The following is a 72,089-nucleotide window of genomic DNA, read 5'->3' as shown; positions in this document are numbered from 1 at the left end:
AGTTTCTCTTCCTTTTTTACATCATGACAGGAATGTAAAGTTAATAATTTTGGTTAACTAATATAATTCAATGCCATTTAATATAATATTTGATTATACAGAAGATGAGATTTCCAGTTGAGTGGATGAATATAGATTCATTTATATAAATCATTTATTAAGTGGTATAAATTCAGTGAATATGGCTGATTTTTATGGTAAACATCCTTTTCTTTACCTTAGAAAGCAAAGCTAGTGAAGCATTTCTAAATATCTATATAGATCATAATAAATATCTTAATAATACTATTCAAGATTTTATGCATAAAAGCACTCCAGATACTGCTAATAATTACTTTTATTCATTTATAAATTACTGTTTACATTTGTTTGCTATATTGTAATATTATCTTTGGTTAATAAATTAGTTTGTTAGAGCTGCCATGACAAATACCACAGACTGAATGGCTTAAATAACAGAAGTTTATTTTGTCCCAATCCCTGGGGCTAGAAATCTAAGATCAAGATATTGGCAGGCTTGGTTTCATCCTGAGGCCTCTCTTCTTGGCTTGTAGTTGGCCATCTTCTTACAGTGTCTTCATATGATCTTCCCTCTGGGTATGTGTCTTAATCTCCTCTTTTTATAAGGATACCAGTCACTGGATTAAGGCCCACACTAATGACTTCATTTTAATTTAATCACTTCTTTAAAGAACTCATTTCCAAATATAGTTCCATTTTCAAGCATTGGAGGTAGGACCTCACCATGTGAATTTTGGGAAAACATAATTCAGCCCATAACAAGTTACTAGAGTTTTTAGGTTATGTTATGTTAACTAAAATATATATTAATAAAGTTAAGCAAAGTTATATTGGGATATTCCTAGTATTAAATAGGTATCACAGTATAAGAAATTACTAAGTCATGTCCGCTGCCTTGTTGTTTATAATCTGATATGAAGATTTGTTATGTGGAAAAGATGTACCAAAGGACATTTATTTTGTCTACCCAATGCTCATCCTCTTTCCTTCTTGGGGTGTACAAATACATGGGTGACTTGAATCCTGTTTTCTCATAAGGATTTTTTTAATGGATGGGGGTATCTATTTTTATTAATACCTACTCCAGTAGTGTGAGGAATGGGCACATGGTCCAAGTGTACCTCATTCCCTTTGATATATCAAATGGTCCATTCCTATGACTAATTTACCTTTTCTATTTCTTTTAAATTACAGTTGACATTCAAAATTATATTAGCTTTAGGTGTACAGCATAGTGTTTAGAAATTTAAATAACTTATGAAGTGATCCCTCCAATAAGTCTTATACACACCTGACACCATATATAGTTATAACATTATTGCCTGTATTCCCTGAGCTGTACTTTACACCCTCATGACTATTTATAACTACCAATTTGTACTTTATAATTCCTTCACCTTTTTTACCCATCCGCCAACCCCCCCTTTCATCTTGCAACCATCAGTTTAGTGTCTGTATCCATGAGTTTGTTTATTCATTTTGTTTTTTAGATTCCACATATAAGTGAAATCGTAATGTTATTTGTATTTCACTTAGCATAATGCCTTCTAGGTCCATTTATGTTGTTGTGAATGGTAAGATTTTATTCTTTTTTATGGTCTAGTAATATTCCATTGTATATGTACCACTTCTTCTTTATCCAATCATTTATCAATGAGCACTTAGGTTGCTTACATATCTTGGTTATTGCAAATAATCCTGTCAATATTTGCTTTATATATTTAGGTGTTTCTATGTTGGGTGCACAAATGTTTACAAAGGTCTGGTTATATTCTCTCTTGGATTGATCCCTTTATCATCAAGTAACGTTCTTCTTTGTTCCTTGTTATAGCTTTTATTTTAAAATCTATTTTGTGTGATATAAGTACAGCTACCACAGTTGGTTTTTTTGTTTACATTTGCATGAAATACCTTTTTCTATCTTTTATCTTTTAGTGTGCATGTGTCTTTAGATCTGGAATAGATCTCTTGTCATCAGCATATGTATAGTTCTTGTTTTCTTGTCCATTCAGCCACTCTATGTCTTTTTATTTTAGTATTTAATCCATTTACATTTAAAATAATTCTTAAGTATTAGTTATTGCCAGTTTATTATTCATAGTTTTTTCTCCCTCTTCTTCCCCCTCCTCCTTCTTCTTCCTCTTCTTAAAGAAGTTCCTTTAACATTTATTTAATACTGGTTTGGTGGTAATGAATTCCTTTACTTTTTCCTCTAATATTTATTTTATTTTCTTTGCTAAATTTTTGGCTTACATCCTTCTTATTTTTCTAATTCCTTGAGGTATAAAGGTAGGTAAGGGCTTGTGAATATTTATACACAGTTTCAAATATATCCCTGTATTTTTAATTGAAGTACAGTTGGCATACAGTATTATATTGGTTTCAGCGATGCAACACAGTGATCCAACATTTATATATCTTATATTGTGCTCATCACACTAAGCCTAGTAACCATCTGCTATCATGCAAAGTTATCACACTTTTATTGACTCTATTTCCCTTCACCCTTTTCACCCACCCTTGCACCCCCCTCTCCTCTGACAACAGTTGCTTTCTTCTTTGTTTCTAAGAGTCCGTCCTTAAATACTAAAAACAACATTCAAAGGCTGTTTTAGTCATGCTGTTTTGTTGAAGATAAGTATTTTAATTTTCCCTTTCCTAGTAACACTACAAATTTAGCCTGACATTTATTTTTATTAGAAAATGACCCCAGCTTCTCCTGTATATTCTCCTGATTACTGACCACATTATGTTCACTGCAGGCCTCAAATTGTTAACCTTCTCCTGACAACCTAATGAAAGAAAATAAGAATAGGATGTTGGAGTTCTAACCCTCTATTTTAGAAAGCGCTTTGACATGACTGAACTGCCTAGAAGGAATATATATTTATTATAGCACTTAATTTGTTTTTATCTCTTGAAATGTATATTTTTCCTGTCAGAATCATGCATTAGATATTTCAAGTCATCAAAAGATTTTTTTTTAATCATTTTCAATAAAAGCATTTTCTTTTTTTGAAGAAAAAAGACTAAACTTTATGGTACATTTGAACAAATAATGCAAACACAAAAAAAATCATTGACTTCTCTCTTTGTTATAACCTGTAATTTAGTGATGTGAATTCTGGATAATCAATTGATTGGGAAACTGTGAGAATCATTATGGCTTAGATTTTTCTCCTCCTACACAAATAATTAATACCTTGAAACAAAAGCAGGACACTGCAATGCTGATTTTAAATATTCTTTTATTTTTAAGATATCTAGTATAACATGAACATAATGAACAAAGAATATAATTTAATTTGAATCTCTTATTCTTTTTTATTGTACAGAAGCAAGTACTTAAATTTCTGCTAAAAAAGAAATTGCATGCATTTCTCACATCATTTGCATGTAAAATGTAGAATTTCCTCTAAAAATGAGTTATTTTCTATAAAATTCTTTTAACATTGGCAGTTTCTTAAAATATTTATATTTACACATAATTAGGCTTTTCACCTTTTACATTTAGTTTTTCTTGAGTATTTTTTGTTTAATTCAATACAGTTAAGCATCTAAGTTGTTTAAACTACTGTATACTAAAAAGGCCAAGTTCAGGTTCATTCAGAAACTACAGCACCTGACCCCATATGAAAATATACTTTATGCACAAAGGTAAGATAAATGGAGTGTGTACATATCTTCAGAATTCATCATAATTACTGAAAAAATAATTCCAATGCCATTTTTCACTGATACAAAGAAAAACTATAATTTTTAAAAGACTAAGGCTATATTGGTGACCAACTATGGCACTCTGTAAGTTGCTATAATATAAAATTGAAGATTTATTCTTTTTTAGTTTTCCTCATTGCAACAAGATAGCAGGTCCTTTTCTGCCATTTTTTTCATGGCATACAGTTGTGCATTTAGGACAAATGCAGAAGTTTTTATTGTATTCCTAAAGCTCATTATTAGAAATCTGATTGAAGACCCTAAGTTCAATGGATTTCAGCATATATGAGAAGAATGTGAGTGTAAGAAGAGACCAAAGTCTAAAAAAAGAACTTACTATTTGACTACATAAGAGATAGCAAGTGCAGGTGAAGGCTCATTGTTAAGAATCCCAATAGATTAAAAAAGCAAAATGCAGTGAGGATCTTGCATGAGACACCTTGGGGGACTGGATTAGGGGCACTTGGCTCTGAGCCTTGGTACACATTTTCCTCCACCTGTCCAAACATGAGAGCTACAGAACTCAAGGATGTGAAGAGTCTCTTGGCTTCGAGTATTAGGCATGTAGGACTTGAGTCCGAAACCCTTCACTGCATGCAAAAAATATACACTATGTACCTACCATGTGTTACAGCAGTAAGAAAAAATGGGTAAAAATTTGTACTGTTGTTCTAAAGGGCTGGGGAGAGGGAATAAACCAATTAGTAAATTATGAGGTGGATTAGAAGGTAATAAGTCCAGTGAAGGAAAAAAGTTGAATGATATGGAGGATGGGTACAGGGAATTGGCATGTTAGTAGATTGGTAAGGGAAAGCTGCTCTAAGTAACATGTGAGCAAATATTAGAAGGAGGGTGAGGGGTGGTGATAGGCAGTCATGCAGATATCTGGGGCCAGGTGGTTCTAGGCACAGAGAACACTGAGCACCAGGTCAATTCCACAGGGCCTTTCCTGGTAGATTTGAGGAATATACAGGGGTCCCACATGTTAGGACCAGAGTGAGCAAGAGGAGAGTGGGCAGGTAATGGAATGTCACTTTGTCTAGGAACTTGCAGCCTGTCGCAGCAGATTCTGTTGCAAACCTAAGGAGTGATGGCTACAATGACAGAGACTGAATTTCAGACTAGCCTAAGAGAAGGGATATTTGGAATTTTGTTGAATTTAATTTTTAAAATTTCCTTACTTTCTTTGAAATCCCACATGCCTATTTAATGAGTGTGCTATATTTTATATGGAGACTTTTAGTGCTTTATATTACTGTAATTCATCCCCCTAATATCTTATTTTTCCCATAATGTGTGGAGAATAAACAGCTTTTTAAAAAAATATTTTCCAGGTAATTCTAAATATAGCCTCCCTCTAGTGAACTGCTGGTTTATCAATTTACCTGTCTTCTCTACTGCCCTTTTGACTGAGAGCATGTATTTTCTTGTGGTGCCATTGGGTTTTATCAGTTTTCTTTACTTCATTCTTAAATTTCTCTGCTCAAGGTTACCTATTTGATCAAACAATTTGTGTATATATTCAACATCCAATTTCAGTCAAATGCCATTCCTTTAATAGATTGCTTGACATTTACAGAAAGAGAATTTCTTTTGTATTTGTATTATATATTGTCCCTAGTAGTAATTGTTAATTTATTTCAAATAAAATCCAAGTATTTTGCCAGATAATTTTATTTCCCTTAAACAGTTAGACCAGAAGAAACAGAATAAATACACATCCAGGTTATGCAGTATAGTAAAGGAGTCTAATTGGTCTAAAATAGCTTTCTTAGATTTGTGAGATATTGAATGAAATTATATCAAAACCTGTTCAAATATTCAAAACTAAAACTGACTTGAAGATATTTGTGATAATTTAATCAGGACAGGAAACATTTTACATTTGTCCTATTTCTTGAAAGTTTCTAAATCCAGAAAGTTTTAACTTAGTTAACAAACAAAGAAATGTTAAATCGCAATGCCTGAGGTGGTGATCTGAGAAAAAGGAGATCAGAAACCAAGAGACCTGAAGAATTTAGGTAAATCACATTATAAGACTTATACATAGAGGGTGTTACTTTTAAAAGGAGTCAGTAGATTTGAGATTGTTAAATTTTACACCTGCTTTGCTTTGCTTCTAATAAACATACAAAAAATCAATTTCAATGAATAGAGGGAATGAACCCTAATAACACTTTACAGAAAATCCTTATCACCATATCCAGAATTGTTCTAATTTTTAATGCCTCTGTAGTGGCAGCAACTGAGATAAATAATCTATTGTGGAAATTTCAATGAATATTTATAGCCGAGTATTAGGTGGTCTGAGTAATCTGGTTTCAGATATTCACTGCTACTGTAGTCAATAGATTATAATGGGAACAACTCTCTACTGAATGGCGTATGCATATTTATGCCATCATTTTCTTTTCTGGGTATAATGTGCATCTTTGCCAGCACATAAATTACATTTATTACTGTGAAGATTGTAGATGGTTTTGAAGTCGTTTGACAAACAATAGAGCCTACTTTCTTAATATAAATCAGTACCTAATCAGGTAATCATTAATTCTTTGTAAGTAGTTATTTTAGTAACAAATAGCAAATGTCAAAGCAACAGACATAATCAACAATATCACTAATAACATTTCTTTTCAAAAGTATAAAGTATTATTTTCTCTAATTTTGTTAAAAACATTGTTTATTTTTGATTTACATTTCTTGCTCTGTGATGACAGGGTTATATGTTTTCTTATATATTTTCTTATGCATAAAATCTTTCAAATATTTTTGAATACTAATATTTAAATAAGAAAACATTGATATCTCTGCAGATAATATATTAATATTAATTGTATTACTATTTTAATACTAGTTTTATAAAATGTATTACAGACTGAATTTGTTCAAGTGTTCTCCACATTTTACATGAAAGCTGATATAGGAAAACTGTGAAAGAAAGAAACTTCTTCCTCCAGCAGTGTTATCAGCATGGAAACTGGAAAACTTCCTTTAAAGGAACTCTACAGTTCTATTTTAATTTTTTTTTTTTTATTGCTGAAAATATTACAGATGTCCCCTTTTCTCCCCTTCCACACCTTCCACTCCCCTCCCCACCCCAGTCCCTCTCCACACCATTGTCTGTGTCCTTGGGTGTGCATATATGCATATAAGTTCTTTGGTTAATCTCTCCCCCTCCATCCACCCGTCCCCCTCCATCCCTCTGACATTTGTCTGTCTTATCCATGCTTCCATGTCATTGAGTCATTTCTGTCCATCAGTTTATTAAGTTCTTTAGATTCCACATATAAGTGAGGTCATGTGATGTTTGTCTTTCTCTGCCTGGCTTATTTCACTTAGCGTAATACTCTCCATGTCCCTCCATACTGTCCCAAAGGGTACGAGATTCTTCTTCTTTACAGCTGCGTAGTATTCCATGGTGTGAATGTCCCACAGCTTTTTTATCCACTCATCTACTGATGGGCACTTGGGCTGTTTCCAGATCTTAGCTATTGTAACTGTGCTGCTATGAACATAGGGGTGCATGTATTCGTTCTGATTAGTGTTTCAGGATTCTTAGGATATATTCCTAGGAGTGGGATCACTGGGTCAAAAGGCAGCTCTATTTTTAATTTTTTGAGGAACCTCCATACTGTTGTCCATAGTGGCTGCACCAGTCTGCATTCCCACCAGCAGTGTACTAGGGCTCCCCTTTCTCCACACCCTCGCCAGCACTTGTCGTTTGTTGATTTGTTGATGGAGCCATTCTTACAGGTGTGAAGTGATACCTCATTGTGGTTTTAATTTGCTTCTCTCTGATGAGTAGTGACGTTGAGCATTTTCTCACGTGTTTCTTGGCCATCTGTATGTCCTCTTTGGAGAAATGTCTATTCAGGTCCTTTGCCCATTTCTTAATAGGATTGTTTGTTTTCCTCTTGCTGAGTAGTATGAGTTCTTTGTACACTTTGGAAATTAGCCCCTTATCAGATACATTCTTGGCAAATATATCCTCCTAGACTGTGGGGTTCCTTTGTATTTTGAGGCTGTTTTCTTTTGTTGTGCAAAAGCTTTTAGTTTGATGTAGTCCCATATGTTTATTTTTTCTTTTGTTTCTGTTGCCCTAAGAGATGTATCAGTGATAATTCCCGTATGTGAGATGTCTGTGACTTTACTGCCTATGTTTTCTTCCAGGATTTTTATGGTTTCGAAACTGGAACAGAACAGCAACCCCAGAAAGAGACCCACGCCATTATGGTCAGTTAATATTTGACAAAGGAGGCAAGAGCATACATTGGAGTAAAGACAGTCTCTTCAATAAGTGGTGCTGGGAACATTGGACAGATACATGCAAAAAAATGAAACTAGACCATCAACTTACACCATACACAAAAATAAACTCAAAATGGATAAACGACCTAAATGTAAGTACAGTTCTATTTTTTAATCTATTTTGTTTTTTGTTTTTTGTACTATTTATTTTATGGTTGTTTTTGTTTCCTATTGCTTCACTAACAAATGATCACAAATTTAGTGCCTTAAAATGACACAAGGCACCAGTTTATCTTAGATATTTTGTGTTCAGAAGTCTGAGATGAGTCTTAAGGGGGTAAAAACAAGATGTTGGTAAATCTGTGTTCTTTCTAGAGAATTCAGGGAAGAACCTACCTTCTTGTCTTTTTCAGCTTTTAGAGGCTGCTTATATTCCATGGCTTGTGGACTCTTTCTCCTTGTTCAAAGTCCATCATTCCAACCTCTGCTTCCTTTTTAAAATCTCCTTTTTCCGACACTCCTGTATTCTTCTTACGAAGACCACTGTAATTACAGTGACACCACTTATATAACTCAGGATAATCCTCCCATAATTTTTAATGTAATCCTATATGCAAAATCCCTTTTGCCATGGAAGGTGACATGTTCGGATTCTGGGGGTTAGGTCTTAGGTATTTTGTGGAGGCTATTATTCCATCTACCATAGCATCTGAGTCACTTCAGCATTTTCATGACAATGGCAACATCTGTGTGTGTGCATGCATGTGGGTATGTGTGATGTGTGTATGAAACACAAGCAGTATATCACATCTACCTTTGAATAATTCAGCTGGAATTCCATGGAGGTCAATAGGTATATCATTATTCTTAACCATAGAAAAGAGCTGACTTTCCTCAAAGAATTAAATGTCTAAATGTCATGTTGTAAAAGAGATGAATAACTAAACAGTACTTTATTATTCAATCTAACATATATGAATATTTTTAATGCTTTGTAGCTATGGTTCTTTTATTTTAATTCATTAAAGGGTGAATTATCTACCATTTTATTAAAACAGAAAATATTTAGATGCATTGCCTATTTACACTATTTAGGGACAATTATTTCTAAAGTAGTGTGGCTCTTACCTTTTGAACTAGAACTTTCTTGGTTTGTATATTTGTTTTCTCTTTCTATTATGCAACCTAAATGATACAGCTTTGGAAAATACTAAAGGGCTCTAATTTTGAAAGCGGTTCTTAATTTTACTTTTCCAAAAGCTTTGTAACTACTTTAAACATCCTGCAAAACAAACTTTGTGAGTAATATTAATCTCTGCTCCTTTAGAACTATGTCAGCTGTTTCTCAAGAAGTGCTTTCCAAAAGATTTAGGAACTCCTAACGGGGTGTATTTCCCAACGTGCCTTATTCAGAGGTTGTTTATGTTGTGATTTTAAAATTGCGGAAAACACACCTCATTAAGCTTCATTCTTCAGACATAGCGTATTTTGTCTAAGACTACTCTTCAGTTCAGCATAAGTATTCCATGCGTATTTCCAAATTTGAATGTCCTAAAAGGAGTGCTGTCTTTTGTTTTCTACAGACAAACCTGTGATTTTTTTTCTTTAATGGCTGTATTCATCTTAAACAATGATTTTATAATTGAATTCTGATGAAATTAGGTCTTGCAACTTATAGCAATTTGTGCAATGGTATCCGCTTTCTTTTATTCAAATTCAAGGTGTCCACTGAATTTGACAACAAAAGAGAACTTTCAGTACTTTGGTAGAAAAATATCAAAAGAATGTAACAAGTAAGGTCAAATAATAAAAATGGCTCGTATTTTATTGGTTGGGAGATTCAACTGCTAAATTACATTGTCATTCTTCAAGAACCTGGGCTGTGAAAGGGGTACAGGGAGGGGAAGTGTGAGAAGTGGCACATGGCTGTGGAGGGGCGGTGTGGGGAAGCTTTCTTCGATTGGTTGGTTGACATTGGTTTAGATTAGTTGCACTTTTTAAATTTTGTGCTTGTTTTGTTTCATTGTAATTTTGAGTGAGAAAGAGAAAAGTCATGTTTAAATTCAGATTAGTGACAAACCAGATAAATTAACTATTATAATAAATATGATGTCTGTAGAAATGAATAATATACCAACATAAAAGGTCAGAAAAGAGTGGTTTTTATTATTTATTATTAATATCACTTGAAAAGAATTCAGTGAGTTTCCTAAGGAGATTAGAGGAGAGGGGGCAGTATGCTGCAAGAAGCTGAATTTACTGGCTTTCATATTTCTATCACAACTCTCAAATAAAGCTGTAGCAGTACAAGAAACTGCCCAGGGGAATCACAGTCTCGTTACACTTGGAAGCCTTTGGAACCTTGTGTGAATGCTAGCTACAGCTAGGGTTAGAAGTCCAGCCTGCCTCCCAGGAGCTGGGGAAATACTTCGTTCCCTATAGAACCAGCAACTCAGCTAGGGACAATTAATATTTGTAAATGCTATATACACAGAAAACAATACATTTATTACCATCTCAGGACCCCCAAATAAAAGGCTTTGTTATAATTTCTAACCAATAATAAAGCGACTGTTTAGGTTTGCCCAGTACTGTTCCAGTTTTAAGACTTAAAGACATGTATCCCAGGAAATCCCTTCAGTTCCAGACAAATCAGGGATGGTTGCTCACTCTAATTATATATATATTTATATAGACATATTGATACAAATAAATTCAGCATAAATTTTCATCATTCTGAATCACTGAAGTCCTCAACTTATATTCTTTCAAATATCATAGATAATTGCTTGAGATCATCAACATATAACCCATGGTCCTGGTCTCTGAAACATACTTGTACTATTGTCACTTTCATCCAAGAGAATAAAGAATGAATTTCCTTGACATTTGATTACACATAGAGATATAATACTTATATATTACAGTACATCATTGGAATAGAAACAAAAACAAAAATAAGTGAGAGAGTGAAAGGCTGGAAAGGGCTTTATTAACAAGAGTCTATATACCATGACCAAGAACAGATATTGTGAAAACGAAACATTTTTTCCAAGCAATTTCCTTCTTGGCAGCATCACCCTGATTCATACCACTATCATGCTGGGAGAGGGTGACCTTCAGGCACGTTTGTGATACATTGGCTGTGCTAATTTGGAACATATTTGCCTGGTATAAAGTAATGATATATAGTTAGAGTGACTTGGAGTTCCTTAGAGATCCCGCTGTAGAAAAATGGATATAATTTGAATCTTGGTTGCACTTATCCAGTTTTTCCATTGTTCATTAAGCAGCACTGGTGGTGAGTTATGAGAGAAAATCTATAAATATTAATATCTTATGTCATTACAAGTAGTAGTTTCCAGCTTATTATTCTCAAATATTTTCTAAAAGTAGAATTCTAGTAAAGTTAAAAAATTGTTCAACTGTAAGAATGTATTGGAAAAATCGATTAAGCCAAATAATTATCACCAATCACAACAGAAGTTGCTTTATAATTAATTCCATTGTTTAGCCTTTGTTTCATTTAACTCCTAAGTGAATGTACATCACAGTTCTTACCAACATGATTGAGTCAAAGTGTATGTAGGCTTGGGTAACCAGACTGAGATGCCTCTCTACATCGAGCTCAGACATTCCTACCTTTAATTCTTGCACATTTCATTTTACCTCATTTTTCGTTGCCATCCTCTGTGCAATGAACCTAGAACTTTTAGCACAGTTGTAATTGGACCCACTGTGTCCTCATAATGAGAATTTCAGGAATGAAAATGAATACTAGAAGAAACCAATAGGTCAAAACAGAAAAAATCTCAAGAAGCAGAAGCATATTTTTATGTTGATTCCTTATCTTTGACAGACTCATGTCTCCTATTCTAATAGTGGTTTATAAGGCTGAGATTTCCTCCCTTTGGCATCCGTTTCCTTTTGTCTTAGACTCCTTTCTTGGGGCTCTTCCATCTCCTGGGCTTCTCTCTTAAAATCTGGGAACTGTTTAAGAAAAATATAAATATTGAATGGATTCTTTTAAAATTCTATGAAGATATTTTAAAAGTCCCATGCTTTCAAGTGGAAAAGGTATTACCTGGTTTGTAAATATTTCATTTTTGTTACCAACATTTCTTGGCATTTTTACATGACATGTAGAAAATTCCACTGATACATTTTTAGTGTTTTAAGTACAACAGAAACGTACTTCAAATAAAGCTATTCTTATTTCAGTGGCAGATTGGTGAAGGTGACTAAGTTATTATACAGAAATATATTAATAAAAATATTAATATTCAGATTCAAAAAGTTGTTTTGTACCTACTAACTTCTTCAGTTAGCATTTTTATTTCCACTTTATTATTGCTTTTTATGGAAGAAACAGGGAGCTTTAATTTTGAAAAAATCTACATAAATTTCACACAACACATCTAAATATACACAGATTCAATAAATACTTGTATCACATACCTTTAAGCAGGAGAGAAGTGGGGGTCACAGATAGGTAATTCCCAGGAAACATTATTTAATTCTCACAATCACTGTGCACATAGATAAAATCAGTTTGCTGGATAACTTGGGGTCAAGCAGATTGTATACATCGTTTCACATGAGATTTCAGCAAACATGTGAGATAACATTGCACTACTTGTGGCACAACTTCAACCTTGTTCCTTTCACCATAGTTCCAGTTCCAAATTTTTTTCTTTAGTAGTCTAATATTCTTTTCTTAGTATATCCTATAGGAAACTGCTAGACATAGCAGCATAAACCTCCCGAGTCCATCCTCTGTGCCTCTGAAAGAGTTAAGGCTTCTGGTGAGATGGAGGAGAAGGCACACGTGGTATTCGTGTTTGCCCACGACCATGTCAAGTTTATAACCACAGAACAGCCACTGCTGAGATCAGCCTGAAGCCTCGCTGGCAAAAGCCCGATAACTAAGGGTACATAGACGATGCCACGTGGGGGTGAGCAGGAGGGCAGAGGCCCAAACTGGCAGGTCCCACACCCACATGTGCAGGTGAAAAATCAGGAGGGAGACCATGGCCAGGGAGCTCATTTGTTTGTGGCCTCTCTCTCTCTCTCTTCCTCTCACTCTAAAAATCAGTTAAAAATATATCCATATATCCTCGGTGAGGATTTAAAAAAAAGACCTAGATGGTGAATAGATATGAAAACAAGACCCATATATATGCTACAAGAGACTCACTGCAGATAGAAAGACACACATAGACTTAAAGACATGAAAACCGTTATTTCATGAAAATGGAAATAAAACCAAGAAAGCTGGGGTAGGCATACTTCTACCTGACAAAATAGTCTTTAAAACATAGACTATAACAAGAGACAAAGAAGGATTCAGCAATTCCACTTCTGGGTATTTATTTGAAGAATCCTAAAACACTAACTCAAAACACATATGCATGCATAGGTTCATTACAACATTATTTCCAATAGCCAAGATATATGAGCAACCTAAGTGCCCATCAATAGACAAATGGATGAAGAAGTGGTGCATATATACAGTGAAATATTACTCGGCCATAAAAAAAGAATGAAATCTTGCCATTTGCAACAACATGGATGGACTTAGTGTGTATTATATTGAGCAAAATAAATCAAAGACAAATGCCACATGATTTCACTCATTTGCAGAATCTAAAGAACAAAATAAACAAAACAGAAACAGATTCATAGATACAAAGGACATTTTGACAGTTGCGGGAGGAGAGGGAGGTTGAGGGTGGGTGAAAAAGGTGAAGGAATTAAGAAGCACAAATTGTTAGTTACCAAATAGCCATGGGAATGTAAAGTATAGCATAGGGGATATAGTAAATAATATTATAACTATGTGTGGTGACAGATGAGTACTAGATTTATTGGGGTTATTTCAAATTAAGTTATATAAATGTCTAATCACTGGGTTGTATAATATTGTACTGATATTGTACTAATATAATATTGTATGTGAACTGTAATTAAAAAGTAAATTATTTAAAAAACAATCATACGCCTTAGGGGCCATTGGATCCATAAAGGTGTAAAAATTGAAAATGCCCTGTGTGAATGTGAGTGGGAACTTACACACTCTTGGAAAAAGAGCCATCTTTTCCCTATGCTCTTTCAGGAATATAGGTTGACAACAGGTATTCAAATGTGAAGTTGATATACTTTTATAACTTTCAACCCTCCTTATTAAAATTTATAACAAAAAGATAATCATAAAATTGAGTATAGATTTATACATGCAAATGCTTTAACAGAATATAATTTTAATGTTAAAAAAATTAAAACAACCCAAATGTCAAACAGTACAGGACAATGAAATAATCATGATGATGGTGATAATATTATTAGGTAATATTTATTCAGCATTTATTATGAACCAGGCAGGGTTTTATGTATTATTTCATTTATTATCTCATTTAATCTCCATAGAACAATGAGATGTGCAGCCACTAAAATTCCCTCAGCCACTAAAATTTTCACTATATAATGAAATTCATATAGTATTGTTAACCAAAGAAGAGAAGAGGTTCATGCCTTTAACAAAGAACAAAAGGCATTTATTTTGCAAAATCATTATAATACAAGAGATACAGATTCAGGTAGCAACCCAAACTATTCTCTGGAGAGAACAAAGGTAGGCTGGGTTTAAAAAGGCCAAACAGGAAATGTAATCATTTCATGGAAATGAAGTTTCCTGGCTAGGTTAACATGGATTGGTTAGTTCCAATATGCAAACGACAGGGGCAAACTACAAGGTGGTAAAGTTCCTCTGTGTCCATAGAACAGTTGATTGTTCCAGGATATTTATTCCTTGGCCTTGAGCTGAGTTTAGCAACAGGCTTAGCTACTTTATAGCAGCTCTGAGAACTGGGACGCAACATGTGCACAGGCCCCACTTTCCATGGCCTCCTGACTGTTTTAAGTGACTCTCTTAGCAATGCTTATTCCATTTTATTTTTTTATTCTCAGTATCCATAATATATGTTATTTAGAGAAAATAGAGAAATACAGACAAAATATATTACATTCTAAATGGATTTATACAGATTGGTGTGTTGATATGTCCATGAATGTTGGCACCTTCATGGATATTTACCAAAATATTAGTGGTAGCTGTTTCTAGATGGTAAGATTTACTATCACACTGTTATCTTTTTACTAAAAAATACTTTTTCTAAAAATTTTGCATTGCAATGGTAGCTCTTCTAAGTTTCTAATTATTTTGTTACAACTTCCAGGTGTTGCCTTAGATCTTTATTGGACATTGATCATTTTCATTTTAATATTGTATTTTAGGTTGATTTCTACATTAGCAACCTATGATATTTTATTAACCTGAACCAAAATAACCATTCCAATCTTGCCTTTTGGCTTGATAACTTTTCTCTAAAGTACACTCAAATATAATTTACTAGATGAGCATTTAAAATGAGTATTTCATAGAAGTTAGGATTATCCAACAGTAAAGATTAAATAAGAAAGTCAAAGCATTTCCTGATTGTTTACTCAGCATGATCTCAAGAAGAGTTATTAAGTAATAAAGACGGGGAATATTGGGAATCAGCAAAGCCATTATTGCAATATCCACCAATATCTCTTCTTACTCTTCCTGTTACTTTTGCTTCTTATAGAAGCAATTTAGACAAGAGAGAAATTCAGCATTAACTAAAAAAAAAATAACAGCATAGCAGAAAATAGTGCATAATTAGATGTATTTTAAGAATCTGATTATTTGATGTTGCACAGAACTAGAGTATATTTATCATTTTCAATACATGCAAGTACAATTAATTAGAAGATTTTAGTTTCTTTAAAGCAGTTTGATCTTGGGGGAAAAGATGCACTTTAGGTGCAATATATCTGAGCTGATATAATTTTATAATTATTTTGTATTATTTTATTGTCCTGGCATTTTATATCATAAAGGAAAATGAAAATCCTATAATAGGTGGTTCTTTGAAACACCTTCTATATAAATATATAAACATACTAGTTATATGAAAATATATCTTATGTATTATACATACTGAACACACTGATAAAAATTCATCAAAACAAGAAACCTGTATCCAGGCTGTTCTTGCAATGGGTCTTAATGTTGTTATATCTGTCCTTTTATTTAAAGGAATCTTCAATATGTAAGGAATACTAAACTCTCAGCAACACATTTATTTTTAATGAAATTAATGACCCCTTCTCTCTGGATATATACATTTTAGGGTTACAATTCACTTTTTCACATATTATCTCAACTATGTATAGAATGTATTCCTAATCTTCCCTGATGAAGAAAACATAGTTTATGGGGGTAAAATAATCATGTAGGGTCCTATAGCTAATGAGGAGCAGAGTTAATACTTTAGAAACAAACAAAAATTACACTGATTACTAGGCCCCTGCTGTAACCCTTGACCAAGATGGGTTTTTTTGTTTCACCCATGAATCTTTGATACTCAATGTCTTTCTCATGCTCCACCAAAGAGGGAGATACGTTAGTACAAGAGCTTGGGCTACTGATTCCTTGTTAAGATTTTTTTCATTATTCTTCAATTCCCCAAACATCATTAATATTGTTTGTCATATAAATGAATCAAAAGAAGAGGAGGTTATAAGGACCAATGTGAAAATACTATGCATAACTTTAAAAATATGTATGGCTTCTCAACCGTTAATGGGCTAAAGTGTATTTGGTATCTGTACAAGCTGCAAAGTTAACACTTCTATAAAAAATACTTTTTTTGGAGCAAGATTTAAGTTTTTTTAAACCACATTAGACCTAACCTGCTTGACACTAAAAGTAAACAGTGGAATAATAAGCATTATCTCAAAGTAGGAGCTACTGAAATATTTTATTCATAATAACATAAGATATACTAGTGCTGATTGCTAGCTAGCATTCAACTCCATGTTTATAGTTCTTTCAAATATTTACTACAATAACAATTAAATTAAAACCCTTTTCTTAAAACCCTTAAGTGTCCTACAAATTAAAAACAAGCATTTCTATTAATCATAGATTAATCATGGAATACACAAAAAGAAAAGTGTGTACTAGAATGTGTGGCAACAGTTACTTCTGGGGAACACATCCAATTTCTATTGCTTCTCTGTTCATTTTACTAGTTAGGGATTTAGATTATTCATGTATGTGGCTTCGTTTCAGCTTTATTCTATCAATTAATCTATTTCTATAATTTGTCTCATTTATAAAGCTCATTTTGCCATGTTATAACTTATTTAGTCACTGGGTTTTTTTTTAATTGAAACAGAACTTGAGAATTTTATTTAAGAATGATTATATATTTAAATTACACATTTAACTTCACATTTCCTAATCAAACTTCTTATCATGATCATCCATAATCTAACCTCAGTTTTCTCTTTTATTTCTTATTACTATCAACCACAGGCACTAAAATCCAGCCAAGAAGATCTTTCTTTTCTTAAACATTTTTTACCCCTAAGGTTTATATACACTGTTCTTCTGGCATGATCTTACCTCAATATGTCACATGATTGGATCGGTCTCATTTTTTAAGTTTCAGATTAAAATCATCGTCTAGAAAGTATTTCCTTTCTATTCCAGTAGAGAGAGAAAAAAGCATAAAAACAAAAAATACCCAATCTTCTCAACCTCAGACTTTTGTCTCTTTCTCATCAGGATCCAATTCTTTTAAATCAAAAGTATTTCCCCTTTTATTTAAAGTACAGGGGTATTGTCACATTCTGCAAACTGGAAAATACAGAAATACCTGATTTCTTATTTTGGAGTTTCAAAAGATCCTACTACATTGAAAGACAAAGTAGAACCTAACACGATTGAGAAAATGTAGTTCAAAGACATATCTATATCGAGAGATGTTTTGACGTGATTTTTACATCTTTATTATTGTCAATTCAGTGGTTTGGAGTTAACTTGCTCTGTGCTCTTGGAAACAGGTCATACAAATTTGCTGATTTGGGTATGATCAAATATTCAAGTATTTCTCTCCATGTGTTCTGTCAATAGCAATTTTTGCAAAGTCATCAGTATTTCCTAAAATTTCTCTCATTCTTCTTATTAAAAAATGAGTTATATAAATAATTTTGGTAACTAAGCCAATTTGGACTCATTAATTTCTAGCTCCTCCTTATTAATTAGTAGCCTATTTTTGTATAATTGCTTATCCTGATGAATTCAAAACAATTCACATTTTTAATCATTCTACGAACACAGAACTTTTGCTCCTTTTATTTATCTTATCCCTGAAGTTTTTTCATTTTTTTTCTTTCACTGATGTGAAGAATACAGTCTTTTTTTTTTTTAACCCTAAACATTTAGAAGAGAATTTAGTAAAAATATATTCTTATTTATGGCACCAACCTAGCAGCAACTGGGGAAAAAAAAAAGGACAGGAGTTTGTGTGGTCTTTGATAGATAGTCCATTAACAATTAGGGGTTATCTGCACAGATTCACTGAGCTGATTATATATTTGTTAAAACCAAAACACACACAAAAAAACCTCCTAGGCAGAAAACAGTATAGTGATTACCAGAGAGAAAGGGGTGAGGGAGTGATAGGGGGTTGGAGAGGGTATAGGGGGATCAATGGTAGAAGAAGGAGGCTTGGCTTGGGGTGGTGAACTCACAATACAATACGCAGATGATGTATTATAGAAAAAATTCCCTGGATCCCATATAATTTATTAACCAATGTTACCCCAATAAATCCAATTTTTAAAAAAGATACAGTGGCAGTAGGGAAAAATAATTTTAGGTCTAATCTGTATTGCACTAATTATTAGTTTAATCTGTATTGTATTAACAGATAGCTAGACAGGGAAACCAATAAAAGACTGTTGGCTGTGCTATCCTCTCTCCCAAGAATCAATGAGTTACTGGACACACAGGGCGAGCTACAACGTACCCTGCTGTACCCTCTCTATAAAGAACGGTTCTCTTCGGTCTTGCTTAACAATAAGTTTCGTTTCTAGACAATTATGAAATAAACAGAGAATAAGCCCTGAACATTCAATTACTGTTGTTTGGGATGGTTTTGTCTCAGCTCACGTTTTTAGGACTTTTTTCTGTTTATAATCTTGAATGTTTGCTCCTATTGTTGTTTTCTAAGGAAAATAATTGAGAAACTCTAATACTAGTACTGCCTTCTACTCCATGAGCGTTTTTGATTACGTTTGGAGAGGCAATAAAAAAATTGTGTTTTTATTAACATTATATATGTTAATTTCATAAATTTATGACTTAACATATCAACACACAAGACCCAACAAAGCTCTGAGGTTGAAAACTGCTTTTGTTCAATTCTGTGCCTGGAACGAACGGACTTCGATTGGTCATCACTGTGCCTTCTTGTCCGTTGTTGCCATTCATAGGTTTTTAAGAACTACCTTCTATAAAATATATTTATATTGTGGTAAACTTGCTATTTTATTTTTTATTTACTCCTGTATTTTTCTGTTTTCATTTAACACACTGTAAGGCTGAGATTTTGGGGAGAATCGCAGCTGCCTGAGCCTTAACCAGCATCACGAGAATACGTAACACTCTCATCACCCCATAGAACTCCTCATGCCCCCCACTAGCTGTCACACCGTCCCCCACCTCTGGCAACCATTCATCTTTTCTCTGTCACTACAGTTCTAACTTTTCAAGAATGTCATATAAGTGGAATTATTCAGTAAGTAACCTTTTGAAACTGGCTTATTTCACTCATAATGCCTTCTTGCCCGGGAGTTAACGCAAGAATCATTGGACATAGTACTAACAGCAAAATCTATTTAAAAAGGGGAAAAAAGATAAATTGCACTTTGTAAAATTTTTTTTAAGATTTGCTATGTGAAAGACATCATTAATTTTTAAAAAATAATAAGCTACAGATGGGCCATATTTACAAATGATATATCTGACAAAAGATTTGTATCCAGAATGTTTTTAAACAATCTTGAAACTCAGTAGTAAGAAACATGCAATGTATTTTAAAAGAGGTCAAAAAACCCAGAAAAAATTGTCTTTTTTCAAAATATTGTGATCCAATGTTAGAAAATAATATGCAATGCAAATTTTAATTTTTTAAGCTTTTCTAAATATTGATGTTTTTAGTCAACTTTTCTTGGTCCATAAAATAAAGCCCTTTATTGCTTTTTTGAAGCTACATTAGAGCAGCTGAATAGACGAGACAAATATTGTAATCACTTTGTAGGTGTCTGAAAACTAAGGGGCAGTATTGTTAATTAAATGGACATGCCTAAGGATGGGATGCAGAAGAACTGTATTTTGTATAGCAGAGAGCCCTTAAAAGCTCATAAACCATTATACTCTTTCCAGATGTGCTCTCTCTTTCAATGTCTTCATGCTTCCATCTCCAATACATCCTAATCTATACCTATTATGATATTTCTCATATAAATTACAAATGCTTCTTAGTAGAAAAGCTCATACTTGAATAGCCATATAAGGAGACACCTTAGTTTGTTAGGGCTGCCATAGCAGCCCTACCTGTGACTTCAACCGCAGACATTTATTTTCTCACAGTTCTGGAGTCTGGAAGTGAAATATCAAGCTACTGGCGGTTCTGATTTCCTCTGAGGTCTCTTCTTTTTATTTTCAGATCATCGGCCTCTTTCTCCCTCTGCGCACATTTGCCCTGATGTCCCTCTGCATGTCCTATCTTCTCATCTCGTAAGGACACCAGATTGATTTAGAGCTTGCCCTAATGGCTTCATTTTCACTTAATTACCTCTTTAAAGGTTCCCTCTCTAAACAGAGTCATATTCTGAGGTACTGGAGGTTAGGACTTAAATATCTGAATTTTTGCATAGGACACAATCCAGCCCATAACCAGAGGCCTAATAGCTATGCATGTGCTTTGTTCACACTAATGTATTACTTGGAAAAGTTGAAATATTTCCTTTTTTTGTACTTGAGCAATTCCATTAAGGAAATTAGGTTTACTCAATTTATCTATGATGGTTTCCCTCCCCCACCATTACAAAAGAATGTTTAATTCTGATATTAGTTAATTTCACATTGAATAAAACAAATATTATCACATTTAATTATAAAGGTATATTTTAAAAAGTGAAAATCCGGGTGTATTTTTATGTAGCAATTAAGTATCTGGAATATAGCTTAGCAATTCAAATCTTTCAACACCATCGTCTTGTACTCAAACCTTAATTCTATGAATAATTGAGAATTCATTCTATTTAAATGGATGGCTTTCTTCTATAAATTGAATAGAAAAATTAGAAATGCATTTAACAGCTGGTTAATATGTCATATTGAGTTATGGATCTTTTATAAACTGTTTCACAAAGTCATTTTTCCCTGAGTATTGAAGTTTAATTTAGAACATTTTAGTGATGAAATTAAAACTGAAAGGTGAACTAGGTCTAACTACCCTACTTCACGGTATGAAAATTTTTAGTCTATGGGTTTGTTTATAAAATTTCCCCACAAATATACTAATCTGCATGTTTATGGCTAAGATTCCAGAAGAGTAATTCATTCTTCTTAATGTCCTTTGGTGGAATATATTGATTCTGGCTCTAGTGCAGTAGCAAAAATGATTATAATATATGTACATTAAACATTGTAACTGACTCATACTGACTTTCTAAACTAATCCATTGTTGACTAATGAGTTCATCATTAGTTAAACAAAATTAAAGCAAATATTTTTATAGATGAAAACATTTTTAAATGTTTTTTAAAACTTTTTAAAATTGATTTTTAGATAGAGAGGAAAGGAGAGGGAGAGAGAAATAGAAACATCAGTGATGAGAGATAAACATCAATTGGCTGCCTCTGCACGTCCCCTATTGGGGGTCGAGCCGGAAACCTGGGGATGTGCCCTGACAGTAGGTAATCGAACCAGTGACCTGTTGGTGCATGAAACGATGCTCAATCCTCTGAGCCACACTGGACGGGCTAGATGAAAATTTAATGTATACATATGCATGCAAACTGTGTACACCCGCACAGAGTGGTGGGACTTGGCCATATATGACCGGAGAAGTGCCCTAAACTGACATCATGGAAATTCACAGGCCTGACAGAGCAGCTACAGGTGAGAGGACACTGCCTCCTGAGGAGCACAGTGAACACCACCAGGCCTTCGACCTAGACTCTTGGTAGTAAGACAAAGATCGAACAACCCCGAAGAGTGTTTATAACATTATCCTTGAGCACGGACCAGACTCCACGCTTTGGCCTCCCAGCGGTGGAGTTTCCAAATTGCCATGCAGGGAAGTAGAGCCTTAAAGGAGAGGGGCTGGAATTTGTAGGGCAAGTCCAGAGATGAGGGAAGCAGCGAACAGCAGAGAAAGAGCCTGGTTATCTGCTTAAGGGCTCCCCTCAAGTGCTTGCCTGAGTTCTGACTTGCACATTGATAAGGGCAGAGACTCTAAAAGGAATAATAAAGACAGCTTCTGGAGGGCTAGACATGAAAAAGATTTCGGAGGCAGTGACATGCTGGAGAGACGTTGGAGATCCGACCTAGCTAGAGCGGTTAATTTTCCAAAGCAGTTTATTATTGAAAACACAATGTTATAATTAATTTGTTAACAAAGTAAACACATTTAAAATATTTTGAGACCATTGGGGAACATTAAATATTGACTTCATATGAGTTGTTAGGGAATTACTGTTAATAATATTAAGTGACATTATTGCACTGTTGTTGTTAAAATGCCCTTATTATTAAGATATGTACAGAAGCACTTAGGAGAAAAATGATTAGAAGTTTTAAGAAATTACATATTAGAAGTTTTAAAAAATACATATTCCAGCAACTTTGAAATGAAGGAAATAAGAACAGAAGGATAAACAATGTAAGGAAAAAAGGAAAGAAAAAAAAGAAGCGAAAAGGAAGGATATTAGTTTAAAAACTAAAGCAACAGCTTATTGATTTTGTCACAATTCGATAGATCAGCTGTCTGGTCCTGCCTGGGCCTCCTCAGCTTGTGCTCGCTGGACCCTCTGATCGCCTGCCGCTGGCTGGGATTTAGCTGGTGGCTGGGCGATCTGGGATGGTTTCACTTGTTCTGGGAGTTGGCAGGTTGTTGGAATTGGTTTTCCTACATTTAACCTCTCACCCTCCAGCAGTCCAGCTCAATTTTGTTCCTGTGGTGGTCTCAGAGCTCCAAGCACAGACAAATAAGACAGACTCCAACATGCGAGTTCTTTCAAAGACTCTGCCAGAGTTTTGTTTGCTAATGTCCCAGTGGGTAGAGCGGGTCACTGGCCAGGCCCAGATGTAAGGTGTGGAGAGACGGACTCTGCCTCTTGATGGGAGAAGGTGCGAGATCACACTGCAAAAATGTGGTACATAAAAGGTTGGGGAGATTATGCAGCCATCTGCAATTTAGAAAAATTCAAGGAAAGAAGGGAGGGAGGGAGGGAGGGAGGGAGGGAGGGAGGGAGGGAGGGAGGGAGGGAGGGAGGGAGGGAGGAGTCAAGCACATGTAATGGAATGGAATGTCGGTAGCTGTGGAATTTGGGGGCTGGAATAGGGTGTACCTTTTCCCATTTTGTATATTTTTAAAATATAGCAGTTAAGAAAAAAACTTGATAAACAGAAAAGTAATTTAACAACCATTTGATTGTATTCAGAAATTTTTGTAAATTCTCCTCAGTTGGTCTGGTCCAAATAAATTCCAGAAATGTTAAAAATGAATCAAAATAAATTTAAACTTACTTTCTTATATATCATTCTTATATCTTATATATTATGAATATTGCCATAATAGCGAGAGACCTGACTAAATATTTTCCAGATGGGCTGCTTCTATTATATTTCTATAGAGTTCATAGGCTAAGTTTATAATTGAGAGATACTTTTGGTAGTAAAATAATAATCCACAGACTTGACATTCCAAATTTTAAACACCTTAAGGGGAGAGAAGTGTTCGCTGCATTTGACATCTTTCTTATGTACCTGATAGTGCAGAGAGAATAAAGTTCTTTTTCCTACAAGCTGTTGATCCTAGAGAAACGAACTGCCAGCAGCAGAAAAATCTGTCAGCCAAAAAGAAGCATTAAAATGGAGTGACTCAGGGAAGTTATTTATTATAATGTAGACTGCTTTTGAAAATTAATATCGTATTACTAGGTAAAATAAGTTGTCGACCTACCTAAAATAAGTATGTGGTTTGTAGGGGAACATCAGAGTACTTGTAATTAATTGATTAATATACTATAAATGAGATTTGAAATTTATTCTCATATTCCACTATATTTCAATATTTCAATATTGGAATAGGGCAATTATTTTCCTAATATTTTCTCTCAAGATAGACTTCACATTTCCTGTTTCTTAGATTAGACAGAACAGGCTTCGGGGGCCTTTTTCTTTTTTGTCTTCCCCCATTGCTCTTTCCAAGTGGCTGACTCCTTTGGCCCCAACTCAGAGATGTATAAGGCCTGAAGAAAACCAGGGATCTCACCATCAAATTATTCCTCGTGTTCCGAGGGCTCTAACCAGTCTGACTCCTTGTCAGAGTCTTTTTAGCTTTGTTTAGTTGTAATTATTCCAGAAAAATAGAGAAAAAATGGCACCTACTGCTTCACCTTATCAGAAGTGGAAGTCAGTCCTATTATTGTTAATCATTGCTACTTAGAAAAATGAAGAGAGAGAGAATTATAGTGATTTTAGTGTCAGTTGAAATTCTGTAGAAGACTCATTTTCTCTAATCATGTGTCTCACATAATCTATTCCAAAATTTGAAGTCTGCACTGGAAAGAGACAGACAGCATTATGATTATAACTTGAATAGTGCTCATTTCTCCTAAGTTGCTTTAGATTAGGCTTGTCAATAAAATGTAACAAATAAATTTAAAAAATATTTGATTGTCAAATATTTGCTAATGAGGTATCTAGAGAATCTCTTTTTAGAGATGGCTATCTCACTAAAATGATGTGTTGACCACCTTCCTCCCTTTGTCTGATCTTTTTCAATGTTGACTTAGTTATGATTTCCTTCACCTCTACTCACCATAGTTCTCAGGGGCAGAAACAGCAGTCTGGTTTCAGTCGTCAATAATATAGCAATGATGGCCCTTAATCTAGTATCTAGAGCCTTTTATTTTCATAGAGAAGCAAAAAAAAGCAAAGTATAATTATCAAATTTACTTTTAAATATATATGTATTTGTAATTAATTAAGTAACTAATACACTATACATGAGATTTTGAAATTTATTCTAATATTCTACTATAGTTCAAGTTTTCAATATTGGAATAGGGCAGTTATTTTCTAAATATTTTTTTCATATATATATAAATAATATTTCTCATAAAATAATTTGTCCCAGGTGGGTTCAGTCCAGGGAAAACTAAATGCATTGAGAATTTGGGAAGTTTTGAATGAAACATTGTGTTTATGAGAAATGTAACAAAGTGATAAATCTCAAGGAGGAGATTAAAAAGCCATATTTTAACTTCAGGGGAATGAACAAAAATGAAGATATTTCCTATAATTTTAAAAACACCAGCCAGAAAATTTCTCAGTAGGAAATCCTGGAAGTCAATAAAAGCAAATTAACTATGAAAATGACTCTCTGGCAATCTGGGGAATGCTAGTTTTACCTTCGCCTCTAGAAATGAAATTCTTGTAGTCAACAACAACAAAACCTTTTTATACATACTGCACACTTACACACGTGAGAAGGAAGATGCATTAATCTGGCACATTTGCCCATGTGCATTGAAAATAGTTTCCTTTTATTAGTAATCTAGCTGTTAAAGTCTAACATGGTTTCATTTAGATTTCTAATAAAAGGAAAAAAATTAATAAACATATCCTTGGGTGAGGATTTTTTAAAAAGGTCAAATTATATAGAAAATAAGCTAAATCAAAATTGTGGAATATAATGCAGAAAGATTTTTTAAATTAATTAATATCTTGACTTAGAAACATAGAGATCTAGCAATATCTTCAATGTCTCAGTTTATGCTATTCTTTTATATCCACTAAGTATACTTTTACTGTTATTATTTAACATTATGGCCTGGGATTAGCTTCTCAACAATGTCAAAGCACCAAAAGTATAAATGTATTTTCTCTCTTAATTCAAGTGATCAAAATAAAGAGGTTGATTACTAAAAAAAAAAAAAAAAAAGAGATTTTTAGATAAGAAAAGGAGTTTCATAATACTTATGTGAATTTGAAGTGTCACCTGACTATTCTGATTGTTCTGAAATATCTAGAACTAGACAAGAACTGAGTTCATGCTGTAAATCTGTTAGCCTCATTAAATTGAAAACATAAGACTACAAGAAAGAGGGAAGGTAACTGATGCAGAATTGCAAAAGTTGAAGAAAAATTAGGGCTTTATCATTAGTACTTACACGTATATATTGCACAGCAAGTTCGAGTACAAAGAGTACATGTAAAATAATTTTTAAATTTTATTTCTCTCTCACATATAACAATTATGAAAGGAAATACTCCTATGAATAAGTTGTACACCAACTCAGACAGTCCTGGATGTACACACGCTATTTTTTATATGATCTCAAAAGGCATAAACCCATAGAATTTAGTAATCCCGGCTTATTCTCTTACATTGGGGCTTTGTCCACCTAAGTGCATTTCATGGCATTATTAAGACAAAGCTGGCGAGATAAAGTGAACACACACATACTATGTATCACAAGCCTCTGAGAGAGTAAATGTGTATGCATTCACTTACACATCCTATTAAAACACTGTGTGTATACCGTCGACTGGAAGCTTTTATTCTGGCCTTCCTTTTTTACTGAAATAACATTGGTTTATAGCACTACATAAATCTCAGGTGTGCAGCATAGTAATTCAGCATCTGTCATACACTACCTGGTGCTTATCCTTAGATATGCATGCTTGAGAGAGTTTTAAATATTTCAGTGTGATTCTTAGTCAAATGCAACAATCAAAGCCTTGTGCCAAACAAAATGCACCTAAGGTAGAACACATTTATTTTCAGAATGGTTATGTGAAACAATGTGACATATACAATAAGTGTAAACTTATCTGATTTCTTCAGGTTGAATTAAATGTCTTTATTCCAAGCCAGGTGATTGGAGGGCCAGACAGAAGAAAATTAGGATCAGAATGCCAAATGGTTAATGCTGTTCGTCTAAAAAGGGCCAAAAGTATTGAAAAGAGCACACGTTCAGGGCGAGCTAACTACAGGTCTAGGTTAGTGTTCTTGACAATTTGAATTGAAGTGTATCTTAGAACTGGGGGATTTTTCTGAGCCCCGAAGAATAAAAGGAAGGGAGAATGGGAGTGGGGGGGGCAAGGGGAGGCAGAAAGATTTATACAGAATTGTTCAAAATAATCTAAAAATTCGATCTACAGGGGCGATTGGCTACAGCATCCTATAAGGACAAGGCAGAAGGAACGGGGGGGGGGAGGCTGGGAATTCAAGGTAGGAGAAAGGAGCCATGAAGGCTTGGTTTTCTGGTCTTTGGGTTGGTATGTGATTGAGAAAAATGAGAGAAAGTTTGTTTCTTTGTTTGTTTGCTTGTTTGACTGTTCCTTCCCTTTTAGCTAATGTGCTGCCAATGATTTATGTTTCCTTTTCTTTTTTAAATTAAATTTATTGGGGTGACATTGATTAATGGGATCATGTAGGTTTCAAGTGTACATTTCTATGATACGTCATCTGAATATTGCACCGTGTGCCCACCCCCCGTCAAACCATCTTCCGTCGCCATGTATTTGGCCCGTTTGCCACCCCTGCCCCTTCCCTCTGGTAACCCCCGTACTGTTGGCTGTGTCTGTGAGTTTCGGTTTCGTATCCCACCTATGAGTGAAACCGTATCGTTCTTAATTTTTTCCTTCTGACGTATTTTGCTCAGCATGATATTCTCAAGGTCCATTCATGTCGAAAATGGCAGTTTCATCTTTTCTCATGGCTGAGTAGTATTCCATTGTATACAATACTTAGAACACAGTAAAAGAAAAATTGCAATACATTAAAAATGTTATATTTTACCTTAATTTAACTTTTTCTTTAAAAATACCTGAAAAAAGGGAAATGAGATAGAAGTGGTGTAGTATCTTCTTTATAACCATACAAATCTGGATTTGAATTCCTGCTGCAACAACTGAAAGTTTGGATACCTTGTTTATTTTCTTGGTGTTGCACTTTTTTAACTGTAAAATTGTGATACAGTGTTTCTTATACAATTTTGCTGTAAATTAAATGTTAAAAATAGAGTAAAATTACTTAGCTCAATACCTGGCACATAAGGAGAGCTTCATGAGGGTAGCAGTTACAGCTTTTAATTCAACAGCTTTATAGAATAGTTCATGGGCTCACTGCATAACTGAATACCCTTGTCGTTGCTCAGTTTGTTCCCTGCATATAATCACCCTAAATACTTCAAATTGCCATCTTGCTAAAGTGCAGAGGCTTTAACCAGCATTGTTTTACTAACAACAAAAGAAAGATCTTTACTGTCCCTTGGGCTTCGGTATTGTTCACAGAGTGCGTCAGTGGTCTCGGAACAAAAGCCCAACAGTGCTGTGACTTTTCTGTTTGAATGAATGGGAGGCCGCAGGAATCAACACAGTTCAATCCACAGTGTTCCCTCCAAGCTGTTGTGAACACTTTTATCTAGTTTATCGATTGTGAAAACAAGTGAAGCAGAGAAAAAGAAATAAAGATGTACTTCTTGATTCTGTACAGAAACAAATTACATTTACTCATGTCCAGGTACATGGTCAGGGGCTATCTGTTTACACATATCTATGTATAAAAAGCAAAACCATAGTAAAAAAATAAAAATAAAACACCCTGTAAATTCCTGATTTTGAAGAAAAATGTATCACAGGATGCTTTTGGAATATCCATTTGGTTGAAATGTGATTAAAAATTCAAGCAGAAATTTAAGTCAGAAATAAAAATTAAAAATATAATAGTTTTCTGGGGTATGTAAGAGAAAGGTTTACTCATAGCTCAGGTTTTATGATACTTAGAAAGCTGATGAAGCAGACAGGAGAAGTAAATAAATTATAATATTAATTGAGAAGAAAAAATAGTTCAAAATGAAGTCACACTTAGCGTTTTCTGTCTGATCTAAATTGTCAGCTTTGCATATTATTGAAAACAATCATCAATGTGCTAAACACAAATATGGAAATACTTAAAGTCTAGCCTGAGCTAACTATAAACTTCATAGTTACAGAAAATTCAGTTGAGCCCTGCCGGGCATGGCTCAGCAGTTGAGCGTCGACCTAGGATCCAGGCGATCAGGGTTCGACTCCCGGTCAGGGCACATGCCCAGTTGCGGGCTCGATCAATGACTCTCTCATCATTGATGTTTCTATCTCTATCTCCGTCTCCTTTCCTCTCTCTGAAATCAATAAAGATATATTTAAAAAAAAAGAAAAAAGAAAATTCAGTAGAATATTTCTTAAAAACATAACAGTTAAGTATTGTCATTCTTTTTTCAGGAAAGCCATACGATAATACTTCCTGATGAAATTTCACTATTGTCTTTATACTCCTTTCTGTCCAACATGTCAATAAAGAGATAAAAAAATAAAAGATAATCCTAAACAGCTAGAGGAAAAGAATAAACACACAGTTGTTGGTTGCTATAAAAGCATAACTGTTCACGAGGAGAAGTAAACATTTGTTAAATTTATGAGAATAGGAAGTTAATTTCCTGTTTAAGAGATAGAAGATTCTCAAACTAAAATATACTGACTGTATGATGAAATCAATAGTGTTAAAGTGAAGGTTATTGCTGATATAAAGCTCTTATTTTGAGAATCCATAGAATATGAGTGAGTCATATGCATGTCATCATAATCAGTGGAGTTTATGATGATTCAGTGACATCCAGAAAATTTTTAATTATATAGCATATACTAAAAATGTTAGCTTTCAATAGTATATAACTATACATGGGTCTTTATTAATGGCTTCAGCTTGGCCTTCTGAGTCCCTCTGTCTGATAAATCTTGATCTCCCACCCTGCAAGAAATATTCCATGTCCACTCTTTCACTGCCTTGTCCATATTTATAAGTAATCTCAGTGTCAGGTGCCCATCTTGCCTAATGTTTTCTCTTTGTTTAGGAAAATTCTCAAGTGTGTTCTACACTGTTTCTCTAAGTTCTAGTTGTCCAAGATGGCCATTATTTAATAACACACCATTTATTTGTCTCCTTCTGTCTAGTGTCACAATTTCCCACTTGCCTAGTAGTTCTCTGTGGGATGACTTCACACACTGCTTCTTCAACCATTCCTTTCCCCAGGGTCTGCTTCTGGGGGAGCCCAACTGGAGACACATGGGTTCCAATTAAATGTCTAAGAGATTTGACTGTGGGTGGTGGGCACACAATGTGATATACAGGTGATGTATCATAGAATCGTATACTTGAAATCTATATAATTTTATTAATCAATATATTCAATTACAAAAAGTAAATCTACAATATCACTGCAAAAGTTAACAGTTGTGTGAGGATATATATTTTTAAATTAACTTGTTTTAAATCTTTGTCAAGCAAAGCAAAGTTTCTTTGCCTTCCATGAGCTACCACAGTGAATATGAGGAACATATAAATTCTTTAAAATGTCAAGACAAATGAAACATTAAATTATAACTTAAAATTACATTTACCATCTTTTGGTACTAGATATCTATATAACAAGACCACTTGCTGAATAGGCAAGATCTTTAAAACTGCTGATGGTGGAGGCTGAAAGTCATTTTCATAAAACTGTGCCACATATATACTGCTAAAATTAGCTTTAATAGCAAAATTAGAGAGGAAGTGTTGGGGCTTACAAACCATCCTTAAAATCCATATGTTTGTATTTGTTACAATTTAACTCCCTAGTTTCGTTTAGTCAGTGGCTTATGCTGCTGACTGGCCTGCCTTTCCCGATTACCTCAGCATGTTTAGTTTTCAAATATTGAACCCAGAATTATGAATCAAACTGAACTTGGAATTAAAATTTTAATTAAATTAATTTAAGTGTAATGAAGGTTAAGTCAAATGAAAACACTTAAAATTTGCACCAAATTAGAAAATTAGAAGGGTACTTTGGTCTAGTCACTTAATAATTATGGTTCCATGTTTTCTTGACTTTAGAATAAAAAGTTTGGACTAGCCTGATACACAATACACTCCAAGCACATATTTGTTTAATTGATTTATAACTGAACGAAACCTTGATACATTATATTCTAAATCTAGCAGTCCATAAATAAATTGCTGGTATCTTCTGGTTTAATTAATATGTTGTATGTTGATAGTATTTTTCAATACCATCCCTCCTCCTTTTTTTTAAATCTTATAATTTTGTTTAACCTCGGGGTAATCACTAGCAGTTATTTTTTCTCAAATGTAAATGCTGAAGATGTGGTTAGAGGGGGAATGAGCATAACAGTGGCACTGAAAACATAGGGGTTTATTTGTTTTTGTTTTCCTGACTGATCATCTAATAAAACAACAACATGAGGAAAGTAAACTTTGTAAACATTTATTATAAAAAATGAGTTTTCCAATAAATGTCCAAATATCAATTTTAACTTCAAACTTGAAAATAAAAGGCATTGATGCTTAAAGATACTAGATATGGGGAAAAGGAGCAGTAGTACATATATCATTATGAACATCAAAAATAATGTTTGCCTTAGAAATAACAAAAATGAGAAGCAACTATATTTATAATTCTGAGATTAATTTTCAGATGCCTAGATACTTCAATGCTATTTGGAGCTTAGGAAGTTCAGTTGGTAATTTAAAGCAAAGCCTGAAACTTCTCAATAAATATTAGCAAAAGAATTGACAGGTTTTAATCAACATTACTATATGTCATAATTCTCTAGAGCCAGTGAATTTGGCATGAGATCTTATTAAATCAGAGTGAGTATACTAATAAAATCATAGCTGATAAATCACAGAACATGTTAAAAGCTACACGAGTTATAGTATATGTAATTTTGGTCCAGGTGTTTCCTTGATGAATTAATAAAATCTAAAGCTTTATTTTTTTAAGAGTTTGTCAAAGGTAAATTTTTTTGTAAAAAATTGTTTATCAATTCCATGTTTGTCTAAAACACATGGGAGAACCCTAGCAAATCAACACACAACTGTTGTCACATGAAATTTTAAAGTAAGAGTTAGAACATTATGAAGGTTGTCAGAAGGAAAAGGGGTGGGGAACAGTAAAGACTAAGGGGACCAAATATATGGTGATGGAAGACTATTAGACTTTGGTTGGTGAGCTCACAATGCAATATACAGATCATGTATTGTAGAAATGTGCGCTTGAAACCTATATAATCTTACTGACCAGTGTCACCCCAATAAATTTAATTTAAAAATATTTTAAAATTAAAAATTAAAAAGAAGTATTTATATCATTCAATTCAGGGGTAAAATGGGCTGGCTTTTCCCATTATTGGGACACCAAGGGGACAACTGGGACCTTGATTCAAATTGTAGCCAACAGCCTTACTCGGGCTTGTGGAAAAAAGGTGTTCTGCACCTGGGCAAAGAGAAAAGCAGATTCGATACAGAGATTACCCATAATCCCCATCATCACCAAGGCTCTCATGACTGAGCCAGTTTCAATATAGGTGCTGAGACCACTGGTTTAGAGAACTGATTTCACTGTTAATAACTTGCCACAAAATAAATGTTTGCTTATTTTTATCATAACAAGAAAATAACATTTGAAAAGTTTGGTCTAGGATTTCTTTGTTAAACAAAAAAATATATCAATGGCAGTACTGACTGCAATGCAGCCACATGATGCTACATAACACCAATTTAAGCAAAAAAAATTAATTGACCATATAGCAAAGTAGTGGTTTTATTTGTTTGATTTGAAATTTGTATAAACCTACAATTACAGATGTGAAGGATTGTTATTTTTAAAGTAAATAGTTTGCTGCTTGGCCTATTCATCTAAATACCTACTAAATTACACACACACATACATATGTATATATATGCATGTATATATATAATATCATGTGTACATCATATATAATATATAATGGTATATTATATAATAATATATATGAATTATATTGATAAAATATATATACTTTTAGAGTCATGGAAACCTGTCTGCTTTCTTTTATTTGCCCTTTTTCTCCTAAGTATATTTAAGTGCTAATTCAGTTTATTATTTTTTCAACCTATTAGAGAAGATTATAATCCATTCCTCTTACAAATTTTCTACTTAACAGATTACATAAACAAACAAACAAAGAAACAAAAAGCTTGCCTCAATCTCATTTGTTCCAGTGTCTAACATTCACCTCTTATATGTTATTCTCTTGCTAGTCACAACTAATAATTTAGTACTTGTTTTTATTAACTACCATTTTTCTAGAGCCTGTTTTTACAATAATGATTTTAAAGGCAACTGGAAACCAAAAAAGAGATAGAATAGGAATTGCTACAATATGCAGTCTTTGAAAAGCACTTGTAATTCAAAATAAAATTGTACCTATGCAACACCCCAAGATCTTACCACATGATTTCCTGCAGTTTATAGTCAATGGAAGAAAAAAAATACTCTTGCCCTGGCAGGAGAGCTCAGTTGGTTAGAGTGTCATCCTAATATGCTGAGATTGCAGGTTTGATCCCGTCAGGGCACATACAAGAATCAAGCAATGAACGCACCAGTAAGTGAAATGACAAATTGATGTTTCTCTCTCACTCTTTCTCTGTCTACCTTCCTCTCTATCTCAAATCAATTAAAAAAAATTTAAATAGCAAAGACACTATTAAAATGTAAGGGAATAAAAGTATTTTGGCAACATTTTCACATACCGAATATGAATTTTATTCTGATCCTCTTTATTTGTTTTTAATCATAGACTTTGATTACATTCTACTTTATATTACAGGAACTGTTTTCCTTTTCTTTTTTTATTACTACAGTGTTTTGCTATTAGATTAGGTTATTGTGCCCTTGGTCATTCAAGTAGGTTCTTGGAAATACAATAGAAAGAACCAATACCCATCTGTTTTCCTTGACTTCTTGCTAGATGCACTGCATTTGGCATTCCAGATGTCCCTAATATCCTTTAGGCTGTCAGAATTTTTTACCATGTATATTATTCCACAGGGAAATGTTGCCATTCCTGTGTTTTATTTTTCTTTGTATTATTTACTACCTCTTTTCTTCAACTAAGTTAGTCAACTATCATTCAGCACCACATATCATACAAAGAAGGACAGAGACATTAAACCATAACTTTCATTCTAGGAAAGAAAATTTGATTGCTGGAGTTATAAACAAGGTGTTCTTTTTTTTCAAATTCTCTTTTTTATTAAAATTATTTATTAAATTGCATGGAACAGTGGCCTAAAATCAGCGGACCTCTATCCAACTTATAATTTTGCCACTTGCTTACTATATGATATTGGACAAAGTCATTAACTCCTCTAAATGTCTAATTTTTCATCCATTAAATTAATGGGCTGATATAGCAGGTGGAAAGTACATATACATATTTTTTGGGGTTTAGATAATTCTCTTAATGAAGAAAATGCACTTTAAATTGCACATATAGTTGCTTAACTACAGTAATAAGCATGAACAATCAAAAATGTACTTAATCAACTATTTTGTGCCCAGTGTTGACTTAGTGAAGCTAAAAGAGGAACACAACCTAATTATAATAGAAGATGCATATTGATTGGCAAAAGATATTGTACCGCAATTGAAAGTCCCGGGTGTTTAGAGGAAAGATTGCATGTTGAAGCTAGGATAATCTAGGAAAAAACTCATAAAAAGTGTATTACTTTAAGATAGACTCAGAGCACATGAAGGAACTTAATAAGTGACACAGACAGAGGTTACAATTCATATACATATAGGAAACGGCCGTTGACTGGATCAATATCTAACTTTTTTATTTTAAATTTTGTTTTAATGTTAGCCATGCTGGTATCTTATCACATTTACATTTTCCTATTAATGAGGTTAATTAAGTTTACTTATGTACAGATACTTTCATATTTTCTTTCATGAAGTGACTATTCTACTCTAGCCCATTTTTTTCTTATTAAATGTATTCTGTGTTTACCTACAAAATATATTGATATTTCAAACATGATCCAAGTCATATTTATCAGACCTTCAGTTTCTTACTTGAATTTCAATCTTAGTTTATTTTCAAATTCTATTATTTTGCATGGTTTAGAAAAGCCAGACTATTTATTTCTTTTATATAGGTGAGAAGAACTGCTATACATTATAACTGTGTATTACATGATTGTGAGGATAATTATTTCCAAGAAGTTATAAATGATGGTACTTGGATTTCATTGGTAAGACAAATGCTCCATTTTTTTTGTTTATGACTATATTTTTGAGAGAAAACAGTTTTTCGATTATATAATTTTAGCACTACAAATTAATTAGATTAATTTGTCCTTAATAATGAAAGGCCTGCTCCATACCTATCTGTGCCTAGAGAATATTAAAGAATCCTCCCCCCTCACATTTTCCCTGCTCCAACTAGGTATTATGTATGTCATGCAATCCAGGACAATCTTTTCTTTTGTGTAAGCAGCAGTATCGAGGATTTATGGCAGCTACTCCCTCCTGCTAGTGACGGGAGAATAGGACTCAGTGTGTTTTAAAATTGAGTATAAATCAAAGTTGGTGAAAGGAAAACTGGAAAAAAATTCATACTCCTATAAAAACACCCAAACACTTGTGAGGATTTCTCTTTATACCTTCACCAGATAGTGAAGAGCAGGATTGAGAGGAAGGAAAATTACAATCCATAATTTCAACTGACTTCATAGATCTCATCATTAGTGACAGCTGAAGTAGCTGAATGCATTTTGATGTGATTTGGAACAAATCAACCTTCCTCTTTGAGATTTGTTGTTGCTGTACACGAAAAAAAGGAAGTTTGAACAAAAAAGAGAGTTGTGTGATAAGTGTATGAGCTTTGATAGTGAAGGCCTGTGTCCGAATCCCAGGCCTTGTTACATGCTTGCTTATGATATTTAGTACCAATTACTCAGCTTCTCAGGATCAGTGACCCCCATCTCCGTCCCTTGGCTGTCGCTATATAATCCTGCCCTGCCTAATGACAAATATCCATTCTGAGAAAGGCATCAGCGGGCAGTTTTGTCATTATGTGAACATGGTAGAGTTAGAGAGTACTTATACAAGCCTAGGTGCTATAGCCTACTGCACACCTAGGCTCTCTGGACGGCACAGCCTATTCTATGCTGCCAAGCTGTAGAGCATGTTATTATTACTGAGTATTGGAGGCAATTGTTACGCAATGGTAGGTCCTTGTGTATCTAAACATATCTAAATATGGAAAAGATACAGTAAAATATGAAATAAAAGATAAAAATGGTACAGTGTAGGACTCTTACCATGAATGGGGTTTACAGGACTGGAAGCTGCTCTGTGTAAGTCAGTGAGTGAGTGGTGAGTGAATGGGAAGGGCATTCCTAGATATGTACCCAACGGATTTGAAAACACAGCCACACAAGCCTTTCATATAAATGCTTATATCAGCTTTGTGCTTAATCAACAAAAGGTTTAAAGAACTTAAGATATATTTCAATGGAGTAATAAGTAAGCAAACTGTAATAAATTCTTACAATGCAATACTACCAGCAATAGAATGAATTCGCTATTAAGCCATGAAAAAAAATATGGGTAAATCTAAAATGCATACTAATATTTTAAATAAGTCAGTCTGAAAAGACTATGTACTATGTGATATGAAAAACTATAGAGATGTTAACCAGATCAGCGTTCGCTAGAAAGTTGTTGGGGGGGGTGAAAGGTGAAGCGGAAGAAAGTACAAGTATTTCAATTCTGTTGATTCCCAAATATAAGCATACCTCAGAGGTAATGTGGGCCGTGCTTCAGAACACCACAATAAAGGGAATATCACAACAAATCGAGTAGCACAGCATTTTTGGTTTCCCAGTGCATATAAAAATTATGTTTACACTGTGTCGTAGTTTAAGTATGCAATAACACTATGTCTAAAAAAAAGTACCTTCTCAATATCAGCACAACAATCACAATAACATCAAAGACCACTGATGACTGATAATCATCATGAATATAATAATAAAACATTTTAAATATTACAAGAGTTACTAAAATGAGACACGAAGTCAACAAATGCTGTTGGAAAAATGACGCCAATAGACTTGCTCTGCTGCAGGATTGCCACAAATCTTTCATTAAAAAAATATATATATATGCGTGAAGCACAAGGAAGCCAGCACCATAAAGCGCGGTATGGCTCTCATGGTTACATCATGCAGTTCACTTGGATAACCCCATAGATCCTTACAGCAAAAAGAGGGCCCCTGCATGGATAAAAATCATATAAAACATTTAGGGAGTCAGGGGAATCCCAGCATGCAATGAAAACTGTAACCAAAGAAACGAATTGTATTATAAATGGATGAAATCTCCTTAAGTAGGGATTGATGTAAAGACTGTGACATATTTAACTTTGGAAACGAATGCAGCCTGGAATATAGAAGATAGAAGAAACTGAACTTAAATATGGTACTCTAGTTGATTAAATTATTTAGTTGTTTCCTGTGGGGGTACAGGTTTATAATTCTGAAGCTGCTATGCAAGTGTGATTAACAAAGGGAGGAGGCAGAATGATCTTTGTGGTAAGGGTTAGAGTTGGAGACATCAGCATGCAGCTGTGTTTAGCTGACATAAACACAAATGTATAGCTAGCTAGCTAGATCCGTACAGACACGTGTTAGTCTACACAGGTACGTATCCTGGTTCTGTGAGCTGGAAGGACCTAGAAGTAAGGACGCTCCAGTAACAGCGAGCACACCAGACTCCCACATATTGGTTTCTGATCTTTATCTCTAATAGGACCAGAGCTCCTTGGAGAAATGGCTGGTTTTAGCCTGGAAGCAGGAATTATACAGTTCTCGCCCGACTGATCTCTAGAGTTAACATAATCACAATCAATATTAAGCAGCCTTTTATTTCTTTTTTTGGAGGTATTGCAAGTTGATGCTAAAATTCATATAGACCCAGCCGGTGCGGTTCAGTGGTTGAGCATCTACCCGTGAGCCAAGAGGCCCCTGGTTTGACTCCCATTCAGGGCACGTGCCCGGGTTGCGGGCTCAGTTCCCAGCAGTCAGTGCACAGGAGGCAGCCGATGGATGGTTTCTCTCTCTCTATCCATCTCCTTTCCCCTCTCTCTAAAATCAATTTAAAAAATATTAAAATTCATACAGTAAAGCTGGTTCCTAGAATAGCCAAAGCAACATTTTAAAATAAATACCAAGTTAGAGGGGAGCACCACATTATTTCCAGATTTACTTCAAGATTCATCATAGTAATTCAGATGCTGTGCTATTGGAATAAAAATAGACAAATATATCAATAGAACAGGAGAGAGACTCCAGTACGTAATGTATACACAACTGTTTTTTGACAAAAAAGCAAAGGCATTTCATAGGGAAAAAGATAATTTTTTTTATATACAAGCTCTCTTTTTTTAAATTAAATTTATTAGGGTGACATTGGTTACTATGATCAGACGGGTTTCAGGTGTGGGTTTCTATGTTATGAGACATCTACACTGCACTGTGTGCCCACCGCCCAAAGGCGAATCTTCTCCCATCGCCCTGGATTAGTTTTGAGACAATTGAGTAACTATAGATAAGAGAAAATGAACTTTGAAATGTATCTTACATCATATACAAAAATTGATTTTCTTTGTCTTCACCCAAGGCTATATTTTCATTGACTTTAGAGAGAGAGGAAGGGAGACAGAGAGAGAAACAGCGATAGGTTGCCGCCGGCACTCACCCCAAGTGAGCATCAGACTTTGACCTAGGGACGTGCCCTGACCGGGAGTCAAACCCGAAGCTTTGTGGTGTCCGGGATGATATTCCAAGCAACTGAGTATCCCAGCCGGAGCCATAATTGATTTTTAAAACTTCCATCAACAAAAGCTTGCTCCAATGCCTAGCACGGTGTCTTGCCCAGAATAGATGTGTGATAATATTTCCTCACTGATGAACAAATGAATATTCTGATTTGAGAAAATGTGCCTGGTATCTTGAGAATTTCTTTTGTCTTGTTTGATTGTTTTGCTTGTGATTGCCTAAGACCTCTAGGTGCGTCCGTCCTTAGACTTCAAAAACGCAGGGGACCCGCAGTTCAGTCATTCTTTTGAATCCTTAACTATGCATCCAAAAAAACTTGCTTAAAATATGATATGATGTACGACGAGGAGCTTAAAAAGAGCCATTATGTGTTATTTGCTATAAAATCATATCTTTTCCTGGTTTTCAACTGACGCAGTTTCAGCACGCTTTTTTAAAACGTGTGGGGGCATCAGATGAGGTATTTGTATCTTTATTTATAAGCATGAAATATTTAGGATTGTATCCATGTGTAATTGACTGACAATTATATTTAAGTTTAAATAACTGGCATTAGATATTTATTTTATCTATGCCCATATATTATTATAAGCATCTGCATTATCTTCATTAGGTTTATTTTCATGCCTATCATTGTGAAAAATTAAGTCTGCAAGTTTTTTTAAAGGTTGTGCTGCTTTTATCTGTAAAAATTCTTGACTTGATTGAATATATAGTATAAAACAACCTCTCCCTTTGCATAAAATGTATTTGAACATAAGAGTAAGTGTATTCCTAGGAACAAATATATTAAATGCATAAGTCTCTGGATACATTTATATATGGAAAGTGACATAGTTATTTAGATATATGGGTAAATTGTTCTAGATTAACAAACATAAAATCCATCAGAAGACTATATTTTTTGATTCTAAAAATTCATCTCAACCCACACAATTTGAAATGTAGCACCCATCTTATCATCTATTTTTGTGTTGCTTTTTAAATAATCACCAAGGCACTAGAAATACTGAAATATTGTGGTTTTTAAGGCAAAAAATTTCTATCAATCATGAGGAGATGAATGTGTTTATAAGTATTAGAAGAAATATGTTTTCAACCAAAAACTCTGGAGATGCCAAGAGCATGTGTATCTGCCTTCTCAGTTTATAAAACAGTTGTTTCTAGAGCACTTATTTATTCATTTAACACATCTCTAACAAGTACTTATTTTGTATATATAAAAAATGCTTCACATACTAGAATAGCTTTGCCCTGAAAGTGTAACAAAATATGCATAGGCTGCTTTAAAGTTCACAAATATATTTTACATGCATTTTTTTCAGTTTTATCATCAATTACAGAGTGATTTTTGTCTATAAAATAATAGGACTAAAAATCATTGCATTTAAATGATAAGTAAATTAAGTAAAACAAATCTGTATCCCCTAAGATTCATTATAGAACTCTAGCAGTTTAAGCAAGACTAAGGGATTAGTACCTTTGACTACTAACTAACCAAGTCTTGACCTAGTACCTTGCTTAGAAAGAGTGACCTATCTATCTATGGCGGCGTGGTAGAGAGAAGAATTTATAAAACATTTTATTGATACTTCAATTTGCATTTTCCAGCCTATTCTAGGGGTGGAAAAATTAAACAGTTTGACAGGTCTCTTCTTCCCTACCCCAGCTGTTCTTGTCCCTCAATTTCTTATTGTGGTCAGAAGGGTTCAATTCTCTGTCCCTGTCGTACCTGAATGCCTGTGTACTCTGGTTCAACAGGCCCCCTGACAGCTTCTCTCTTCTTGCCCTTGCCTTGGCCTTTTAAAAGTCCTTTACTCCCACTTCTCACACTCAGCCTTCTCTTGCCATGTTATTAGTATTTCAGCTCCACCAGATTTATTAAATTCTGGATTGCAAAACAGGAAAGAGATAAAGTGACTCTTTTAGAGTTTTCCACACACAATGTGTGATCACTGCAAGATAGTTAGATATTTCACACTGCTCAGGTTGGCATTTCTGCAGACATCTTTTGTCCTGGATCATGCTAAAAGGCTGTTCATAAGTTACTGTTCATCTTATCCATATAAACTACTTATATATTTTAGCAGGGAATTATTTAATATAGCAAATTAGATGCTTACACCACCATTAGAAGGTGTTAAGAGAAACTGACCTTTCAGGGAATCATGAAAGATCAGAATCCCAGGAAACCACTGCTGAAAACCTCTCAGCTGCATTTTAGCAGGTAAGCAGGCGACTGGCATAAACTTACCAGAAAGCTGATGCAGAAGTCCACGTCTGCCATTCACACACGTGTATGTCTCCTGTTGTTTTGGTACAATAATGGTTTTTCCTTCTCTTTCACATAAAGCAAGCCACTCTTGAGGGAAAGAGATTACACAAGGGCCTGGGTATGGGGAGGCAGGCATCACTGAGAACTACGTTAGAAGAGGTCAACCACAGATATTGTTCGGAATGGCTTTTAATTGATTCCACTCAATATGTACTCACCTGCACTTGCACTTAGAATTGTGTTCACACACCTTAAGCTGGAACGTTTACTTTTTGTTTGTTTGTTTTGTTTCTGATATGTTATAAATCAATTCAAGTATCTAATTGATTCAGAAGACAGAGAATTATTTGGAGCCAAAAGTAATATCATCAAGTCAATTTCAATTTTGCTATTTGTTCAATTTATTGAAGCCACTAAACTCAGTTAAAATGTCTCTATTCAGGTTTATATTTAGCATAATGTACACTCCACACATAAGCTATAGCCAGCAAGATGGACTTTTGCTGGCACTGTGGCACTTTATACCCAAGGCCAGTGCTTATCACACTAGAGCTTTATGATTGTTGCTGCAGCCCATTTCTCTTCAACTGATCAGACCTCTTTACAATGATCCAAAATATATTTCAGTTGGTTTCCAGTTTCTGGTCCAGCATGTAAGGAGCTTAGAAGTCATCACTTTGTCCTAACAACAAGTAAAGAACTAAATAAACTTAAAAATCAATCACTCTTAGATCCATCAGAGAAGTTAGGTCACAGGACTAAGTACTTATCCCAAAATTAGAGAGACAGGCAGATACAAAGAATCACAATGGAACAGAGCAAAGGTCACCATGCAGAAACCACCACAGGGACCAGTACCAGAGTATGAAACCCTGAGTTGTAATTGACTGATTGCTGGAGGCTCAGAATGGTCAAGTCTGAGTAAAACACTCTAGTGGAATCCATTCAGAGAGGAGCCCTCATGTTTTGTAAGTCTTACATCCAAGACTTTTACCAGGGTCTCACAGTGAAGATCAGAGAAAAAGCTTTCAAATTATTGGCAGGGAGAGGGGAAATGTAACCAATTAAAAATATACCAAAACATTCTGTTTTTCTTAGCAAGGCCTACTCTCAAGCAAAACTATTTTAACAGAGACTAACCACCTGAAGAAAGGGAAGTACCCAACTCCAGGCCCTTTTAGTCATCCTGTCCCACCTAAAGAGGTGGGAAAAAAGAGAAAAAACAACAACAAACACACAAAAAACTAAAACGCACTAGTGAAGTTTGCAGTCCAGGCCTCAGATTCATCAGAACACTGAGACCTAGTTATAGGACTACAGAGCACTTCCCCTCCCCCTACACATTACCACTAAATGCTAAAGGCCTATTTACTATAGTTGCTTTTAATCTGTATATCATAGCTGTGTCTCCACAAAAAATTATAAAGCATAATATAAGACCTAAGTTTGAAGAGAGATATAGCAATCATGAGGAACAGACCCAGATATGGCAAAGATGTTAGAATGATCAGATCATGAATTTGCAACAACTATGATTAATATGCTGAGGGTCATAATGGAAAAAGTAGATACCATTCAAGAACAGATAGAAAATGTAAGTAGAGTTATGGAAATTCTAAGAAAGAATAAAAAAATATGCTAGAGATAAAAGAAAAACACTATAATAGAAATAAAGAAGGTCTTCGATTGGTTCATTAGTAGGTTGGACACAGCTAAGAAAAGAACCTCTGAGTTCGAGGCCTTGAAAATAGCTTTCACAACTGGAAAGCAAATAGATTAAAAAAAAAAAAAAAAAAAAAATCCTGAAAAACAAAACAAAAACAGAACAGAATATCCAAGAAATGTGAGAAAGCCACAAAAAGGGTAACAGACCTGTAAAGGGACTCTCAGAGAATAAAGAGAAGGAAAACTAGACAACATTTGAGGCAATAAAGACTGAGACTTTCCCCATAATTAATATCAGACACCAAACCATAGATGCAGGAAGCTCAGACAGTACCAAACATGATAAATGCCAAAAATCTACACCTAGCCATATCATATTAAAGATGCACATAAAGAAAAATAAAGTTAAAGGAAACAAATCTAAATTAAAGATAAAGAAAAATCTATAACATTAAACCATGTTTTGAATTAGCTTAGTTTAGCATATTTTCATGCTATGAATGTTTTCTATGTCATGTTAATAATTTTATCCCATCCTATCACCAAATACTTTAAACATTAAAGTGGTTCTTAAACTTATCTGTTCAGTTAAGATTCTTAACATATCTATGGGTGTCTGCTAGGGATTGGATTAATAGAAGGAAATTTGCTGGTTCAAAGGATTTGTACAATTTTAATGGTTTAAACTTTTGTCTATAGGCCCTCCCAAAGAGCATAACAAATAAATCCTTATGAGAACTATTTAAGAATGCTCAATACTTTGCCAAATCCTTAACACTCAGTGTTTTGGGGGTTTAATATCTTCCCCCAATTTATAAGCTTGTGAAAATAATGAGAATACTATTTTGATTTTGCAATTTTGGGCTCCTCAAGAGGTAGAGCATTATTCACGTTTCTTGGTTTTCTCTCTCCATTTCATACCCTGATATAATGCATAACCCCCCCCACACACACACATCAGTACTTGTTGCAAGGTACGTCATAACTTGACACCAGTTGCTTAACAATGAATTAAAACTCACCTCTACCACAAAAAACAAAACAACAAAAAAAAAACAAACATAAATATATAATACAAAAGAACAAAAAAGTACTTTATGAGTAAGGTGATTATCCTTTTGAATAGTTTGGCACTAATTTTTTTAAGTGTAAATCTGTAAGTTTTTTCCTGCTAGAATGATTATTTTGTGTTTACTTTGAGAATGATTCCAGAGAGAAAGGAGCACTGTGACTATTACATTCTGTGAAGTTAAAGAAATTACACAATGGTGACATCTCCTAAAATGTTATATATAATAACAAAGACATAAAAGCTGAGTTTAGGTAAAGAGAGCTTGGTAGGGCATTTCATGTATAGCAAGGATAAGAGTCACATGGGATAGATTCTAAGTCAAGTAAGAGCTAAATTTATATATAAAAGACTATAAAAATGTCATGGAAATGTCTTGTTATTGGTATCATACAGTTTTCTGCTTATGATGCTCAAATGGATTTGGAGAGTATATTTCAAGCTGCTAGCCAAGAAGCGGAGTAAGTGCTTATTTCTGCTTGTAGAAGATGAAAGATCCTTTGTGTATGATGCTCTTTCCATTTGTCTGATTAGCCAATTCAACAACCTTGAACAAAGTAGAGGCATCTATCTCAGGCAGATCTAATTCCACAATATATTTTTTAAAACATGTGTACCCTATTTAATAGCAACTCATCATACTTTTTGCAACAATAAAATTTTCCCCAAAGGTGACAAGGTAGGTCATACAGAACAGACTTAAGTAGTATATTCTAGCCAGAAAAATGACTATTTATTTCTCTGGAACAAAAGTTCCTTTACTCTTCCTATCAATGTAAATTTCTTTTCCAAAAACCTTAATTTATCTGATTTAGATTATTATTTTCATTTGAAAGTCATTACAAGCCAATAGTACTACAGGGCTAGCTAAATTCTGACAATCATAAATAGAATATCTTCCTCCATATTTTAAGATTCCAACTACTATATCTTATCTTTATTTCTGCCAAATAAGTTTATGACCTCATGTTAATGACTAATCAGTGTGCATGGGCCTAATTTTGACCTAGGTTCTTTTTTATTTTAGTAATTAAAGTCATTTGAAAGTTTCAATTAGAAAGTACATTTTATGGCCAGTAACAGGGAAAGGAAAATGCCGCTTCAAGAGAGATGCTTTTTCACAGTGTTCCTACTGTGACAGAAAATTACAGCATATCCATTTTTTAATTTGGCTTAGTAATAATGGATTTCCACCTACACATAGAATGTTTTCCCTATTTTTTAAAAGCTTGATGCTTCGATGGAAATATATGATATGCTGCTGTGATAGTGTTTTGCTATAAAATAGTATTAAATTGATGTAGAAAAGCCAGGAAATGTTAGAACAGGAGGAGGCCAGGAAACTTTCCACAGTTCTACAGTAGTTAAGGTAGAGTGGCAAGTGTTTGGTATCGGGGTTTGTCTTTCAACTGCAGCAGTTTCCTAATTACTTTGTGAGATCTGTTTACTCTAGTTTTTCCTTACTATCTGGGTAATTTAGTTTTCTATTAATTACTTGGAAAACCACATTGCTATATTTTCTTTCAATTCTGTCCTTTTACAGGAAAATTTTGAAGAGAGCTCAGAGAGTTCCCTTATACCCTCACCCAGTTTTCCTATATTATTAATATCACACAGTGGTATATCTATATTTCTCACAATTAATGAGCCAATACTGCTATGTTATGATTAATTAAAATCTATACTTTATTCAAATTTTCTTATTTTTATTTTTTCAGCTTCTCATCTAAGATACCACATTATATTAAGTCATTATGTCTCCTTAGGCTGTTGTGGCTGGATGATTTCTCAGAAATTCCTTGCTACAGATGACCTTGACAGTTTTGAGGCTCAGGGACTTTGTAGAACATCCCTCAATTGAGATTTGCCCGGTGCTTTTCCCATGATTAGACTGAGTTAGTGTTCCTTAGACAGCAAGACCACAGAGATCAAGTGCATCCCTCATCACATAATATTAGTTACGTATTTTATCAAAAAGACTTATTCCTGCTGATGTAAACCTTAATCACCTGGTTGAGATGGTATTTTTCAGTTTTGGTACTGTAAATGTAACTCTTTTTTTCACCCTTTCCATACTGACCTCTTTGGAAGGATGTCACTATGTGCAGCCCAGATCTCAGGAGCAGGGAGCTCCCTTCACCTCTTTGAGGGTGGAGTATCTACATAAATTGTTGGAACTTCTTCTGCACAGTAATTTATTTTCTATTCTCCCCATTTTTTCATTTATTCAAATATTTGTTGATGTTAATATGGGCTAATGGAAATTTTTTGGACTGTACTATAATCTAGTATTACTTTATTTTGTTTCTCACGTTGGGAGCTTTTTCAGGTGGCTCTTGTGTCCCTTTAACATTTCTCCATCATTGTGGGCTGTTACTTTTTGGGTAGTGGTGTTAGCTTTTATGCCATTGGGGAGAGTAGAGGGAATTTATATTCTTGCAATACAAGGTGCTGCAGGCTCATTGTTTATATCTCCTACCCAAGCGTGGAATAAGCCATTTTACCAAGGAGTCCCAGTTCCTCTAAATTGAAAAAATGATATTAGGAACTAGGTCTGGGTGCTAGGTGTGTTCTTTGATACTGTGATTGCTTCTAGGCTCTCTAAAGTGACAGAGAAGGAAAATACATGTGTATATACTAACATATGCGTGTGTATGTATATATATATATCCCTACATGTTACCAGCTATAGTAAACATGCTGCCATCTCTACTTCTAACCCATAAGCACATGGATAACTCTAGCTTCTTCCTCTTGCTGATCTATCACTCCCCACTTTAATAACAACAAAGCTGGCTCCCACCTCCTGCCATTAAATATTTACATTATTGTTTCATTTCAGTAGACATATCTAATAATTTCAAAAAATTAAGCTTGAACTTCTGTGGGAAATGTTATTAAGTACAATACAATATATTGTTTTGTTTATCTTGAGTCTTATAAATTTCACTCATTTCCAAAGTCACTTAGGTCTGCACATTGTTTCCCCACCCCCTTCAGTGAGATTGCTTTATACATTTTTAATACAATTAGACGTTTTTGTCACATCCTGCCTTCCATCTTGGGGTTCACAGGCCTTCTGAAAAATTTTTTGTAGGGTCATACATTAACAGTCAGTCCTTATAGACTGCTGGGTACATACTTTTCCCTGTCCCTCCCAATGCACAGAATTAAATCGTGTTAATTCCACCCCTATTAGAAACTGGCCCCGAGCAGAAGGTCTCATTGGATTCATGCACCAGCCTCCTAACTATAACAGTGAGGAGTTTTAAGGCTTTGCTTTATTTTACATCACTTTCCCTCCACTCCTCAAAGCTAACCTACACAAACTTCTTGACTAGCTGAGTTTTTCCCTTTGCATTTCTCTTTACAACTTCCAAACCTCTGTTTGAGTTGATCCCAAACAAGGATGACTCAAAATCTGCATATATTTCAGTTGACATTTCTAATATGAAAGTGATAAGCATAACGGAAGGATAAGAATTCCCACTTTACAATTTCATATCACATAGCCTCATTATAGAGAGATGTCTGCATTTTAATCTTTTATCCACGGCTAGGTGTGTTGTATACTAATATGTAAAAATTGAGACTGAATACACAGTTTAATGATATGTCATTATGTTAAGTAGGAACAATATATTCAAAAGTAAAACAACTTTTTACCAAGTATTTATATTTTGTGCTTACAATATAAACAATTTTAAAAATCTAGGCTCTGGGTTTTTAAGAGCTTTGCCTCATTAATATACTCTTAGATATATAGTTATTCTATTAAATCATTAACAAACATTTTATAAAGAATGATATACTATAAAAACTCTTTCAGTCTTAAACACATTAAAATTTACCATTTTTTTTCATGAACATAAATCCTTAAAAATCTGCTTCACCTGTTGATGAATGTAGACAGAGAATAATTAGGTGATTTCCTAAATGTCAGGCACAACACTAATGCCAAAAATAATCTGGAAGCATATCCATATTAATTGCATGTTACTTTTCATTTTGTTCAACAAAGAGAATTTTTTAATACAAAAACTGAAAAACAACAAGGAAAAAACAATTCCAGATGGATGACTATGCTGACAACTGCACTAACAATCTGTCTCTTTAACTCAGACATTAGCTTTGCTCCCAAGGCTAAAAATATTAGTCATTCTTGAGCTAAAACTTGTTTTCCTAACACATTTTGTCTATATTCTTAAGATGCTGTTAGGCTTATGCATAATCAGCAATCATTCTTACCTTGACCTGCCTGTACCTTAATTCTTGCTCATGCTCTAATCAATCTTCACCTAACTTTATTTCATTCTCCTAGAACTGTCATATCCTTTACTCTATATGAATTGTACCTGTATGTGGTCCAAGATTTACTTTTTCAAGATGTGAACTTTTAAGAATGATTTAAATTTAGTGTCCTGGAAACCAAGTTAAATAATTTTGGTAGATATATTTACTTAGAAATATTTTCAATTTGTAAAATCCCTGGACTATTTTTCAGAAGAATTAGCTATAGGTTTAATTCAGACATATGTATGTGTGCTTCAGTAATTGTATGACTATTCACAGTTGGGTACAAATTTTATGTTATAGCACACTTTTATTTTGTACAGATTTGGCATAAATATATTATAATACTAAATTCTATTTGATAGTTCCTAATGGCATTTAAAAGGTAGTTAAAATTAACATTTATGTCATAATATGAACTCTATCTACATTTTGTTCAATGAATTTTTCATTACATTTGGAAAGGTTTTACCTCTATTATCTATTATTTATCTAAATATTGTCTATTTATTTTTAAGAGACTAGGGAACTTATTAAGTATCAAATACAAAAATAAACCCATCAAAATAGGGATACAGAGAGATTCCTTTGTTCCTCTAGGCTTTCCCACCCCAGCCCCATGAAAACATTTTGCCCACACACAATGGCTAGCAAAGATAAAAAGAGGCAAGCCATATTATCTATTATTTAAATACTATGTATTTGAAATTATTAACTCAAACACTTGGCAGTAAATTGAATAGTGTACATTTCTTTTAACATTAAAAGAGCTATCATTTATCTATTCATTGCCTATTATGGTAGGCAGCAATCTGGATCATGATCAGTGCAACTTTCTGGAACTTCATATTTACAAAATGAGTCAGTTGTCTCTGTGAAATCAAAGTACAGGTTTCTTTTCTGCTTAACTTGGAATGTAAACTATCCAGAATATAAAATATTCTATCCAAACTTATGTGGGTTTGGGGGCTTATAAGATTGTTTTTTGTTTATAGGTATAAAAAAGTGAAATTCAAATCTTTAGGTCCAAAGTCAGAGGTACGTTTAAGGTAATACACTTCTGAAAGAGATTGTGTTTTTCAGAGTTTTCTACCTTCCAGCTTGCTCAAGGTTACTTTTAAAGTTACTGAAAGAATGTATTTGATCTATCTTCTGAGGACAAAAACAAGGAAGTTATATAAATATACATGATTTACATATTACATATTAATATATAAGTATAATTTGGTAGTTATTGAATACCTGTGATTTATTTTAAGAAAATATTATCAGTAATTCAAGCAATTCTGAAAATCAGGGCTATAATATTCATTCAGCAGGAGAAAGGAAGATATAGTTTCAAGTGAATATATACTCGATATACAATAAATGCTTCTTGAATTGTTCTGCTTTATTTTTTAGCAATTAGGTATATTTGGCTTGTAAATGTGTTTACTCTTTTAAGCTATATTCAGTTTTGAAATTAAGTTTTATCTAGACAAAAAACATTTCAAAAATTATGACATTCAAGAATCTGAATATTACTTTAAAAAATATCCCTTTTTATCAATGTAAATTTCTTTCATCCCTCTCATAGAGTTTCTGTATAAAGCAACTAACAAATAATATTCAAGACTTCCCTACGGAAAATATGCCCCACATTTAGTTTCCTATGTGATTTTTTCTAGCTGCGCTAGGATTGCACATGCATAGACTTTTGTGGTAGAAGGTGAGTTCTCATCAGCATCTTGTTGGGGTAGCTAAGTTTATTAGTAGCACTTTTCTCTGGAGTGGGAAATCTCTAATATCAATAAGTCCTGGTTGACTTAATATAGTTATCAATTGATAAGTTAATAACCCGCTTAGTACACATAAATGAAAATAAGCTATAACAGGGTAGGTGCTAATATTAATGTAAAGGATGTTGACTGGTTATTATGGTTCATTGATAAGGGCAACGAGGCACTATATATCCCATTTTAATAGGGATTTCAATAATTTGGTCCAGATACTTTATTCATGAGTTTTGGGGAGTTAAAAAAAGCCAAGTTGCCATCAAATGTCTTCCCCAATGCCTTCATTTATCAAAGTAGATCAAGCAAGGAATGGAACAAGTGTGACCATGGGAATGGGGTGGGGAGAGAGAGATCGTTTCAGTAGAGACTATGTAAGGATGCTCTGAGCCAACTCTTAGAGAGTGGGAGTGTGTGCCAGAAAGAGACTAGCATTACAGCTAAGTGTTTGTTAAAATGAAAAATCTACAGGCCTATCCTGATAAGGAATTTCTTAGGAGAATGTACAAACACCCTGAAGTATGGGAGCAGATTTTAACACAGTAAGTGGTGTCCATTTAGAGACTGGCTTCTAGGAATAATTGGTAACAAAGTGGTCTGAAAAGACCATGATGCAATGTGCTGGAAAGAAGATGGGGGGATGGAACCTCAACTTTTGCAATGAATCCTTTTAAAGATATATGGTGGTTTTTCAAGAGGAAAGAAACCTTGGAGATGCTCAAGGTTTGCAAAGCTTTGCATGGTCTGATCATTTTGATGCTGTAGGTTTATGTGTTGAAATGAGTTTTAAACCATATTAACCTTGCTGAGTCAGACAAAAATGTTTTTAAAGAACTTTCTCATACATGAAGACTTTCAGCGCTTAAAACTATCCTGTAAAGCATTGTTTCATACTCTGATGGTCAAACTTTAAATCGGAGTTTAAAGACTTTCTCAGAGCCACATAGATAGTAAGAATTGTGAATGAGTTTTTCAATACAGAATTATTGGTTATATTCCTTTTTTTTCCAGTTACAAAACTGTCTCTCTCTTACCCTTTTAAAGAAATTTATGACCATCTTTTCACTTATTTTCAGAATAAAGAGATGTAAAATGAGCCATAAATTTCAAAATTAAAAAATAGTTTTAATTTTCTACTTTTATTTTAACTTTTATTGTTATATAATTCACAATCCATAAAATTTACCATTTTGAGCCATAAAATTTAGTTGCTTTCAGTATATTCACAGAATTGCGCAACCATCAACATTATATAATTTTTAAAAGATTTTTATCACCCAAAAAAACACACCCATGTTCATTAGCAGTCACTCCCCATTCCTTCCACCCCTAGCCTCTGAAAATCACTTGTCTATGTACTTTCTCTCTAGATTTATCAATTCTTGACATTTCATGTAAATGAAATCATAATATATGTCGCCTTTTGTGTCTGGCTTCTTTCTCATTTTTTCCAAAGCTTCATCCATATTGTAACATGTATCAGTATTTCATTGCTCTGTATGATTGAATGATGTTCCATTGTAGGGATATACACATTGTGTTTATCTATTCAATTTATGGGCATCTGCATTTTTCCACTTTTTGGCTCTTATGAAAAATTATGCTTTGAACATTCATGTACAAGTTTGTGTTCACATAGCTTTCATTTCTCCTGTGTGTATACCTAGGAATTAAATCACTGGATTATATAGTAATTCTATGCTTATCTACTGGAGAAATCGCCAAACTGTTTTGTAAAGAGGCTGGTACCATTTAAATCCTCACCAGCAAAGTATGAGTGTTCTATTTCTCCCTATTTTTACCAATACTTAATATTGCTCATCTTTTTATTATACTTATGTCAATGTTTATAAAATAGTAATCTCATTGTGTTTTTGACTTGCATTTCCCTGACTAATGATACTGAATATATTTTCATATGCTTATTGGCCATGCGTATATTTTCTTTGGAGAAATTCTTATTCAAATAATTTGACCATCTACTAATTGGGTTATTTGTCTTTTCGTTGTTGAGTTGTAATAGTTCTTTTCTCCAATTCTGTGGGTTGTCTTCCACTCTCCAAATAATCTTTGTTGAAGCACAAATGTTTTTAATTTTTATTAAATCCAATTTGTCTATATCTGCCACTTGTTTTCAGTTTCTTATCAAAGCAACTGTCTAATCCAAGGTCATAAAGATTGCCACTTACTTTTGTTTCTAAGAGTTTTATAGCTTTAACTTTCACATTTAAGTCTTCGTTCCATTTTATAACATCAAAGTTTCTGTTTCACTTCTTAAACGCTGTTCCCATAACTCTATATTTATATTTATTTTTTAAGTTAATGCATTATGATGCAACATTTCAAGCACAATTTATTTAGCAAAATGTACATTTTCTTCTACAAACATAGGTAATTATTCAGAATTCTATTTATAGCTTGAGAAATGGCATAAACCATTTACATTAGTATGCATATGTACATAAATATGTATTATATATTGATTTTTTCAAAGAATGTATTACTATTTTAGTCAAAGGATATTTATATGTGTAAGGTCAAAATGTCTTTTTTTTTTTTTGGTTGTTTAAACAAAAGAAATTTATTTTCTTACAGTTCTAGAGGCTACAAGTCCAAGATCAAGGTGCTAGCAGAGTTAATTTATCCTGAGGCCTCTCTCCTTGGCTGGCAGATGGCCACCTTCTCACTGTGTCCTCACTTGGCCTCTTCTCTACCTGCATGCACTCTTGATGGCTCTTCTTATAAGTTTAACAATCCTTTTAGATTAGGGCCCGACAAAACTGTCCTTTTTTTAGGTCCCAGTTTTATTCAAGATCATGTCAACTTTTATTTTGCTTTTTTTTTTTGGACTATGACTATTTAAATATATATATATTTGAAATATCTAATTACCTTTTTTTTTTTCTTGTTGATGAGAAAAAATGTAACCCTTCTCTGTAATCATAAAAGTATCACTCAGGCCAAAATTCTTGAGTTATCTTTTATGCTTCTTTTTTCTTATCTCACACGCGGAATCCATTAACATATCCTATTAACTGTACTTTCAAAATTTGTTCAGAATCCATTTATTTCAGCTGTGGATCAACTCTACATCTGTTACTTTCTCTCGAGCCTATATTATTGCAAAGGTTTTCTAAATGAGCTTGCTGCCATTTGTCTGCTACCTATGATCATGGTATATTCATAATGCAAAATTCAGAGTATTTCTTTGATTAGAATACAGTATATATGTCACTCATAGGATCAAATTCCACTTTCAGCCCACTTACTTATTCAGAATAAAACTGAAAGATTTTATGTTGATCTAAGAGACTTACATTAGCTGGACCCTGCTATTTCTCTGACCACTTCTCCTTCCCGTCTGCCCCCTTTTTACTCCATCTAGCCATACTTGCCTCATTTTGCATTTATTGAAACTAATTTTGTTTTAAACTCATGTTAGGGCATGGCACTGAGAATATCATTAACATTAACACTAGCATTTCAACTGTTAAATACAAGTGTTTGTAAAAATTACTGTTTTTGAAACAAGGTAAGCAGCAAATAAAGTGTGATCTATTTACTGAAAAGTGTTTTAATTCCGCTATTTTACTTGGGAACATCACTTATTTGACTATTTCTATAATTTCTAAAAATAAGTGATATATATTTTTAGTTATTTTTATTTATTTATTTTTATTTTTTCCAACACCAGTCATCTCCCCTACACCCTCTTTCACCTCCACCCACCCCGTTTCCCCAATCACAACCACACTTTGGTCCCTGTCCATGAGTTCTTTGTAGTTTTTTAAAAATAATATGGTCTGGCCAGGCATGGCTCAGCAGTTGAGCGTCGACCTAGGATCCAGGGAATCGAGGTTCGATTCCTGGTCAGGGCACATGCCCGGGTGGTGGGCTCAATCAATGACTCTCTCATCATTAATGTTTCTCTCTCTCTCTCTCTCTCTCCCCCTGTCCTTTCCTCCCTCTGAAATCAATAAAGATATATTTTAAAAAAATAAAATAAAATAAAAATAATATGTATTTTAAAGGTACACTTTTATAATAACTTGATTTTCCATTGCTATTTCAAAGTAAATTTATCATTCTGTTGATGCCATAATCAGGACTGAAGACTTTGGTGACAAATTTTAGCTGGCAACCTGTTCATGCCATTTTGTAGCTCTACAGCTTTGTGCAGGCCATTTATACTTTGAGGCTGGCTTTTCTCATATATAAAATAAAGATAATAATAGCTACAACCAGTGCTATCCAGTAGTTCAGTTGGGTAACATATTTCAAATATCTACAGAGCCTAGCACTTTACAGGCAATTGATAAATGACAATTCTCTTTTTCCCTTTGTACAAATCATCTCCATCAAGTGTTATTTTTTTAATTGCATTAAAGTTGTTTTTGTGGCTCTATTACCAACTATTACATTTTCTTATGAAACTATTATATTGGCAATGTTATATTTTCTAACTATCTTTATAATACCACACACTTTATAATGACTAGAAAATGTTTTCTTAACATTTATGGGGCCAAGTGCATTTATCTTCTTGTCTAAATAAAGGACGGAGAAAGCAGTAATCTCTTTGCTTGTAGAAACATGACACAATCTTATGAAGGTTGATTGAAGCATTTGATTTAAGAAAATTACTTTCCCACATTAAGAAAGGTGTTTATATAACAATTTGACTATTAACTACCAGGCAGGGTAATTTCACCACTCTGCCAGCTGCTCACAGTTAATATTTGCATAATAGAATGAATGGTTGCTATAGTTATTGGTCTAGATTTTCATACCTATCCCATGTGGACAAACTTTTATCAATACAATCACTTCTTCCATGAGTTTTCTGTTGGGTCTAATTTACTTTCCTTTTGTAGTTACATGGTAATGAGAACATAAACTTTTCTGTTCAAGGTAAGCCTGTTGGGTATTATAAAAGCACATCAAGTTTTATTCTAGTGACACACAGAGTGAAGATGATTTGATTCAAAATCGAATAAATATTCAGCATTGTAAAAACAGTTTGTGCTTTATGATTTGTATAAGATGTTCATATTTCTAACAGTGTGTTGAACATGCTATCTCCTTTGAAATGGCAATTGAATTACCTGTTTGCCCTAAAGTATTATTCATCATTCACATTTTTATGTATTTACTTTTGATATATATATCTATAAATTGTAAAAGAAAACAACGTTTTAGCATACTGTTCTATAGACCCTAAAATAAGTTGTGTGTGTTTATATATGAAAGTGTATGTGTGTATGTATGTATGGAATCCATATATGTGTGAAGATATGTGTATGTGTGTATGTATATGTATGTTTTTAATAGCCTAGCAAGCTTAGGTTTTAACATTTTATAAAATGATCTTTTAAGACTATTGGTAAAATAGTTCTGGTAAAGACAGAGTATCTTATATTCATACTAATTCTTCTGCTCATAACAGTTATAAACCTTGGACAAAATAAGCAAAGCAACTGTTTGCAAATATCCAAACATATCTTTGTTTTTTATTTAATTTTGTCAATAGACTTACAAATGTTTGTAATACCACATAGATGTGGCAGAAATAGTAAAGTGTGACACACTACACACCATTCTCTAACATGGAAGTGACTTTTCCATATGCCATATATTCTCAGTGACAGGGGTAGTGAATCAAAGCCATTGTTTACTGAATTTCAGCTTGCATATTCTTTTTGGAAATGCCTGTATCTCTGATATAGTGTAGGGTTTTACAAACAAGAGCTTCCAGGCATCTTATGTAATATGTAATATTCCCCTCTATCTCCTTCAGGGATGACACAGTGCTGCTTCTTTACCAGTCCAATACCAGCAATGTCACTGTGGGGAGGTATTAAATAACATGAGACTATGTTACATTACACTGAGGAAGGTGTTAAAGAAAAATAGACACTGCACTGTCCAGTAACTTCCAATCATAGCTTAGATTTACCAGTCTTTCCATAAAATTGCTACCAGAGTTTGGCCTAAATTCTCAATGATTGTCCTTAACTGCCTTCCATAAGTAAAAGTAAATCTTCCCTGGAGAAGATTCAAATTATCTCTATAATTTTTTAAGTAACATATACAGCATTTAATAAATAATACTTAGAATAACAGGAAACAGGAACAAATTGTCAAAATTGTGTGTGTGTGTGTGTGTGTGTGTGTGTGAGAGAGAGAAAGAGAGCGAGTGAGCGAGCTTAGATGAAATAAACAAATTCCCAGATAAATTCCTCGATGCACACATAATTTGACGAAATTCAACATTTATGATACAGACTTCACATTGAAGGTCAGAAAATGATTGAGGGACAAGATAATAAATACTTTTGTTCTGTAGACCATACAGTTTCAGTAACAACTACTCAGTTGTGAGACTGTAGCATAAAACAGCTCAGAAGACATGCAGTCATTGTTACGCTCCAGTACAACTATATTTATGAAAATAGGCCTCAGTTTGCTGACCCTGCATTAAATAATTATGAGTTGGAAGGAACTATGTTAATCAGATAAATGATATTTATTATAAACTTACACCAAATACCATATTTAACCATTAATTATTTAAGCTTTCTTCCTTGAGATAGTAAAACAGTCCTGGGGGCTCATTTTTACCCCTTAAAAGTGTGCTGCTTAATTACAGTAGCTATTAGACCCATATAGTGATATTTATTTAAATTTAAATTAATTTAAAACAAGAGTAAACAAAACAATAAAATTGTCATACTTATTACCAGTTAAAGCTAAGTTGGGGATGCAGCTTAGTCTAAGAGCCAAATGATCCTGCTAACTGAATTCCAGATTTAGATAGATGAACCCAGCTCAGGTCATGCAGAGCTGAATCAGAACCTGGGCACACCTGACAACATACAGAAGATTAAGAGAAAGGTGTGCACCCAGGAAGCACAGAGCTGAGCTAAGTACACCCGTTATTTTAATATCCCTATCATTATATCTCTGTCTTAGTCTGTTCAGGCTATTATAACAAAATACCACAGACTGGGTGGTTTATAAAAAAACAGAAATTTATTTTCACAGTTCTGGAAGCTAGAAGTCTAAGATCAAAGTACCAGCAGGGCTGGGTTCTGGTGAATTCCTCTTTGGCTTGCAAGCTACCAACTTTTTGCTCTGTCCTTACATGGTGAAAGGCATTAGGGAGCTCTCTGGGGCCTCTTTTATAAGGGCACTAATTCTATACATCGGGGTTCTGCCCTAATGACCTACTTAACTTTCGAAGACCGGACATCCTTTGCGGGTTAAGATGTTAACATTAGTTTGCAGGGATACAAACAATCACACCGCTGCAATCCCCTGAATACTGAATGAGTTCAACAGTGGAGAATGCCGAAGCTGATACTACTAAACCTCACTGTAGAGGAAGAAAACATCAGGAAATAAAATAAGTAACACCCATTAATTAAATGGTTTTCAGGTACCCATTATAGATCCAGAGAGTACTTTTAGCAGCAGCTGTCAGCAGCTCATCACCTCTTCTTGGCACTTAACTTTTCCATGCAAGATAGTCTGACTTCCAACTACCAGTGCATTTTTGCCTGAAGCCTTTTGCCAACTCCTGTTCAGGGAAAGCTAAATACATGGTTAAATTAACTCCCCTTGGAATAGCCCTCCACTGAGGAATGTCAGCAGGGGTACATAAAGACCCCAACCTCTTTCTTTCTCAGGCACGTTAATTATAAGGTAGGTTCCACATGGTCTCCCACAGTGCCCAGTATGGTGAATGTCCAGCTGGGACAGGGGGAACTTGCTCAATAACTGGCCTTGTATTGGTTTCCATACCTATCTGTCTTATTTTCTAATCTATGAGAGCATGTTCATACCTACCAAATACACTGCTTGCATTCCAATTCTTTTCTCTTGTCATCTGGGGGAATGCAAAGCAAGAAAATGTTTCACTTTTTAAAAATCACCACTTCCCATAGTTTCAGTCTTGATCCATTGGTTGACCAGTTGGCCCATCATTAGCATCCCCAGGTCATCTTTGTTTGCATCAGCCTCTCTCTAAATTTGGTCTCCTTTTATCTATTTAGATTACATAATCCACCCTTTCAATTACTTTTGCTGCTCTTCACCGTATCTGATAATACCATAACCAGGCTGCAGAAGAAAATTACAGAATGAGCTGAATGGGTAACATTAAATTTGACACTTCTAGTAGACCCAAATGTGCTGTTCAGCACTCAAATATTTCCATAGTGTGACTGCTCTCCTAGTATTTACAGCTTCTAGTTCAAGCATCCCTACTCTTCTCAAAATACTCACATCCCTGCCCCCCAATCTCTCATTCTTGCTGTATGATCAGCCCCTACCTCTCCTTGCTCAAAAACAGTTGTCTCTACAAATACATCCTTCTACCCATCTTATCAACTTGAGCCTGATCTTCCTTCTTAAACACATTGCAACTTTCTCACAGAGACTAGGCATTCTCTTTCACCATCTTTACAGTTTCTCCTATCATCAGCATTTAAATAGGTCCATGTGTGCTTCATATACTCATGTGTAAAATACTAGGAACAAAATCAGTGAAATAAACTTCCTTTTACACCAATTCCTGCTGGAGCCTCCATCCTCTTATTTACCTTCATAGTCAAAATTTACAGTGAATTCTCTATATTTTCAACGTTTATTTCTTTTTTCTATCTTAATCCTCACCACATATATATTTGCTTTCTGACCCCATAAGCTCCAAAGGTCTTTCTAAAGTCAACAGTCCTCTCCATGGAATTTAATAGGCATTTGCTAGTCTTTATCTAAATTGACTGACAATACCATCTGATTTTGTTGGCTGCCTTTTCTCCTTCAGAAAGTTGCTAAAATTAAATTAAAATAAAATAAAATATAAATAAATAAGAACATAAGCAATTGGTCAGAAACTTTCACCAAATATTTACCAACAAGAGACAATTTTTAACCTCAAGTTTAGAAAAACTGAAATTTTTAAATAGACAAATTTATATTGGTTGTGAATTTTATGAATTGATAACAGGAAAGGATATTGAACATATGTATATTTATTAAAAATAAAATTGTTTTATAATTCTCTACATATATTTTATTGAAAAGTAAGTACATAAGTTATTTTACACATAAGATCTGACCCGATGAGAAAATTACCTTGAAAATGTTCTATGTTATCATGAAGTCAACTCTCAAAAAAATTGATATCATAATTAGCTAATTTCTAATTGATAGCATTGATTTATTTTTTCATGTCTTGACCTGATTCTCTTAGTTATACTTAACCTTTACTAAAACAAGTATTTAAAAAAATAGGTAAGAGATGGGAAATGTTTGAGTGAGTCACTCTGATGCATAGTAAGAGCATAAATGGTTGTTTTAAGTAAAATCCATTTAAACATTTTTCATTTTTGTCACACAGAGCCATCATCATGAATATAAAAAAGAAACAACATTTTAATGAAATAAATATCCTGTCTCCTCATTATTTCTTCTGTGGTTAAATTGTTCCTTTAAAATATGCCTGTAGCATATCTATCTATGGTTAAGTATTTTGATAATTGCAGCATGTATAAAACCATGAAAATGAAATCACATATTTAAATTTTTCCATTTACTCAATAACTAGATAAAAAAACAAAAGCTAAACTATATATGTACTTACATATAAATTGTTGAAGAAATTACTCTCTTTCTAGACAAGTTGGTAGTATAATAAAAATAAATTGTATTTTTCTAAAGAAAATGGTTTTCTACATGAATTGTGAAAATAAATCTTCTAGTTTCAGATTTATACAGAAAGAGCACAACTATTTTAGTTTCTTAGCTCAAGAACATAACTGATTTTTGGAAAAAATTAAGCCTCCAGCAAAAGATAGTTTGACTTTAAGGTACTTGTGTTTATTAATTCTTGCTGCAATTAAAACTTTTCCTTGTATGCAATATTGCCCAGAGAAAAATAAAAACTATTCCAGGAAAGGCAGAAAGTCTTCACTAGGCTAGGAAGTTCATCTCTTTAGTCTCTGTTATAGCCCAAGCACCTACCACAGTGTACAACATAGAATAGATGTTCAGTGTGTAGTCATAATTTTCTTGACATGTAATAATAAGCTACAATTAATGAAGTATCATCCTTTCTATTGAATGTTTTTATTTTAGCATGTTCTAACATCCAGTTCTCAGAAACACAAATATTAATACTTCTTAAAAATCCTGTGTTCCATGGAAAAAGTATGGTTTCAGACACAGGTTCTAATTCTATGTTTACCACTTAATTACTTTAGACAAATTATGTGACTTCATTAAACTTTTGTAAAACTAACTTTAAATAGACAGTAACTGTGTTATTTTCCCATTGCTGGGACAACTGTTACACATTTAGTAAATTAAGACAAAAAGTTATTATATTATAAGTCATGAGTGAAAGTCAATATGTTGGCAGGATTTCCTCTAGGGACTCTAGGAGAGAATTAATTTTAGATTCTGGAAGCCACCTGAATATTTTGGCTTATGGCCCCTTCCTCTAGTAGAACATATTCAAATCTCTCTCTCTTTCCACTTTGCTCTCTGCTACGACATCACATCTCTGTCTGACTCTCACTCTCTTGCCCTTCTCATAAATAATCTCTTGATAATCTCCCCACACAAGATCTTTAATTTAATTACATCTGCAAAGTCCCTTTTGCCAAATTAAGTAATGTAATCACAGATTCTGGGGATTCGGATGTGGCTATGTTTGGTGGGGTCAGGGGGCATATTTGGTGTAATAGATTGGCCTTATGGGATACATTTTTATTTATTATCTTTCTATCTAATCTACATATGTATCTGTATAAATATCTTTTTACATCTGCTTATTAACGTTATCTCCAAATATAACAATCATCTGTAATAGATATCTTAGAAAAAAATATTAAATTCCCAGGAAAAGAAAAACATTTTCATTTTTTTCTTCCAGGAAAAAATCAAATAATATAAAAGGATAAAATAACTAGAATGACAAGAGCTTCAGGAATTCTTTACCCATAAGACTTTCTTGAGGAATCAACTATAGGGATATACTTTATCCAACAAAGACAAGACTGGGAAAATCCTAGCAAAATTACTGTCCAAAGCATTTAACATTTATGCATCGATATACTTTGGACTAAATAAAAGATGGTTATGAGGGTGGAAGACTAATGGGCAAATGCAGATGACAAAATAATGTAATAAAAAATGGGATAATGGGAGAAAGATCAGGGCAGGAGATAATCTCATTGATTTTTGTAGAGGAAGGAGGTGAGATTTAAAGCATACCATTAAAACATGACAAAATAGTTAAAAACAGAGAATAAGGGTCATAAGGTGTAATTGCAAAGGTACCCACTGGATCAAATTTCAAACCTTCTTTAATATCAGTTTTGGTACACATATATTATATCAACAAGGCACATATATATTATATTCACACTTTTTTCTAATAGTTCAATTGATTCCTCTTTCTTTTCAGATTTAAAGCATTGGAATTAATAATTATTCAAAGCATTTATACATTTTTGAGGACACCCTATATAATTATAAAATAGTATGATGGAATAGAGACCAAATTTATCAGTTATATTAGTAAAAATAAAGTTCCATAGGTCACAACAGAAAGAGAAAGTACCCTTTGTGGAAACACTGCTGGTTGTCCAGACCACAGCCTTTCTCAGGTTCATCCTTGATTTCCCCATAATTACTTGGATTCAGTGGTGACCATGGGACCCAATACCCGACCAGTAGGCTATAAGGCAACCTAATGAGATTTTCAAGATATTATTTTTGTTGTCTAATTTTGTTGTTTTAAGTTTCTGGGTAAAATAGCCAAATACTTAAAATTTTTATTTTATTTTTTACATTTTACCTATTGGAAATGAGAAGCCTAAAGCTGCAAGGAAGCATTACAAGACCATAGAAATAAATTGCACAGTTAAGAATGTTGAAGGAAAAAGGTAGTAGGAGGCTGCAACATTTGCCACATTGAGAAACCTCTCTCCAGCTCTGGACACCCTACCTGATCCACATTATGTGAAAAGAAAAAATCCCTATTTGTGTAAGCCCTGGGAGTTGAATAGATGTGACTTGTGCTGTAGCAAATACAGTATTGAATATGACAGTTCATAACTACAACTCCTTCTCTTGTAGATGTTCAATTTTCTAGATATTAGTTAGAAGGTGCAGTAATTTTAATAAAACTATAGGTTCAAGGAACATCAGTATCCTGTGAAATTAAACTCCCTTCAACTACCAACACTGATATTTCCATTGAGATATCAAAGTGCTCAGTTTAGAGGTGAGTGCTCTGCTTTTCAAGGCGTAGGTGTATTAAAGGTGCCCAGTGTTTTTCTTCAAAACTGTGAATTACCACAAATAAGAATTTCAGTGCACACAGTGGTTTATTTTGTAAAACTGGCCTTCACTAACACTATTGAAAATTAGCATCAGTATGATGGGGTTTAATCACTGTTTGCATATAAATCACTACTGTAAACAACTCTTTTACTTAATTCTTTACAGAATATTACCTGAAGTTTTCATCTGCTTCATTAAGAGTACTTCAAAGCAGTTTAGCCAAGAGGACCAGGGAGCAAAACCAAAGAAAATATTTTCCTCATGCCAAATTAATTATATCATGGAAATAAAGTTTTATTTCTGTACACAGAATACATACTAAGATCTATTTGAAATGATAATTGTGCTTATCATATGGGGTAAAAGTATTGTTTCTTTGCATATGAGATAATGAATATCTGAAATTTCTAATTGTTTCTATCCCTGAGGATTCTCCCCTGACCTGGCTTATTTCTTGAATTAAACTCAAAACATAAGAATTAAGGGGCACATTTTAACAAAACCTATATGCAGGGAGTGGTTTAGATACTTACAAATTTAAAATGTCTTCTGTATGGCTTCTCATTTACTTTATATACTGATAAAATTAAAATAGAAATGAAAAGGGAAACAGACTCTGAAGCAGAATTACAACAGTTGCCGGAGTCACAGAACATTTTGGCTAAAGCACATATTCCTTTCAGGGTGGAAATTGTGAGCTTAAAATAATAGCAAAATTGAAGAAAAAATTATAGTAGTTACAAAGATATTGGGATTTAAGTAGACTTCAGCAATTTTAAAGACGGAGGAACAGAGCTACACAGGCCGTGCGTTGAAATACATTAGGCTTTGAGAAATGGAGATTACTTAGGAGTTGTGAAGGAAAATTGAAAACTATAAAATCTATTGAGAGAATAACATTCTATTCTGCGTGGAGAGAAGGTTTAAGATTGCCCCGAATGTGTGTCTGTGTTTGGTGAATACATACCTCAGCATTTTAGTGCACTTGTAAGGCGAAGAAAAAGAAAAGAACAACCGGGAAACACAGATACGCAATTTGCAAAGTAAAATGAAGTCTCGGTGTCTCTCTTATGAGAGTATTTTTATTTCCTTAATTAATGTAAGAAAAGAGATGCCAAGACCCTTTTCCTTGAAGCAGGATCCCCATCTCTCCTTCAAAGTGCATGAATTTATATTAAAATATACTAATAGCTTTAGATGGTATTTGAGATAATAAGATGACATTTAAGATAATAATAAAAAAATATCGATTCAATAATTATTGAAAAATTTAGCCAATTTTCACTAATTTACTCATTGGTATAGATACTTCTCAGCAAATTTATGGGAAAAAAATTTTTTTAAGTTTCTTTATCGTTATTGTTGAGAATATTACACATGTCTCCTTTTTCCCCCAATTGAGTCCCTCCACCCCGCATCCATCCCACCCCCAGGCCTTCCCCATACCAGTGTCTGTGTCGATGGGTTATGCTTATAAACATGTAAATTCTTTGATTAATCTCTCCCCACCCACTCCCCCATCTCTGCCTTCCCTCTGAGATCCTTCAGTCTGTTCCAAGCTTCTGTGTCTCTGGATCCACTTTGTTCATCAGTTTATTTTGTTTATTATATTCCTCATCTGAGTGAGATCATGTGGTACTTGTCTTTCTCTGACTGGCTGATTTCACTTAGCATAATACTTTCTAGTTCTCTCCATGCTGTGCCAAAGGATAAAAGATCCTTCTTTTTTATAGTTGCATAGTATTTCAAATTTTTAATTGAAATGGAAAATTTAATGGAAAAATTTTTAATAAGATAAACTAAGAGGAAACAGTGTTTTTTCAAGAGAAAAGTTCTAATAAAAATATCTGATCAATTTCCAATTTCTTGAATTCTGCTCCTTTTTTCTATTTTAATGCAATCTATAGCAGGGCCAATAAGTAATATATTATGATGAGCAGAAAACCCTTCTTAAGACACCCTGGAAACTGTAAAACACATATTTGACATCTCCATTTTCAAATATGTAAATCACACATATTATTTTAAGACTAAGGCAATATCCTTACCTCTTCAAAAAAGACATTGTGGCTGATATTAATGTGCCCTTTACTAGGATTTTACAACAAAATATTTGCTACCCTTTTATGGTATTTATCACTTTTTACTAAGCACTGTAGGTTTTACATACTAGTTTGATCTGTTCTGATATGCATGAGGATCTTTAAAGACAAGGTGATACTGAGTTTAAAAATTTCATATGCATTTAATTTGTACTATTGATATAGTCAAAAAAAAAACTAGTAACACATTTATAAGTTATGAAAGTAAGATGAAGGACCAAAAGGAAAAAAGAAACGCATGAATGAACCGCTAAAATTATAAAAATACTATAACTAACCTTGACTCCACCCTCATCTCCTATTTCATTTTCTTGCCTTCTTCAGATCCAGTATAGATTAAAATTTTATGTTTTCTATTCTGTTGTTTTTCTATAATCAAAAAAAGTCTGTAATTATATCATTGGCAAAATATTGCTTCATTTAAAATTTTTTTAATGATATCATAATTTACGTAGTATATGGTAGCTTCCAATTTTACCTTGGGCATTTTTATTCTATGAGATATTGCCACAGTTCTATAGTCTACACATTTTATTAATACATAGTATTAACTTTTGCATTTACTAGTTATGAAGTTTTCCTTTATATCTCGCTGCTGTTAGCATTACTATCCATGTCTCCTGTAACAAGTGTACATAGGTTTCCCCAGATTATATGGGTAGGAATGGAATTGCTGGGGGCATAGTTTAAGTGACCACAGTTTTTTAAGTTGTTATATCAATTTGACATTCCCACTAGCAATGTATAAAAGTTGACCCAGATCCTCACCAATGTGTATCATTCAGACTTAAATTTTGACCAGTCTGGTGGACCTATAATGCCACCTAATTGTGATAAGTTATCATTTCTGGGATTACCAATGCAGCTGAACATTTTCTTCATGTGAGTACTTTCCAAGTTCTATTTGTAAGATGCTTGTTCATATTATTTACCAATTTTTATATTTGGTTGTCCTTTATGTATTGACTTATTAGAGTTTAATAATAAGCTCTATGTATTAGACTGATGTTAGTTATATATGCTGCAAATATCTTCTCTCAGCATGTGAATTATCTTTTCATTCTCCTTAAAGTGTGTTTTAATTAAAAGTGGTTTTTCATTTCAATTTGTTTGAATAATTCATTATTTTCTTTATGATTACAGCTTTGGAAGTCTTAAAAATCACTTCCATATACACTTGTTTTAAAGGTGTGTTATATATTATTTTAATTTTATTTAATTTGCCTTTTATTTGTAATTGCATAATCCATTGAGAATGACTTTTATGTGTAGTGTGTGGTAGGGCTCCAATTTTTTTTTCCCCCCATGGATAATCAATTGCCTCAGAACATCTATTGATTGCTCTCTCCCTTCCCCAGTGATCTTAATCTTAAACCAATTTTCTGGGTTTGTTTCTAGGTTATTAATTCCATTGGTCAATTGATTATCATTGGCTCAATACCATCTAGTCTTAATTACTTTTAGTCTATAAGTCCTAAGAGCAGCTAGAAACAGTCCCTCTCCACCTCTAGTCAAAATATTATTTTTCTGAGAACTGTTCATTTATTCTTGACCCTTTCCTTTTTTCAGACACTTTTATAATTCATTATTAAGAATCTTTTAAAAGAAATCTGTTTAGATTTGAGGTTTTTCTTGATATCAGAATGAATCTATAAGTTAAGCAAGTGAAATAAAAATCCATGAATACTGTAAGTTTCATTACTTAGGCCTTTTTTACTGATTTTAATTAGACTTTAAAATTGTTTTCAATAAGTATGTACCTTAACTTTTGATAGTATTATAATTATTGGCATTTTAAATTATAGTTTTAATTGTTTTTCATAGTAATCATAAAGTCAATTTCCTTGCCCATTAACTTTTAGATTATTTTAGCTAAAGTGTACAATGATAAGTCAGAAGATACTGGCCATCTGGTTCTTCCTCTCTAGGCCTTGTGAGGTTTATGCTTGTATAAGGAGGCTCACTTTTCTGTTATGAATAGTCACAATGAGTGAATGTTTCCTTGCTGGTATTGTAAAACACACCCACATACACGTATACGCACTCACAGAATCTCTTCTATATGGTCTTGTTCTGAGAAGGACACATATGTCACTAATTTATTAAGCAATAATCATAAAGCAAATGTGTTTCAAAAGTGCGTTATGCAAATGTGTTCATAAAAGAAATAGTTAAGTATGCTATGAAAATTTTGGCTTTTTAGAAAAAAACGTATCTGTCCTAATACTGGAAGGATGAATATACACTCTCCAGGTTAACACGTGGGAAATGTCTGCTCAGAGAGTAAGTCGTATTCGAACACTATAAGTATTTGTAAATTCCTGTCTGTGAAATTCAAAGTGTATGAAAACCAAGTGCCTCATTTACATGGTCGTCTAAGCTGATACTTTCCAATGTGGAAGCAGAGCCTCTGGAGATAAGCGTCAGATAACTGTCCTTCAAAATACAATTGAGAGCCTGGCTGGCGCGGCTCAGCGGTTGAGCATCGGCCCAGGATCCAGGCGGTCGGGGTTCGATTCCCGGTCAGGGCACAGGCCCAGGTTGCGGGCTCGATCCCCAGTCGGGGGGTGCAGGAGGCAGCCGATCAGTGACTCTCATCATTGATGTTTCTCTCTCTCTCTCTCCCTCCCTCTCTCTGAAATCAAAAAAGAATATACTTTTTAAAAATACAATTAAGAAAAACAGCAACTTATGAACAGCCACGTGTAGAACCAGAAAGCTAAGCAACTGTAATAACTGGCATAAAGCAGATTAGACAAATAGCAAAACAGTGAGTGTCTCGGAATGACCTGAACAGTTCTGACTGATGCTAAGAGAAGTGAAGATGAGAACCCTCTTTGGTTCCAGTTAATTTTCAGTAGCAATTGTCTTTGAAGTTCCAGAAAGGCTAATGTCCCAATAGCCCCATCCTTTGAATTTCTCAGTTCACAACTACTGAGAACAATTGGCTGTTTATAATGTACACACATACTTACACTGTGAGGCGTCCAAAGAACTGGTTTAATAGTCCATGTGGAGAATTGGAATAGACACCAGACTTCAGGGTTGATCACGACGCTTGGGGTAAAAAGTCTTAAGACAAAACTAGATTTAAAAGATTAGATGCTAGACCCCCCACATAATAGTTGCTTAAAATCCATGTGATTAAACTCCAGGTGCCTCTGGACTTCGATGGACACTGTTAAATCCCTTTAGCTCAACACAGATGAAGTAAATGATTGTCAGGAGTTGCGCTGAAACTTAAGGGCAAACCAGTTGATTTTATATTTTGTGTTTGCTGAGGGGCAACTGCTAAAATAGATATATTAATTTGATATATAGTGTAACATCAGAGCCAGGGTCTCATTTTAGGACATATTTAAATCTTCTCAATATTCCTTTCTGGTAATTGCTCTGACTTTTGCATTCCATTTTCCTTAGTGACACTCAGTGACCTGAATTGCTTTGGTGAAGGGAAAGCAGCAAGGAAATTCAGTGAAACGTTTGATTACATCCCTTGTAGCCTAGCTTCTGAATAATCTTATACCTTGATTATGTAATCTTCTTTTCATGGTTTATCCACCATCAAAGCGGGAACTACTCATGGGTGATACAGATCCCTACCATGTATTTGTAGTATTTATAGCTAAGACATTAAAAATAAATTATAATATTTGAATTATAATATTCGAATTTGAAATTTCTTCATTACTGACCCTAGATTTACTGTTTTTAAATCCTGCCAGTTGAAAAATGTTGTACATAAATGCATATGTTTTTCTTAGTGATTATAATTCATGTTGCTTTTTCTAGTCATGTGGTCAGAGTATTAAGTGCTTATGACATTTCTGCACTAATCTGTCTATTTGGGGTAAATTTTATATTTAAAAAATGATATTTTACAGGAAGATGTAAAAAGTAGGTTCCCTGAAATTGAAGGTTTTATAAATACCCCATTCTTACACTTGCATTTAAAGCTCCCATGCATGCTGAGATTTTACATACAGGCTGTAATTTTTATATTTAAGCAGATGTTATAAGGCAAGCCAGCAACTGCACCAGTGAGTTGCTAAGCCACCAGAAAAAAGCAAACTGTTCTAAGCATAAGACCCACTCAAGCTGTGAGCTGTAGAATCCATAAGCTGTGTATAAAATGAGGTCACTGAATCATGATCTCATTCTGAACAGAACCATTTGGATAAATATGTACATCAAAATGACCTGTTTAAAGCCCAAGGGTTGCTAGTGAAAATTATACATTATAGTGCAATCATATGCATATGCATAAAGGTGAAGTAAATGTGTTCATTAGATCAATGTACTTCCATGCGCAATCAGTCGAGTGCCAGTTCTTATTTTTATTTTTGCTTATCCAGAACATTACCTTTTTAATGATAACAATTAGAATTTGCAAAATACCAATGCATCTTTTTTACCCTGGCACATTCCAGAAACTGTTTAGAAATACAAAAGATAAAATATTACTAAGAGAATCTATTAAAAAAATAGCAAAAATACACTTTGATTAGCAACATTAATTGAGAGTTACTATGAGCAGAACAGATTTTTATATTATTTTGGAAAGAATAAATAAATTTTTCCTTGCTTCTAAATAGCTTAAGCATGTTTTGGAAAGTATGAATTCAAATCTTGTTCAGAAGACAGGTTACCTGTGAGACCACAAATATATTCCCCGTCTTATGAAACACACAGTGGCCAAAGGGTTAGGAAATTTACACAGCCTTTGAAAGAAATTAAAATGTTCTTTTGCATTATATGCTTGCTGGTACTTGGGACAGAAACAAGAGGCTAGATTTCACTATTAGGAGGATAAACCTGAAAGAACTCATTGGGAATTAAAGTTTCATCCTGAGTTTCATAATTGGAAAACTCACCACATAGAAACAGCCATCTCAAGTACCAGCTCTAGTCAAAACTAAACTCTGAATGATGACACATTAAAAAAAAAAATAAAAGACAATTATTTGAAAACCTTAATATAACAAAATTTTCTGTAGAAAAAACCATGAAACTTACTGATTTAGAGAGTGAACCAAAAAGTTGTAAACTATTTTTAGAAGGCTGAAGCATTTATAATACCACATCTTCAGAAATATATATCTTTCATCTCACTATGGTAAATGCTACAGGAAAGAATGAAAGAATGCTGTATCAGAAAGATAAACAGATGTTTTACAGGACTAGAAGCTCGTTGAGAAAATAGGATATATCATTTTCTTTTTTATATAATAGACCATTCACTGTAATAAGCCTCAAAAATGTTAAAAATAGGTTTTATATGATTAAGAAGTAATAAAGTATGGTTAATGTAGATAACTATACAGGACTAAGTATTTTTACAGACTAACAAAAAAAAAAATTCAAAAAAAGAGCCCTGGTTCAGTCACTATGGAAAACAGTATAGAGGTTTTTCAAAGATTAAAAACAGAACCACCATATGATCCAGCATTTCCACTTCTGGATATATATTTTTAAAAAAATGAAAACAGGAATTCAAAGAGATATCTGTGCTCCCATGTTCATTGCAGTATTATTCGCAATAGCCACGATGCAGACAACTTCAGGGTACATGAGTGAATGGATAAAGAAATTGTGATAAATACATGGATAAATACATATATATGTGTATACATATATCATATATATAGATAGGAATAGATGGAACATTATTCAACCAGAGAAACAAGGAATTCCTGCCATTTGCAACAACATCCATGGAACTTGAGGGCATTATGTAAAGCAAGATAAGTCAGTCGGAGGAAGACAAATGCTACATGATATCGTTTATATGTGGGATCTAACAAGCTGAGAGTGTTTATGAGTTGTTAGGGGCTGGGGAATGGAGGAATTGGGAGATGTTTAAGGATGCAAACAGGGGACTAGTAGATAAATACATCCTGGAAATCTAAGGCAAAGCATAGTGATTATAGTCAACGATACTGTGTTATAAATATCAAAGTTGCCAAGAGACTAGATCTTCATTGTTCCCATGGCAAAAAAAAAAAAAAAAAAGCTAATTAGGTGGTGTGATATGGGAGTTAGCTAATGCTAGGTGGTAATCATATTGCAATATATAAATGTATTGAGTCAACACGCTGTACAACTTAAACTTACATGATGTTACTTGTCAATTATATTTCAATTAAAAAGAAAGGAGCCCTAAAACTGGATTTCTCTGCCTCTTGTGGAAAGTTGAGCCATTGTTTAAAAAGGTAATTGATTGAGTCAGTTTATATGTTGCTATGTTGTCACACTCTCTGGCAATATAGTGCTAACTACACATTGCTAAAGAAAGTAAAGATTACATAAGATATTTATTTGTCAATTATTATATAACTACTTCAAATATCCAAATGACTATATAACTGGAGTTTGGGAGAAAGGAATTATCTTCTGGCTTTCTAAAATATTATACAGCTCTTAAAAATTAAATGTAACATATTCCAAACCACTCATTTGACAGATGAGAAAACAAAACCGTAGAAGTTTTGTTTACCCACAATCACATCTAAACATAACCATTCATAATTCATGTCTCCTGGCTTTCAAACAGTATATCCCCTGGTACGAGACAATAAACCCTTATGAAATCCCGTAATTCAAACAAGGGACCATATTTGAATGATTGATTCGGAAAGTCCACCCTGATAAGCAATGTTAACTTCCTAATCACTAGGAATTGAGGCATTGGGAAATTAAAATAATATTTGCTGGTTTCACACATTACTGAGTAGTTTATGGACTATGAATGTACTCCGTTAACTGCATTTGTTTTGCAGTCCATGCCTGCTTTGTTTTCCAAAAATGACAGTAGAGTGAGAACACATTGGTCAAAGGAGATGGAAGATCTTACTCTACACCACTAATAAATCGCCCTAATAACTATTTTAGGACTATGAAACATTCATTCCCACTACATGAATTTTTTTTTAATGTGTGATCATGGCTTCCTACAAACATGATCATTCAAAAACAACTGAAGAAAAAAGCCTGAGGTAAGAGAGGTGATGTTTAGATGAACAAAGTAGCTCACATCTGTGGTGACAAAACGGAAAAAGATTTTCCAAACGAATATTATCGACCCTAAAGAACTTTCCTCCATATTTTCCAAACTCAGTGTTACCGTAAAACTGATTTTGTTCTAGGTCTATCACAGATTCACTTTCTCTCTTTCTTTCAAAAGAACAGCAAAAACTAAAATCACTGTATTTGTCTCTTCTGCCTATAATGAGAGCTGCTCAAATTGGCGCAACTGGGGGGAAGGGAGAAAGCAGGTTGTGTAATATCTGTTCTTTTTTTTTTTTCTTTTTCTTTGCATGATGCTAATATTTCCATACTTTTTATTCATTATGGTACCTATTCTGTTTTATCATTACTCCTGAATATTTAGTCCGTAGTCTGCTCATTTCCATCCCATGCTAAATTAAGTCATGTTGAAGACTAAGGTAAAAGAAAAAAAATCAGTAGTCCTAACTTTACTTAAAATTTTCATGCTTGTTAATCATGGAATTTTGCGTCACATTTGGTTTGCAAAATACTTCAACATGACTGTGGATGTTTTCATGCTGCCCGAAATTTTGTGTCTAAAACGTATGCCCCCTGCACTTTATTCTATTCCAAGCCTGTAAAAATTCTTCAAATAACCCCAAGTCAGTTTTCTTTTTCTCTTTCTCACTGAG

Source organism: Miniopterus natalensis, chromosome 6 (genome assembly GCF_054644295.1).
Source record: "Miniopterus natalensis isolate mMinNat1 chromosome 6, mMinNat1.hap1, whole genome shotgun sequence".
Lineage (NCBI taxonomy): Eukaryota > Metazoa > Chordata > Mammalia > Chiroptera > Miniopteridae > Miniopterus > Miniopterus natalensis.
The sequence above is the reverse complement of the archived record's forward strand: the minus strand, read 5'-3'. Positions refer to the sequence as shown.